General features: G+C 40.3%; 2 protein-coding genes and 1 long non-coding RNA gene across 3 annotated transcripts; 2 read left to right on the plus strand and 1 right to left on the minus strand.

Annotated features, from left to right (window-relative positions):
• Positions 1 to 2,624: 2,624 nt before the first annotated feature.
• On the minus strand, positions 2,625 to 10,371 carry LOC124856900. Its single transcript, XR_007035445.1, has 3 exons — positions 10,041 to 10,371; positions 8,223 to 8,274; positions 2,625 to 3,278 (listed from the first exon to the last, which is right to left on the minus strand). It is a non-coding gene; the product is annotated as an uncharacterized LOC124856900 (long non-coding RNA).
• On the plus strand, positions 9,696 to 44,689 carry LOC124856899 (RNA-binding protein Musashi homolog 1-like). Its single transcript, XM_047347851.1, has 14 exons — positions 9,696 to 9,860; positions 10,380 to 10,420; positions 11,107 to 11,188; positions 12,165 to 12,249; positions 23,237 to 23,278; positions 23,683 to 23,775; positions 34,519 to 34,567; positions 35,140 to 35,222; positions 35,988 to 36,105; positions 37,369 to 37,449; positions 37,954 to 38,010; positions 41,487 to 41,546; positions 41,706 to 41,860; positions 41,950 to 44,689. The coding sequence occupies exons 1-14, from the start codon at positions 9,796 to 9,798 to the stop codon at positions 41,989 to 41,991; spliced, it is 1,053 nt and encodes a 350-aa protein (XP_047203807.1). The 5' UTR covers positions 9,696 to 9,795; the 3' UTR covers positions 41,992 to 44,689.
• Positions 44,690 to 49,318: 4,629 nt separating this feature from the next.
• On the plus strand, positions 49,319 to 56,301 carry LOC124856361 (transmembrane protein 233). The gene is made up of 3 exons (XM_047346716.1): positions 49,319 to 49,853; positions 52,533 to 52,667; positions 52,879 to 56,301. Exons 1-3 carry the CDS (start codon positions 49,668 to 49,670, stop codon positions 52,888 to 52,890), a joined length of 333 nt encoding a protein of 110 aa, XP_047202672.1. The 5' UTR covers positions 49,319 to 49,667; the 3' UTR covers positions 52,891 to 56,301.
• Positions 56,302 to 57,464: the final 1,163 nt, after the last annotated feature.

The raw sequence follows: 57,464 nt of genomic DNA on the forward strand, positions 1-57,464 counted from the left end.
GTTTCCCTCCCATCTCCTCTGTCCTATAATGATTTTTCTGCTCACCACCTGCCAGGTGATAAAGAAAAAAAAAAACACACACACTCAGAGCAAATGAAGTGCTTCCAAATGCTTTCCTGGTTTCCACTTCAAAGGACTTTTCCACTGTTAAAACTTCATGATGCTCTCTTGCAAAATAATTGCGCATAATTTGTTTTTTACCAGTCTTACCTTATAAGCAGACTTTGTTTTATTCAATGAGGTTTTTGAGGAGCAGCTTGTTCCTCATTTTCATTTTGAATCACATTAAAATAAAAGCTTTAGACTCTGAAAGCTGTGAGAGAGGTTGTGGCCTTTTAGATGTTTACCTGTACTGGTTTAGAAACAATGAACCTGATGGAAGTTAGTCTTATACTGTAGGAAGTAACACACCAGATCCACTTTGGGTGTTCCCCAACGATTTATTGTAGCCCCATTTTATTTTTTATTTTTATAAATTAGTTGGAAGTAGGCACGGGCTGGTACCAGTATCAAGGTGTATCAGAGTTTCAAACACGTATAGTCTCCAACCAACAAAAATGTTACATCACACTTATTCAGGGGTTTGAAATACTTTTAATGAGATACTACAGAAAGTGTTGGCAGTAATGGTTGGAGTAACTGGAGTAACATACTCCTGTTTTTTGATGCATAATGCATCAACACAGCACTGCCCTTCCCCACCTGTTGCTGCACACTGCCAGCCAGTTGACCGAAAGAATGCAGCTCTACTTTTTTCTCACGTTCAAGAAAGACAAATTTGTTTATTTGTTCATAGTTCTTCCATAAAAAAGCAGGCAAAGTTTTGCATTAACAGTAAAGAAGAGCCAACCAACATATCACATAAAGCTACAATATTCTGTATGATAAGCCTGTTTACTTGAAAACCACTACTTAATTTGGTAGAAGTTTATTTTAAGACTTTAACTCATTCTAGTACTGGTAGAGCTGTTCTCAGAAAAAGTCACTTCATATACAGGTCCTTCTCAAAATATTAGCATATTGTGATAAAGTTCATTATTTTCCATAATGTAATAATTAAAATTTAACATTCATATATTTTAGATTCATTGCACACTAACTGAAATATTTCAGGTCTTTTATTGTCTTAATACGGATGATTTTGGCATACAGCTCATGAAAACCCAAAATTCCTATCTCACAAAATTAGCATATTTCATCCGACCAATAAAAGAAAAGTGTTTTTAATACAAAAAACGTCAACCTTCAAATAATCATGTACAGTTATGCACTCAATACTTGGTCGGGAATCCTTTTGCAGAAATGACTGCTTCAATGCGGCGTGGCATGGAGGCAATCAGCCTGTGGCACTGCTGAGGTCTTATGGAGGCCCAGGATGCTTCGATAGCGGCCTTTAGCTCATCCAGAGTGTTGGGTCTTGAGTCTCTCAACGTTTTCTTCACAATATCCCACAGATTCTCTATGGGGTTCAGGTCAGGAGAGTTGGCAGGCCAATTGAGCACAGTGATACCATGGTCGGTAAACCATTTACCAGTGGTTTTGGCACTGTGAGCAGGTGCCAGGTCGTGCTGAAAAATGAAATCTTCATCTCCATAAAGCTTTTCAGCAGATGGAAGCATGAAGTGCTCCAAAATCTCCTGATAGCTAGCTGCATTGACCCTGCCCTTGATAAAACACAGTGGACCAACACCAGCAGCTGACACGGCACCCCAGACCATCACTGACTGTGGGTACTTGACACTGGACTTCTGGCATTTTGGCATTTCCTTCTCCCCAGTCTTCCTCCAAACTCTGGCACCTTGATTTCCAAATGACATGCAGAATTTGCTTTCATCCGAAAAAAGTACTTTGGACCACTGAGCAACAGTCCAGTGCTGCTTCTCTGTAGCCCAGGTCAGGGGAATGCGGCACCTGTAGCCCATTTCCTGCACACGCCTGTGCACGGTGGCTCTGGATGTTTCTACTCCAGACTCAGTCCACTGTTTCCGCAGGTCCCCCAAGGTCTGGAATCGGCCCTTCTCTACAATCTTCCTCAGGGTCCGGTCACCTCTTATCGTTGTGCAGCGTTTTCTGCCACACTTTTTCCTTCCCACAGACTTCCCACTGAGGTGCCTTGATACAGCACTCTGGGAACAGCCTATTTGTTCAGAAATGTCTTTCTGTGTCTTACCCTCTTGCTTGAGGGTGTCAATAGTGGCCTTCTGGACAGCAGTCAGGTCGGCAGTCTTACCCATGATTGGGGTTTTGAGTGATGAACCAGGCTGGGAGTTTTAAAGGCCTCAGGAATCTTTTGCAGGTATTTAGAGTTAACTTGTTGATTCAGATGATTAGGTTCATAGCTCGTTTAGAGACCCTTTTAATGATATGCTAATTTTGTGAGATAGGAATGTTGGGTTTTCATTAACTGTATGCCAAAATCATCCGTATTAAGACAATAAAAGACCTGAAATATTTCAGTTAGTGTGCAATGAATCTAAAATATATGAATGTTAAATTTTCATCATGACATTATGGAAAATAATGAACTTTATCACAATATGCTAATATTTTGAGAAGGACCTGTATATAACAGAGAACTAGCAGAAAATAACTCAAAGAACAAGGTAAACTAGGGAGTAAAACACAAAAGAATAAACTAATAAACAAAAAACACCTAACCATAAGCAACACATGGAGACAAAACATAAGGAACATAACAAGGAAATGATGAGATTAATACACAAAGAAAGTCTAAACCCAAAAACACATCAGGATTGTGACATAAAAACAACATTCCCAAACCAGCAAATAATCAGACTGTAAAACAGCTTGCTAGCATTTAATTTACTTTATTATACCCCCCTTTCCCCCCCTCTCCTGCCATTTGCCAGGGTGCATAATTGTTCTAAATCATCCCGCCTGGTTAATAAAGATTTAATAAAAAAAATAAATTGTTTTATTTTTGTAATTTTCTTTATGTTGCCTTTTACTATTCTTTCAATTAAACTTGTCTTCATCACAAAAAAAAAAGATAAAACAGACTGTTTGACAAGGACTCTGTGGCCGAAGAGATGCTTTATCATAATCTCTTCAAGCTAAATAAAGGCTTTGACAGTGTTAATATTAGGATCTGAACACTGCTTTCTGAGTCTTTTCGTTGGAATCCCCTCCTCAGCTCTTTTTCAAACTGCCTCAAGGGTCTTGAGAGTAAGTCCCAGGCAAGTCTCAGGCCCTGAGAGGTCAGGGGTCGCTCCTAGACAAAAGGCTCCCAGCTCTGGGTCAGTTGTGGTCAGGGAAACCTAAGCAGTGAAGACTTGCATTAGACAAACAACTGAGGTGGCAGAATGACAACAAGACAGAGGGATGGAGATGGGTTAGGGGAAAGGAGGCCAACGAGTGCACTGAAAAGCTCTCTCACACAGACACACCCACAGACACACATACACACAGGCAGTTGTGTAAATTTTGCTTCCATGCAAGCTTTGCCAGAATTTTAAATTAGCCAAAATTGTTGCCTAAGCCTGTAAAAAAGTTAGTCAAAGTTTCTCTAGATGGAAAGAAAAATCAGTTTCTTGCTCATCTGCACCGTGTGCTGTTAAAATACTAATGACAACACTGTGCTAACTTTGGTAGCACATAAACCTAATAAGTTTTGCTCAAATGTGTCTTTAAACAGTGCCCTAACTTGTTCCTCTCCCCTCCCCCACCCTGCTGCTGTCTTTCTCCTCTCTTTTTCATCCAGCGCCATTGATCATGCATGCAGAAATTTAGCACGCCCAGCCGCGGCTCAAGCCGGGATAGGTTGGTGAGAGCGAGGCCCTGTCCTACATACTGCTCACTCTCCATGGGCCACCAGGCCACAGTCACACACTCCCCCTGATCTGCCTCCCCTCGCTGACACACACACAATCACCCTGCAGTCCTTCTCAGAACCGGCACATGCATGGATCATCATGTGGTGTTGTGAATGTTCACCCATTCCAACCAAAAACTTTCAGTCAGGTGCTGAAAGGAGGAGATTTGGGTGAGAAAGGGGGCTGCTCGTTTTAGCTCTCCCTCTTCAAATTTACTGCACACATACAGACTGGATTTGAATTTGAAGGGGAAAAGACAATGAATCCGTAATCTTTTGTTTTATCTGATCCCAAAACAACACCCATAACTATTACAGGCAGCATTATAAAGTCCCAGAAAGTGAGGTCCTTGTTGGAGCTACTCAGCTGAGCAGCAAAGACTGAGCCTCACTCAGAGTTAAAACTGCTAATCTGCCACTTAGCTCTTTGGTACAGCCTGTCACATGGGCCAAGGGACAGGGTTATTGGGGTAGATTGGGTTAAGGTGGAAACTGAACCGTAATAGAGTGAGTGGATGAAGAACTGGGTGAAGGATGTGTACAGCTGAGCACAGCTATTTTGGGGTGCGATGAAAAGGTGATCTCAGCTCCTATGATGGAGCAAGAAGTGGGCAAGAAGTGGGCACACCAAAACTGTACACCAGGGCAGTCACTGTATATCTGTAAAAATTGTGGCTCAGAAAGTGAGTAAATAAAATAAAGATTGGATTCTGTTCTGTTATAGACACCTTGATACTTTTTTTTTTAAACTGTGTCCTGTCCGGCAAAGTAGAGCTCAGAATTGCTTGTCTGAGTGCCCAGAAGAAGCCCAACAGATTTACTTTCACAAGTGGAGCATTACAGCTAACGCTTTATTACTCTGCTTGATATTTATGAAAGAAGGAGAAAAGAATGGAGGAGAGAAAGAAGAATGAAGAGATTACAAAATAACACCCTGCTTGCTTCTACACCTGCAGTAACATATATAATAACAGCATTGTTATCAAAAAGTGCTGTTGCTATGAATGCAATGTATTTAATTGTAACTGCGGCTCAATATAGAACATTTGTGTATCTGTTAACACCTGAATCTAAACATTTGTGGGTCTGAGTGCTTGTGTATATAAGGTTTCTCCATAAAAAAATGCAATAGCAAGTGTGAGGAGCCACAGACCAGCCCCCCTGGACCCGGGGCAGATACGGAGGAGAACCGAGCCCCAGACATCCAAAGGCCCCCCCAGAGCACAGGAACCCCAGGAGAACCACGGACAGGACTACTGCAACTCCCCAAGAGAAGAGCAGGGGAGAATCCCAAGGGAACCACCCAGCCGCAGTGCAGAAGCCCCAGGGAGCTGCAGCGACGAGCCCACAGGCCCTGCCGGCAACAGTATATGTCAGAGCAGATCCAGCCATGGACCCAGAGACCTGAGACCCTGGGACATATCACTCCCCAAGCAGAGGCACGACAGAGCACAGGGCCCAGGCCCTGGCAAGCAGCCACCGGGAGTGAGCCGGCACACACCAAAGCACCCAGCCCCGGATACCGAGAACCACAAGTACACCAGCGGGCAGAGACACCAGCCATCGGCAAGTAGTGTGGCGGGGAAGAAAGAGGCCCCACAGTTGATGGGGGGCCTAAACTGATCCAGGAGAGGGAGCAGTCCAAGACCCAACCTGACACAAAAACAGGCACACACAGTCACAATCACACATTCCCACCCTCATGCGTACACATAAAAACACCCAATGTAAAGACACACAAGAATGGACGTCGTACACTCACTTACACTCCCCATATACACTCTATACTCCCAGGTCCAGGTGCCAATACCCCATAGGGACCATCTCCCTGACCCAGGAGATGGTCCCCTTCCCCCCAGGGGTGGAGACAGGCAGACTGCCCCAGCACCAGCCTCGACCAGTTCCGGCCCCGCCCGAACCCGAGTGACCCCTGCCTAGACACCGACCCGCTGCCCCGATTCCAGTTGCAGGCGACCCCCATCCCCTTCCGGGTAGGGGCCATGTACATAAGAGGGGTCTACCTGGTCCAAACGAGCCCGCCAACCAGAGCCACCACAGGATGAAACAGTTCCAACCCACCAATGAATTCATATCTCAACCCCATGAGCCCTCCACCACCATGAACCCCAACATTTTGTAGTAGTCAAGCCTATATGTTCTGTCATTTCATGGCATATGAGATGTTGCCTCTACAAGATCTTGTTTCAACTAAGATATGAAATTCAACACTGTAAATTGAAATATTGTATTAAAAACTAATATTTTTCAGAAGCCTCCTTTCTAACTTTTTTCTCATTGACATATAATTGGGACAACCAACCCTGTTCTGCCCCTATTTTATTTATTTATTTGTAGCAGACTTAAATCATTATGCCTCTCTAGGTGCACTGCTTACACCGTTAAAACCATTAAGTGCTGCATTTGAAAGTAATAACGTTTAGTAATGCTTCCTGAATTTCATAACCTCATTGTTCAAATAGACTTTTTCACAGAAATCAGGAATGCAAATATTTTAGTGTTGAAACCCTTGTGACTCACCTGATTGATCACTCTTGATCTCATGTCTCATGCACCCAAGCTGAGACACATCTGACTACCTCTTTTCTGGTCAGTAACCTCAAAAGCCACTCAAACTGTAGTTTTCACTTACGTAATATAGTCAGTGCTACCCCTTTTAAATAATAAAATAAAATTTAGCAACTTTAATCCAGTTGATGAAAGCATGCTTGACATTCGAAGATTAATTTTAGTTTTTCTTTTCCTTGAAATACTAATTTACATTAAAATACATATGGGTTGGTTCTGTCAGATGGTGGTGGCAGCATCATGCTGTGGGATCGCTTTTCTTCAGCAGGAAGGGTGCACAGGATTGTAGTTGGAGCTACAAAGGAATGGTTTAGACCAAAGCCCATCCATGTGTTAGCATGGCCCAGAGAAACTACAGACATGAATCAAATAAAAAACCAAAGACATGATCCATCCAGTCTGAACGTGTTTCAGTTGAAACAAGTAACAAAACCCTTAGAAGGTACGTAGAATAGCAATTGCTATTAGAACCTATTTTTGTTTTTCTTTATTTATCCTGTGAATTACTTTTCTGTGTTAACGGCATGGGCCCATGTAGATAATTTAAGGGAATCTGGCTGCTGCACGGGCAAATTCTTCATCCACCAGGCCCCTGCAGAGAGAGTCAAGGAAATGAATGAGGAGACTGTGTGAAAAAGCTAGTTTTGCATTTTTTGTGCCTCATTTTAAATGTTTTGCATCTTTTAATGTGATTTTGTCTCAATATTTATTTAAAACATTATGTTAATTTGTGAGACGTTTTATAAATATTGGTTATTTATGGCATAGGAGCATTGGCTCTTGATGAGCTTTGCTCCTGTAGGGTAGTTTACTCATCTCTCCATGCACCTGAGGCTTCACTGCCCTCAGAGAGAGAAGCAGGCCTTAATCATCTCTTACGGTCTAAAATCTACTATTAAGTTTAGTTGATGGTTGGGGAGTATACAGTGCCTTTGAAAATTATGATACACCATGAACATTTTAATATTATTGGGATTTTATGTAATAGGCCCACAACGAAGCACACAATTGGAAAGTGTAAGAAAAATGTATCTATCTATCTTTTTAAATTTTTGATAAATTTGGAGTGCATTAGTATAAGAAACCACATACTTAGTAAATAGAGTCTATCTGTGTATATTGTCTTCTCTGTATAAGTCCAGCCGTTTTCTGAAGGTCTCAGAGGTTTGCTGGAGATTTTTAGTGACAGCTAAAAGACAGCAGACCTAGAAAGACACAGCTGTCCACCTAAACTGACGGGCCAAGCAAGGAGAGCATTAACAAGTGAAGCAGCCATGAGAATTAGCTGTGTTCTCCATTTATTTGAACTAAGCAGCAGGGTTGCATATAAAATTCTTATATTCCAAAGAAAACAGCCAGGCCTAGCTAAAATCTACAAAAACGTTTTGGGAGAATGGGTGGTGGTCTGATCAAACTAAACAGAACCTTTGATGCTATGTTTGACTCAGTAACAGCAGTCCAGATCATAAAACGTGGACTGCTATCAGTGAAGCTTGGTGGTGGCTGCATCATGGAATGACCTAGACAAAGTTCAAAACTAAATCTGACAGAAAGTCTGAGGGATCATCCAAAGAGGGCTGCAGACAAAAGATGGAGAACTTTTGCAAGTCAGACTAGACGTACTGTATGTTAGTAAGATGTGGGATGGTGACAGACTTCAAATAAAAGAAGACTGGATGTTGAATGGAATCAAAGGTGCTTTAGCAAAGTATCAGTTTAAGACTTTGCAGACTTTTGTATCCAGGTTATTGCAGCTTTATACATTTTTAAAATATTTTTTCCAGCTGTCCTCTATAGACTGTACCCTGCCTCTTCCTCGATAACCGCTGGAGATAGGCACCATCTCTCCCGCAACCCTGCAAGGATAAGCACAAATAGATACCTGTTTTCAGTGGAAATGTAAGGGAACAATCTTATATTAAAGGTGAAAAAGGTTTGAAAATTATTTATCATGCTTATACTCCCCATCACCGTCTCCACTGTGAAAGATGGTGGGGGTTGCATCATACAATGGGGATGTTTTTTTTTTGGCAGGGACAGGGAAGCGGGTCAGAGATGATGGAAAGATAAATGGAGCTAAAGGGCAATCCTGAAACAAAACCTGTTAGAGGCTGCAAAATACTTGAGCTGTGATTTAGACCAATTGGTCAATGTGATTTAAATCAAATCACTTTAATTTGTTAGATGTAATATGAGCTGGAGCTATTATGTAGACAAGAATGGGAAACATTTCAGTCTGTGCATGTACCAGGCTAGTAGAGACATATCTTAAAAGAGGTGCAGCTGTAAGTGAAAGGTGGTTCTATGAAGATAGGGGCTGAATAAAAATTTATGCCAGTTTTTTATCCGTAAAACATTTTGCAAACCATAAATCAATTGTCCTTCCACTTCACAAATGTACTTTGAGTTGGTTCTATACATAAAAACCTTTAACATATAGTAATAATATACATTTAAATTTATGGTGGTAATGTGACTGGAAGAGTTCAGGGGATACGAATTCTTCTGCAAGGCAATGTAAATGAGTGAAGATGCCTGGGTTTATAATTAAGAATACAGTCTTGTGAAAAAATGTGGATATCCCGATAAATATTTGTTGTTTTTTTTTTTAAAGAAATGTTCATATCCATATCTAATCTTTTTTTCTATTCCTGGAGGAACAAAGTAAACAGTATGAACCTGCTTGAAAATACTGAGTATTGATACACACCCGATGAGCTAGAAATAGATGATGGGGGGAGGGGGTACTAATTTATTCTTCAGTAGAAATTGAATTTATTTAAATGACTTGTTACAGTTTTTATTATAAATATATATATATATTATAAATATATATATATATTTATATATATATATATATATATATATATATATATATATATATATATATATATATATGTCCTCTATTTGCTGTTATGATGCCCCTAGCCTACAGGTTACCAAACTGGCAGAGGACACTGTGGGTCCCGCTCCACTCAATACTCTTTAATGGACCGTGCTGTTGTGATCAGCCAATGACAGGAACGGCGGGGAAACGCCACAGAGAGAGCGCCACTGGCAGCATGAACACAGCCAGCCAATGTGCAGGAGAGAAGGGCAGAGGAAGAGGAGGGGAGGTCCGAGGCTACGGGAACAACTGAGGTAGAGGGCGGAGTCTCTCCCTGAGCGCGAATGCATTCGTGTGTTTCCTCACTCAGCCCTCCTCTTTTCATCCTCCCCCACCCCCACCTCTGCTGCCCCTCTCCTCCTCACCCCTCCTCCTCCTCCTGCTCTCATCGAGCCTGCCCGCCCCTGAGTCTGGAGCAGCAGCAGCGGTGGAAGCCTCACTGCCTCTCCTCGCCTCACCAGTGCGGGAACCACAGCAGCAGGAGAGCAGAATGGACACGGAAGGGAGCCAGAGCAGCCTGTCCTCCGGCACGGACAACTCCCCCCACGACCCCTGGTAAACGAGCCGGTCCGGATCCCACCGCTTTGGTTTCTGGACCCGTTTTTGAGTTCACCTTGGACTTTAGTGGAGTTCCGCGCCGAGACAAAAGACGAGCACGCTGCGTGTGTGTGTCTATGTGCGTCTTTCTCTCTCTCTCTCTCTCTGAATGTGTGTGTGTGGGATGGATCCACTCACCGGAGGAGACACAGACGCACCGCTTCTCTCCGCCTGCCTCCCTCGCTTCCTCCTCATCCTTCTTGTTTGTTTATTTATCGCGGTGTTCCTCCAAATGGTCCACACTGCAACTTCTCCATCATCCCTGTGTTTTTATTATTATTATTTATTCCTCCTCCTCTAGGGGATTATAACGGCCCGGCTGGCCGATGGGTGACTTCGCAACATGGCCGATGCTTTTCTTCTTTACTTTACTGATGCTAGATTACATAGAAAAATCCTCCAGATTTCCTCATAAATGTGCTCGAAAGAGGCGCTTTGTGCTGTGTGACTTACAAGGCTTGTGTTTCTCTCATTCAGCAAAATGTTCATCGGGGGTCTGAGTTGGCAGACAACACAAGGTGAGCTGTCCCGCACTCTACTTTAACACTGTCTGGATGAAACAACCTCTCTCTATGAAACACACAGCGTCCATGCTTCTTGAAGTTAAAACAGAAACCCGTGTAAATAGTTGAGACACAGAAAGGCTGCTGTTCCCTGAGGATCAGCTCTTAGGATTTAAGACTTGCAGAGACGCAGGAGATTAACATTGGAAATCGCGCAAACATACAACCAGACTTGTATGTGTGCCCCCCCCCCCCCCTGTGCGGTCGTTTGCGCAGTTAATAAAAGAGGAGGGCACAACTATTAAAATAAATGCACACATAATAAAGTTATCGATTATTCGGAGTCGAGGCTGAAGTTGAGCGCCTACTTATTCCCATGATTCTGCTGCTGTCCCCCCTCCCTCATCGTTGCATTTATTCTAGGAGACACGCATGAACACAGTTTATTCTAGTTAGCCGTGTTATTATCCCACAGATGCTGCTGCTGCTTAAAAAGCCTGCAATCTCGTTTTGTGGCCTCCGCTGTAATCTGGGAGGTCTGGAGGGACACAAACACAACGTGGTCCACCCCGACCCCATTGTTTCTCTCCGGCCACCCCAGCAACACATGTGTGTGTATGGGGAGGTCTCTGTTGGAGAACTTGCCCCCCCCCCCTTCCTGAGTTTATTTAACAGTTCGCTGTCCTCGTTGTCTTCTGCAGAGGGCTTGAGGGAGTACTTCTGCAAATTTGGCGAGGTGAAGGAGTGCATGGTGATGCGGGATCCCGTCACCAAGCGGTCGAGGTAAGGAAAGGAGGCGTGTGCGCCCCGCCGTCCTATCACTGGATGCCTCATGCCTGCTTTATATTCCAGGGGCGCCCCCAGAATGTTTTTAAACAGGGTGGCCAGATGGTGACCACTGATAATCTTGTATAGGGGGGGTGACCTAACTAGTGCAAAAGCAATAACAGATTTTTTTATATTTATATATACCTAAACGAACCATATGTTTTCAAAGGTGCTAAGGTTTTCACTCATTCAGTTTGAAATCAGTTCAATGAAGTGCCAGGCTGTTTTCTTCAGCTATAAAGAGAATAGCCTGCTGCTGCACACTGCTGGTTAGCTGGCTTAAAGACGTTGACTACAAAGCTTTTTTTTTTTTTTTTATAAAAAAGGCACATTTGGCTGTTAAGAAATATTTATCAAAACGCAGAATTTGAAAAATAAAGAAGCACCATCCATTACTGTTATCAGGGTACAGTTGGTAAGCTACTGAAAACCCAAAGATGCACCAATCAATCGGCCAGAGATTGTAATCGGATAATCATTGCTTGTTTGGCTTTGATCAGTGATCATTTGATCAAATACTTCAAACAGATTTTTTAAAAATATATCTCTTAAATGCATCAAAACCAAAAACTAGCAGCAATGTTTTGTCTATAAACGCATCAAGGAAAACCAAAAATTATCTGGGAAAGGCCTGGTTGGTGGGTGAATCTCTGTTGAAATCATTACCACATTTCGCAGGTATTTATCCTAGAGGTAATTATCAAAACAATAATATATAAATGTTATAGATAAAAGGTTTATAGCTGTACCTATCATTACATTGTATTATAATAGTGGTGGTAGGAATAATTATTGCTGCTAGCTGAAGCTTGTCTTTAGCTAATATTTGGAATAATCTAGGCATATCGGACCTCCCTTGAAGGGACCACTGAGCTTCTCCCCCAAAGATGGCTGCATATGTATGGTTAATTTCATTCCTCTTTTTTTGCAGGGGGTTCGGCTTCGTCACATACGCAGATCAGGACGGCGTGGAAAAGGTTTTGGCTCAAAACAGACACGAATTGGATTCCAAAACGGTGAGTTTTTCTTAAATAGGTTTATGCTTGGCTAACTTTTTCTACCAGCTTGTTGTTTTTTTTATTATTCTTCCTGCTTCTCTGCATTTTGCCTCCCACTGTATGGCTTGTAAAGTTTAGGAGTGCATTTTGGAGCAGCCACCCTCCTCCTCCTTCTGCTTCTCCTGTCTGCTCATTTCCCCACTCCAAATCCCGGTTCAGGGCGCCAACATGAAAGCGTTCTTTCTTGGTCTTCATTGCCATGGTTACCTGGGGGACCTGAATGGGGTAGTTGGAGCCCCTGCTAACACCCATACAGGTTTTATGCTCAGCACAGAGCTCACAGAAGTTGTTTCAGCTGAGTTTTAGGGAAGGAAAAAGTTGAATTCCAACTCGAGCAGATTCAGCCAGTGAGGTCTTCATTTGAATATTGAAGTAACTATTGAGATTTGCAAGGAGTGTGTCTGCTCTGATTGAGGAGTTTCTATAATAAATTTCCCCTCCTACACTGCTGGAGCATGAACATTCAAATGTGGGTAAATGGGACAGACACTTTGCCAGAAAGGTCCTGCTTGTGTTTGGTTTTATTAATAAATATAGGGGAATAAGGCATGAGAGGACGGGTGAATCCCAGCGGCTTGTTTCTGGTGTGACTCCGAGCTGCTGACTGAGATTTGAATATCCATGAAGGTGTGAACGTTGAAGTCTTGGCCATGTACATTGGGTGTGGGAGCCGGGACTGTGTGTCTTTGTCAGCTTGAACTCACACACACACACACACATGCACGCACGCATGTACAATAGGATCATTTGAGAGTGAAAATTGGTGGCACAGAATGGCAGCATAACCCAGGGGTGGAGAAAAGGTAGAGTTGGGTGCAGTTGTTGGAGCAAGTCTGTTGCTGGGGGTGACGCCAGCCTCTGGAGACCGTGCTGTAACAGCACAACCCAATGGGATTCATGTCTCCATAACAACTTCTCAGCTATTTTGCATTAACTTAAGGCGCTGGACTCAGTCGGGCGGCACAGCTCTGACACACAGCGATAATGTCAAGTCATGCCAGACTTTGAAATAATGAGAAGTAGAAAAAGTCAAAGCCGCAACTTACAAATGTTTGAAGGTTTTTTCTACAGCCGTTATTAGATTTATTACAACATGCCTGTTGCTGTGTGTGCTTCAAAGTATGCTCTGAGCAACTGCAAAGAGTTACTCAGTGAGTCATATTACCTCTTAAAAGTAGGTGCTGCTGAAGCAACTGAAAGTCAGGACCCCGAGTGTGTGTGTGTGTGTGTGATTTTGGAAGCTCAACTTGGCAGGTTGCTGGTGGGGATTTGACGCTGCCCTCCTATAAACCAAAACACTTTGCATGAATGTAAAAATGTAAAAAACTTGAAAACTTGAGATTTAGCAGTCAGTCAGAGATCAGAATCTGACGATTTCTTTGATCGTCTCTTATTGGCAGGCTGAATACTGAACAGCTGGGGTTTTTTGCTGTTTATTAAAACTCCCATTAGTTTTATTCTATAAACATGTCAGCCAACATGATGTACTTTCAGGTCCAAAATACAGAATAGGGATATAAAGATATGTAGGTAAATTTTTTGTTTTGTTTTCATTTTCATTTCAACATAAGTGGGTGTAACAAATACTCAGAAATTTACTTATAAGCAGACCTGGGTCTACCTATTCTTCTATATGTATTAGTGGCTGAGTTGTTAAATTTCACAGAAGGGGGGAGGCAGAGCGTTGTTATAATAGGAAATATCATGGCAGTATTCAACAACACCAAAGTTATAATTTTTACTGATGCCATGCAACCATAAATGATGAGTGTATTATATGTATAAAATTCATGAAAAACAATAAAAATAAACAACACTATGCTGCCCTTCCACCACCTGTGGCTTTGGACTGCTGTACAGGTGGCTGAAAGAAGTTTTTGTCATCCTTCTTTTGCTTAGAAGAACAATACGTTTACCGGTTTCGAAAGATTTTTGCTGCACAGTCTAGGCTGGAAACCAAAATCATCACTGATGCTGTAAATAGGTTCTGTACAATGAGTGTGTTTACTTAAAACATACTTCTAAATTTAGCAGTTAATTTTATATTTGTAACACCAAACTCTAAGAATCAATTACTGCAGTATAATTCTTAAAGCAGTAGGCTTTATCTTTGCTTTTCTCTATAAATATATTTCAGTTATCTTTGTTTTAAATTTTTGTGTAGGTTTCTAAACATATTTTGAAATAATTTAAAATTCTTTGAAAATGTTTAAATCGAGATTTATTTAGGATTTGAAGGAGCTGACAAGTATACTCAATATAATTAAACAGAATTTGGTTATGATGTTAAAAGATATAATTCAAAGCTACTTGTTTATTTGTTCTGCCGACAGTGTCTTCGCTGGAATCATATTTCAGTCTTGATGTCTCTAAAATAAATCTCCAGATTTTCTGTGGTCACTTTTAAGCACGATGATTTAAGTGGTTTTTCATTCTCCAACTCCATAGTATCTACATTAAAAAGGTTTACACCAGACATGGCCGCCAGACCAAATAAGAGAGGTTTCCTGTTATTTGTGTAATTAATATTGTGAAGTGACTAATGTGAGTGGTTAGCAACATTTGTTCTGTAATATGGCCAATTTAAATTGGTGGCTGTAGACATGGGCCAGTTTCCAGAATCTGAGGAATGCTGCTTTAAAAAGCTTTCAAAACCGCTAAAATATTCTGGCATACCTTTCCTAATCCATCACTGCCTATCATCCATCTGTTGCTGTGCACTGTTGGGCAGCTGACTGAAAGAAGGCTATTACTCTTGCTTACAAGAAAAACATAATTTGAGTGTTTGTAAAAAAAAAACACACATCTACTTTGTAAAGATTAAAGGAGGGCCACCCTTTACTCCTACTAGAGTAACACTTGTAAAATTACAGTTGTAAAGCAACGGATTGCAGGCTAGCAGTCTAAGCAGGCAGCCTGACTATTGAACCAGCTAATATCAGCTTTTTAAACTCCATATGTAAGTATATAGAAAGTTTGGAGGTAAAAAGGAAAACAAATCCTGTGCAACATGTTTTTATTCTATAATTTTGTTTAAGTCTTTGTATAAAGAACACAATGAGGATAGACAAATGTTAAAACATTAATAATAACTGTAACAAATAATGTTGTTAGATTTTAGAATATTAGTATTGATTGTTGCATTTTGTTTAAATGAAACCAATTAGATTAAGCTAGTTTTTTTGTGTGTAAATATCAGAAAACTGCTATTTTTAGTTGATAATTACAGTGAGACACAGAAATACACAGTTATGCTAAAAATAAGACGCTGCCAAGGGCAACAATCTTAGGGTGCCTCTGGTCAAAAGCATATTTAGGTTTGCATTTTCTTATTCACAGTTGAGAATGTTTATTTTTTGTTTTTTCAGACTATATCTGCAAACTCCAGCTGCAGGGGTTTAGATGTTTTCTCGGTTGTGGCCTATTTCCAGAAGCACCATGTAAAAAATAATTGATCCAAATAGATGAACATCAGGTTCAATGTTGCTAAAATCCATGTATTATTTTCTACTGCAATACACCTGGACCTGTAGTTATAGATCAGATTCGAGAAAGACTTTTGGGATTGAAGAAGTTTTGATGCTCTGGTGTTTTACCCTCTAACGCTGAGCCTCCGGTTTGTTGGCAAATGCCACAAAGGGGCATCGACAGAACCAGCGAAAGGTGTATGGGAAGGCTGTTTAACAGAGCAGCAGGACACACAGGGTGAGAGGGAAATTACATTAATGGTGCAAGGTCCATGCCCCTGGTTAAAAAGGTTATTAAACATTTACAGTACTGTTGCATCCTGGATTGTTTTTAACCCTTCTTTAAAACACTGAAAGTCACAGGTGAAATTTCAGCAGAGCATTATAATCCACAAAACAAACATGAGGTTGCTGATTATTTTCAGGGGGAGAAGTCTGTTGAGGCTGCTGTTTCTGGTTGGAGGTTAGATTTCCTGTCGGGGGCAAAGTATTGCCTCGGGCCCGTGGTGTGCAGTTGTGTTTTTCTGGATGCGGAGGGGGCATAGCTGCTACGGTTTTTGTTTTTCTCTGTGAAATGCTTCACTGAAACCAGTTACGGGATTAGGAAGAGAGGAGCAGATGTTCTCAGAAAAATGACCGTCTCTGGTTCCAGTTACCCATAAATGGAGGATTTGTTATAAGTGATGGATTGTTGAGCCTTTTTGCAACCTCATGGACAATACGTCCACTGATGATGAGTCAGTAATGTGTGATCACCTAATGTTGTTATTCAATTAGAGGGCATTGTCTCAACGTATAATTTTGTAAATACAGATGCACCAATCACTCGGCCAATTTTCTCTTCATTAACTCTGAACAATGTTAAAAGGGTGAAAAGTCAGAATAAATTTTTTCCTAAAAAAGTCCCTCTGTTCTCCATGTATTAATGCATAATCAACGGCATGTAGTATGATGCAGATTTCTTAGTTTAATAAAAATCAGATAAACAGGAAATCTGTCCAAATCTGAATCGGCAAGTCAGACTTCAAAGAAATGCAGAAAACTGTATCAGAAATTGGCCAATAAAAGCTTGATCGGTCCACCCCCAGTGGGGGTTTTAATTGTATAATGCTGAAATAGAGGAAAATGCTGTTTTTAATGAAAGAAGATTAAAAAGAAACTGTTATATATGTCAGATATCTTAGATTTTGACATTTTTGTTTTTTTACAGATTTTATTTCGAGTAATAAAGGTGGACTTAAAACATCAGCACGCCACACTTTTCAGACTTTTATCTGTAAAACATTTTGAAAGCCATGTCTCATTTTCCCTCCATTCCATAACAATGCACTACCTTGTGTTGGTATATCCAATAAAATACAAACTCAATACATTAAATTTGTAGCTGAATATACATGAAGATGCAAGACTTTGTGCGGTTCCAACACCTGGTTACCAGAGCTTAGATGTTAGCAGTGGCCCTTCGAATTGAAGATTAGCTGTTAATGCTGACGTGGACAAAACTGGAGCTGGGGGGTTGGAAGAGAATAGGAAAGGAGGAGGGGGAAGGCTCAGCTCCTGTGCTGCAATTAGTATGGATCTGAAAAACAACTAATCGGATTGAAGGAAACAAACTGGATTGGCCTTCCAAGGTTCATAGGTAGCCTCAGATCTGAGCAGCTTGGACCTGCTCTTAAGGTGGGTTCGGGCTGCTCTCCACATGCCACATGCACACAGCAACCCCACCGCACCCAACCTGGTTAGGAAGGTTACGGGGTTAGGGATAGGGTTGGGTCGTCGGCTCTCATTAGGGTGCTTCGTTAACTAATTACCGCACCATTGTTCATCTGTGCAGGTTGACCCTGCTGGCCTCAGCCCAAACCAAGTGTCCTTCCCTCACTCATTGACATGCCAAGTCCCTTTTTTGTCCTCTTGTGTTTATAGCTTTTTGTTTAGCCTATATTGATTGTGCTGCCATTATGTGGTGGCCTGTGGTGCCTTTTAATCGGTGTGGATGTTTGCCATTTGGTTGCCAAGTTGGCCAGTGTGTTTGGAAGAGGCACATCATCATATAGCTTGTTGATTTTGTGTTCCTGTATGTTTGGATAAAAGTTCATGCATGTGTTTGTGTTATGTTTGTGCTGCATTATGTTCATGTGTATATGTATTCATGTGTATATATGTATTTGTGCCTGGGAGGGTCACTCAGGAGCCCGAGTTCTTCTGCGGGCCCATCTGTTTTGTACTCTTTGTCCTGTTAATTAATGAAATCAGAGGGGCCGCCTGCTGGGACGGCCCCGCTGCACTGCTATGCTGGACAGGCCCACTTTCTCATGGGCTGACTGTTTTCCAAATGAATACATTTTTTCTCTCTTCTATCCTAAGCTTTTTCTCATCCTCAACTTCCTCTTTCTGCTATCTGCCTACCTCCATCATTTTATTTGACGTTATTTCCTCTATATTATTTTTGTTTTCCAGTTTGTAACGCTGGTGGATGCTCAGCGCCAAGCGAGGTGACTATTTGTTGTAGATTAGTGTAGTTTTTAAAAGCTAAAACACTAAAAAAAATCATAATTTAGGCTCTGCTGTCACTTTGCTGCTTAGATTGAGCGGAGGTTGGATGTCATGAAGCAGGATGTTAGTCAGACCATTTCAGGAACACTCGGTTGTAACTCTTCTCTGTCAGACTCCGAACGGCAAGCGTTTTCCCTTCCTGTTACGTTTTTTTATTATTGGTACGTACAATTTCACAAGTCTGACTGATTCTCGTCGCACATCAAGCCTCTGAAGAGTTATTTCTGAGTGTTGAAAACAGTGACCTGGCTATGTCTGTTTTTGCTCCTTTTTGCTTTGTGGCCTTTCTGTCTTCCTTGAGGCTAATCCGCCACTCTGGTAGATGCTTTAGTTTTCATTTATTTTTGCCTCCCTCAGAGAACAGGCAGATCTAGAAATTACATCTTAGATATATTCTCTGTTTTTCTACTCAAGTGGAATTATTTTTTAACAGCATGGCATGATTGTAGCTGTAGTAGCATTATTACAGATGTTGCTTTAGGTCTAACCTAGTGTAGTTGGTAACCATCACTTTAGGGTGTTTGTTAAGCTTAGAGGAACTAGGTCAAATGGGAAATATGAAATATGTCACATAACATGTAAATACCATCTCTGATATCAATGTGTTGCATTAGACAGAGTTCTCAAGAATGTGAGATTTTACTAGATACAATACAATGTTTTTAGGGTGATAAAACATTGATAAAAAACTGCATAATTGAATAAAAAAAGGCCAAAGTGACACATCTGTCCCTCTTTGAATCACAGTGGTATCTACAGATAAAACCCAAACCAAAATAATTAAAGAATATCTCATTTAGTCATCCAGAGACAAATTCACAAACAATGCTCACCTAACTCCCTGCTATTTGCTAATACGGTTGTGGTATAGGGGTACACATAAGTTCCCTTTGAAAATAGCTTCTTACATCTTTTATTTATCCTTAATTTGATCTGTTATCATATGGGTACCTATAAAAAACTAACTTTGAGACTTCTTCCCTTAGTAACAACTTCCCCACTGAAGAGTGCTCATTTCCGTGTGACCTGTTAGATCTAAGGTGCATATACTGATCATAAAGAAGTCGGATTTGTTGTTTCCGACCTGCCGATCACTGATCACTGATAATCAACCATGCGTAATATTGGCTGATTTAGGACAGCAGTCCGATTTCACAGTGTATCTCTAACACAAAACTAATTTGTGCAAACAACTGAATGTAAAAATTTAGCATAAAATAAAAAAAAATGCTGCAGGTCCTTCGACAAAGGTAATGATTTAGAATATCTTAAAAAAAGATAATTGCCAAAGCATTCGTCTCTAACTCTTGTCAGATTTCTTTTTACAATTGACCAAAACAAAGTGTTGCTTGTGATGTGGATGCATGCTAGGAAAGTTTTAAGCTTTGATGTGATTGATTTCATGTGTAAAAACTGGTCGTGTGTTGTAATATACTCTACCTACAATGGTTTAAGTCATTAAAACAGAACTGGTTTCAAAGCTGATCCAGACATTTGACAAATGGCATGCAGTGACAATTACCAAAAATCACAAGATGATGAAAAACGAGTGTCATTTTTGCCTGTGTATGTGTATTGTTTTTTTCTACTGTTTTTGTGACTTTAGTTTTGTGTCAAATGTGATTCAGCTTCTGATCGCTGCCAGCCCGTGGCGTGTCTGTGTCTGTGCCTCGTAATGGCCTCAGGCAGCTTTACTTTTCTAGTCATGTCTGACCATTTAAAAGCAGGTGAGCTGATTTCAACACCAGAGGCTTATAAGTCACTTCCAGGTCAGAAGAAAACCCCATGAACATGCCCCCAACTTTGCAACAAAAATAAATAAATAAACGTATTTGTCTTTTTGCATTTGTTTCATTCTGGTAATCTTTGTTTTTCTTTCCTTTTTTCTTGGATAAAAAAGCAATTTTTGTGGTGCTGGTTTAGTGCTACTGATTAAGTACGAATAACATGTTTTTCCGCATCCTGTTTAAGGGCAAAAAGCGGTATCATTTATTCTCAGCTCGGAGTCACACAGATCTATAATGTTACATCTATCCCAGTTGCGGCAGATACTATGAGAACTGCTTTGTTGCCATTTTTTGTGACCTTGCTCCATTGTTGCGCTGCTGTTTGCTGTTTGTCGCCGTTGGCTTCGTGAGTCCCTGTCACCTTTCTCTTTGTGCTCAGACCAGCTGGAGGTGACATGACTCTTCTCATCTTTGCGTCCCACTTCAAGGTGCAAAGTCCTTCTGCAATCCCTTTCAAGGGCGCTGCAGCTGCATCTTAGTTACACAGCCCTGTGCTCTCAGAGTGGTGGAAATCTGAGGCACTTAAAGGCCCTCAAAGGATGTATTTGCCATCAGAAACGGGCAATTATCACTGTAAAGAGATGAAAGCTTCTTTTTTTTAAATATTGAATGAGGAACCTATTTAAAATGTGTATATTGTCCACATTATATCTAATTATTTTTGGCTATTTGACAGACTCTTTATAGTTGCCAATGGCAATTCAATACACCTAATAGCGACTGTGTGAGACACAAGAGGCTTTGCTTCACAGATCCAATTATTGCAACATAGATGGAAACCCTAAGACTTTAATACACTACAAGGTCCTGTGACCCAAAATCATCTCTCTTTGCTGGCCTGAGTGTGAATAACACAAGATTCCACGCAAATATAAAATGCCAGGCTGGGCTTTGCATATTTAACATTATTAAAATGCCATCTCGTTCAAACCTAATTTATTTCTAATTTTATCTCCAACCTTGACCACTGCTGAGACATTCCAGCGACGGGGGGGACGACTCTGGATACAGTCAAATCTGACTAATCCAAAATGGTGGTTGTCAGGATTTGTGAGACTTAGAAAAAAACATCTCCGTCTTCAATGTATTTGGAATATTAAACGCCTTTGTCTAGTTTGTGGCTGAGACGGGCCCAGTTGTAGCAGAAAATTCAGAGAAAGTATGAATTGTTGTCTCACTGGCTAATTTGTTCCTGTTGACTGTTTGTATGGCTGCTTAGTTTGGATTTGTGGGGGCTTGCATAAACAAGGGTCTACTATACATATTTACAGATTAGGACATACTCTATTTCTGGGCCTTAGTACTCCTTCCCAAATAGTCAGATTTAAAGACGTGTGTGTTGTGACTAATTCTGTTTGAAGTTGCCACTGGAAGAATCTGGTGCTCCTAAACAGAATATAGAGCAGAAACAGACTTAGTGACTTTGCTAAATAAATAAAAGATTCTGATGGTTGGTGGGGTCACAACACTGACAAAATGCCACATTATAGTTTGCATTTCTTGTGTTATGTTGTTAATTACTGTCCTGTGAAGATTTATTTGCCACCATAAAGATTTCTTCTGTTTTTGCCACACTACATGTATTAGATTATGACAACAACTTTTGATATAAAAGATAACTTGCGATAATAATAAAAAAAAAAATCTGATGATGATTTTATTTATGGAAAGCTAGGCCTGTGGACATGTGTGCAAAAGTAATCACCCCCTAAATTTGTTAACTGTTTGTGCCATTCCGGGCAACGACTGCTGTCAAATGTCAGTGATAAGAGGCAATTAGCATGTTTTCCTTTGCTGTGGAGGAATTTTGGCCCACTCTTCTTTGCAAAATTGTTTTAATTCTTTTTTTAATTCAGCCTGTTTAAGTTCATGTCGAAGCATCTCAATAAGATAACTTTGACTAGGCCACTCCAGAATATTCAGTTAGCTTATTTTGAGGCATTCAGAGGTGGACTGGGAGGGGTGTTTCAGATCACTGGCCTAGTGCATAACCCAGGTCAGCCTCATTTTAAGGTTAGTAATACAGGGCCCCGATATTCTCCTTTAGGATTTTCTGATTGCGAGCAGAAATTATGGTTGACCAGGTCCAGGAGCAGCAAAGCTACCCCAGACAAGCATGTGGCCACCACCATGTTTGATTGTCTGTATATTAGTCCAGAGGATATTGTCCCAAAGGTCTTGGAGATCATCAAGATGTTTTTGTGAGACAGGCTTTTGTATTCTTTTTTGTTGGCACTGGTTTTTGTCTTGAAAACTTACCTGAGGCAACTGAGGCTTCCAGTATTTTAGTTGTTGTTCTGGGTTGTTTTGTGATCTCCTGGATGAGCTGTTTGGATTAGTTTTGGTAGGCCAGTAAGTTTCACTGCTTTTCCATGTTTTCTCCATTTGTAGATCCTGGTTCTTACTGTGGTTCACTTGAGTCACAAAGTCCTAGAAATTGCTTTGTAACCCTTTTCCAAACTGATAGATGTGAGTGCCTTTGTTTGTCATCGGTTCTTGAATTTCTTTAGATTGGGACGTGATGGGTTGTCTTCTTTTAGCCTACTTCATGATGTTAGGCAGGTCCTATTTAGGTAATTGTTTTATCTATATATCTGGCAGTGATTAGAAAAGTGTGTGGCTTGTGAAATTGAACTTTCAGCTTTCACAAATTAATTGTAGCTAATCACAGTTAATTAATGTTTTAACCTGGGGGTTGGGTTCACACAGGGTCAGATAGGTTTGGTTTAATAAATAATATCATCATTTGAAAACTGCATTTTGTATTTACTCAGGTTATATTTCATTGATGTCTAAATTTGTTTGGTGATGTGAAACATTTTAGAAGAAAGCTGTAAGAGGGCAAATACCTTTTGCCTTTGTTTGTGTACTTTTTAATGCAGCTCCTAATATCTTTTTCTCATTCGGACATTTTGTTGTTGAGTTGCATGAGCTGTAACTCAGTGGGAGGTAGATCTCTAAAGGATGAGATTAAGCCTAAACATAAATGAAAGCCCTATAAAATATAAACAGCAAACTCAGGAGGGGAAGAGTTATCACTTCAGTGCTGTATGCTGTATTGTAAAATAATCCATCAATCTTAAATTTTTTGCCTGCTCTGCCAGCATTTATAACTGAATTTAAATCTCTCCCCTGCAGATCGACCCAAAGGTGGCGTTTCCCCGCCGGGCTCAGCCTAAGGTGAGTGCCCCCCCACGAAACGGGTTAACAGCAAGTTGATGATGTCATATATCACCCCTAATCCCTAAATCCTGGTTGGCTGGGGTAAGAGTCAGGAACGTGACCAGAAAAGAGCTGCAATTCATTTGTTAAGCCTGACACCGTGACCCTTTTCTCTACTCCGTGCTCCCTGACCTCTGTCCTGTCTCCTGAAATGATACAGACACATTTTAGTATGGGCTTCCGGATGAATCAGTGCTGAACAACATTTCTCAACTGAACCGATGCATATCTAAGCACACATTAAACTTATGGAAATAGCAGACGAAGCTTAAACAGAACCTCGTTTTACTACATTAACATCTGCCTATATAAAGGCTATGTTTGTCATGAAAGATATCTTCTCATTCTCATTGTGTTTCTAGCTTGTCACCAGGACAAAGAAAATCTTTGTTGGAGGGCTTTCAGTCAATACAACCATCGAAGATGTGAAGCAATACTTTGATCAGTTTGGAAAGGTGAGTTTTTATTAACCTGCTGCTGCTTTCTGATGCTCTGTGTTCAAGCCACTCTTGGTGCCTCAGCCTGGTGTTATCCTTCACAGAGACAAACATCTGAGTAGAATTTTAGATGACTTTATTTGTCTTATCACTGCACTCACTGTTTATTTTTTCTGCTTATACATGTTTTTTCATTGTTGGACCTGATTTATTAATACTCTATCCATCAGTTATTTTCAGCTCTTCAACTTGTTTACTAAAAAGTTACTCCAGTCACAGCATAAAATAAGCTGGACATACGCAGTCACTTTCTTAATTATGCACCGAGTATGCAAGGACGTTGATGGGGCTAGACTAACGCTGTCGGGGGAGGACTGTGGGTCGGACCAAAGCGCAGACAAGAGCTCGGTAGCCGCATCTTTGTACTTCCTTGTTTATTCAAAAAATATCCAAAACGTAACAAAAACACTGCAGGGATGAATCATAAGTACAGTCCAAAACTTACATGAACTCTGCAGGTCACTTAAGGCAAAAACGTAGCAAAAATGTAGCATAGTCTCCAAACGAAGCATAGACAAAGCATAGACATGGTAGGGAACGGGGTAGTAACAGAACGAACCAGCGAGGAACTAAGCAAACAGAACTACTAATATACACAGAGCACAGAGAGGGGAACAAAAGGCAGGTAATCAAAGAAACAGGGAACAGGTGTGACATGGACGCAGGGAGACAGAGGGAGCAGGTGAACCTAATAAGACTAAGACATGAGGAAAGGGACTGATTAACAAAACAGTGAAACAGACCTAAACGAAAACTACAGACCAAGATAAAACAGAATCAAGAATAAACATGAACTAAAGGAAACCGAGAACTGGAGGTAGCACAACAACCTAAGATCTAAGGACTAGCAAAAGAAACCATAAAGTCCAAAAATGTCACTCCATGACATTACCCCCCCTTCAAGGTCGGATTCCAGACGACCACTTGAAGACCAAAACAATAGTTCAAAACAACCCGACCAGGGCGGGCGGAGGGGGCCCCGGAAGGAGGGCAAGAGTCCAAAACACAAACCACCGAAACAGGGTGGGCGGAGGGGGGCCTTGGGAGGAGGGACAGAGTCCAAAACAAAAATAACTCCCAATAAACAAAACAACAAAACCAAAGTCCATAATCTCCAGGGGAGCCTAACAAAATCCAGGAGGCCGATGATCAGGGGGCCCGCGACGACGTAGCCAGCGAAGTGGTTGATGATCCGGAGGCCGCCTGCGACGAAGCAGCCAGCGAAGTGGCTGATGATCCGGAGGCCTGCGGCGAGGATGCAGGCGCCTCGGAGGTCTGCGGCGAGGATGCAGGCGCCTCGGAGGTCTGTGGCGAGGATGCAGGCGCCTCGGAGGTCTGCGGCGAGGATGCAGGCGCCTCGGAGGTCTGCGGCGAGGATGCAGGCGCCTCGGAGGTCTGCGGCGAGGATGCAGGCGCCTCGGAGGTCTGCGGCGAGGATGCAGGCGCCTCGGAGGTCTGCGGCGAGGATGCAGTCTGCCTGGAGTCCGACAGCGGAGATGCCAGGCAAACCCACGAAGCGAGGAGTCAGGCAGAAACCCAGAAGACTTGGCCCTGGCGTCCAACTTGGACCCAGGCTGCAACGAGTCAGGCAAAGAGTCAGGCAAAGAGTCAGGCAAAGAGTCAGGCAAAGAGTCAGTCCGTATCTCCAGTAACACCCCCCAGAGGAAACTGAGCAGGTGCTCAGGACCAGGTCTTGGAGACAGCCCATCCATGGGCTCCACCGAAGCATGGTGTGGGAATGGAGGCAGCCCGCCCACGGGCTCCTCCGTGTCATGACGAGGCTCTGTAGACCCGGCGACGGCCGGCTGAGGCTCTGTAGATCCGGCGACGGCCGGCTGAGGCTCTGTAGATCCGGCGACGGCCGGCTGAGGGTCTGTAGACCCGGCGGCGGCCGGCTGAGGGTCTGTAGACCCGGCGGCGGCCGCCTGAGGGTCTGTAGACCCGGCGGCGGCCGACTGAGGCTCTGTAGATCCGGCGACGGCCGGCTGAGGCTCTGTAGACCCGGCGGCGGCCGGCTGAGGCTCTGTAGATCCGGCGACGGCCGGCTGAGGCTCTGTAGATCCGGCGACGGCCGGCTGAGGCTCTGTAGACCCGGCGGCGGCCGGCTGAGGCTCTGTAGACCCGGCGGCGGCCGGCTGAGGCTCTGTAGATCCGGCGATGGCCGGCTGAGGCTTTGTAGGCTTAGCTGCATGCTGTGAGTCCAGAGGCATGGCTGCCTTAACGGCTACGAGAAGAGGATCGAAGGGACCTCCAGCGGAGAGTGGAGCTGGAGCGTCTAGCCATCCCTCTGCAAGAAACTCATCTAGTAAGATAGTGTGCACGTCAACCAGATCCTGAGGATTGATAGTCAAGTGAGGAACACACTCTAGGCAACGTGACTTCATAAGTTCCTTTTTGATCTCCTGCAACCCGGCCTGAACCCATGGCGGAGCAGGAGGTCGTACTGACGACCGGAGACCAGCAGAGGGCATGACAAGCTCAGGTGCTGCTGCTACTGAAGCTGTGGACGTGACGAGCTCAGGCGCTGCTGCTACTGAAGCTGTGGACGTGACGAGCTCAGGCGCTGCTGCTTCTGAAGCTGTGGACGTGACAAGCTCAGGCGCTGTTGTTGCTGCAGCTGTGGACGTGACGAGCTCAGGCGCGGCTGCTGCTGCTGCGGACTGCTTGCGGCGCCGGCGACATCTCCGACGAGGTGTGGCAGGCTCCGAACTGGGAGAGTGCGCTGCAGGCAACTCTGGCTCCGAAAACGAGGAGGAAAAGCAGACTGGAGCTAGTGACTTACTCCAGGGATGAGGAGAGGGTCTGTGGCGCAGCGGACCGGTACCCGGAAGAGGCCTAGCCAGTCTTGTGCCCCAAAACGGTGACCGCTGCTCTCTCTCCTCTGCAGCCTGACGTGCGCTCTTCTCCGCAGCACGTCGGAAGTACTCAAACAAAGTAATCCTCTCATTGTCTGCTTGGTCCATCTGTTGGCTGGTTCGTAATGTCGGGGGAGGACTGTGGGTCGGACCAAAGCGCAGACAAGAGCTCGGTAGCCGCATCTTAGTACTTCCTTGTTTATTCAAAAAATATCGAAAACGTAACAAAAACACTGCAGGGATGAATCATAAGTACAGTCCAAAACTTACATGAACTCTGCAGGTCACTTAAGGCAAAAACGTAGCAAAAACGTAGCATAGTCTCCAAACGAAGCATAGACAAAGCATAGACATGGTAGGGAACGGGGTAGTAACAGAACGAACCAGCGAGGAACTAAGCAAACAGAACTACTAATATACACAGAGCACAGAGAGGGGAACAAAAGGCAGGTAATCAAAGAAACAGGGAACAGGTGTGACATGGACGCAGGGAGACAGAGGGAGCAGGTGAACCTAATAAGACTAAGACATGAGGAAAGGGACTGATTAACAAAACAGTGAAACAGACCTAAACGAAAACTACAGACCAAGATAAAACAGAATCAAGAATAAACATGAACTAAAGGAAACCGAGAACTGGAGGTAGCACAACAACCTAAGATCTAAGGACTAGCAAAAGAAACCATAAAGTCCAAAAATGTCACTCCATGACAAACGCATATTTGCATAAACTTGCATGCAAGAGTTGCATATGCAGAGAATTATGAAGGAGGTTGCCACGATCAGGACCAAAATCAGAGCTGCAGTTACTCTAACACAACACTTGCTTTTTAAAGTTGTTTGCCCAGAAGTTATACAACTTGTAAAATTGTAATCAGCTGGGAAGATATTACATTTATGGGTTTACCATACTAATTAGATTTAAAAAAAAAAACATAAAGAAGCAATGTCCCTCAATGAAACTTAAATGTTAAAGAAAGTCTTAATTTATATAGTCAAATGAACAAAAAACAGAAAACAAATGTGTTATTCCCCATTGGGATGGTAATTAGTTAATTCAAATATAAATAAAACAGCTAGTAAACAGACCTGACATCTGGTAATCTTCCCTTTTACATTCATGAGTTTTTACTTCTTCTGTGCTACTACTAGCAGAGAATATCTATGTTTTTTATATGTAAGGGCAGGGGAATGGTGTTCAGTGAAGCACTTGTTCAAGTTACATTATGCTTTTTAACAACTTATTTTTTGCAGTTCCTCATTTTACAATTATGTTATATTTTATTCTCTCGTTTTTTGTTAGCTAGCCATTAGCTACCTTAGCTAACTAAACTAACTACTCAAACTCATTCCACTTGAAGCTATTTATATTATTTAAAATTCCCTAGCCATTACTTTTGTTGCTTATTCAGAACTTTTCATTCTGTTGTTTCTTGCCTGCATGCTAGTTATGTTTTTAGGCTCTTATAAGAAAGACGAGTTGTCACAGTACTGTAGATGTTTAAACAAGTTTTTCATTGTTGTTTAATCAAATTACCCGAGGTAGACTACAGGCTTTCTGTGTACCCACTCAGATGTGGAGGCTCACCCCACAGAACAACAAGTGCCCCTGGGCAGGAATCATAATGTCATATATTCATCCGCTAACCTTTATAGCTCCAAACTGTTTTCTTCAGTTAGGAAAGGTAAGATAGAAAACTGATAAAGGTGTTTGGCACTAAGCCTGACTCTGCATTCATTGGTGGTTTTGCTAATCTGCCACTGTCCTAACTCAATGTGTTCCTTTGCCTCCTTTGTTTGCTGTTTTGCTCATTTCCAATCAAATTGCCGGGTTTTTTTCAGCCTCAGCGTTTGTCTTTCTGTAGCCGCTTTGAATGAAATTTGGGAAAAGAAGCCCATGCTGTGGAGACAGATGAGTGGCCGGGGGAGAGGGAGGAAGGAGGAAGAGAGCAGGAGGGGAAGAGAAGAAAGAGATGGCAGGGGACTGAAAGGGAAGAAGTAGCCCCCCATGGAGACAGAGGGAGGGGATCTCAGGGAAGGTTGAAGGGCAGAGAACAGGGAGGGACGCTGAGATGGTGAGGAGCATAAGTGACTATTAAAGGGGCAAAACCACTCACTGATGGGACAAAATGACATGAAAACTAATCATAACGCATCCAATTTTGAGTGAGTTGTATTAACTTTTTAAAAGCAACAACTGTAAGATTCTCCCCCTTCTTAGCCGAAATCAGGACTTCAGTCACCATCCCGTTCCACATAAACAGCTCGTGCTCCTGCCCCTCTCTGCTTGTTGCCGTGGTGACCTGCCTTTGCCCATTGTCCTGCTGTAATCCAATGTATTTTTACCCCCCCAATAAAAAAGTGTGAGAAGTGTCCATTTGCATGAACAGAAAGATGTGTGTGCGCGCGCATGAAAATGTGACAGTGTCATCGTCATGGCTGCAGAGAGAGGCGAGCTTGCATACATTTGTGGAAACACAGACAGACATTGGGGCTCACAGCCGCTGATCCACTTGTCACAAACATTAAGTGTGCGCCTGTGCTGCTGTCGGTGAGCAGGACAGTCTGAAAATGAGCACCGCTTTAGGATGTTGGCCTAATGAGTTGGAAGAAATTAACAGCGTGAAGCTCCTTCTGTCTTGTGTCTGGCTGGGCTTTCTCTATCTCTCGTTCTCTGTTGGCCTCTGACTCATGCCTGTGCTATTACCATATTTCAGGTGCTAGTTAAAATTTTAACGCCTTAATTATTAGCCCTGAATGCAGATTCAACCTGTGACCATCACACCCGTTCAGGTAAGCCGTGCTGACATGGATGAGCTTTTCTAAAATGGCAGTTTGCTGCTGTGTGCTGAATCAGTTCTCCTTGGTGATTACACACACTCATATCTAAGACAACACTCCCTCCGCAGGACGAGGGAATATTTGGACTGTTTGGACACGTGAGACCAGAGCTGTATCATGGATAGTGGCAATCCCACAGTGCATTCCCACAGTGCAGGAGGTATTTCTTGTTTATTATCTGAGCCCAGCTACAAGGTGCAGGTTTAGATGTTTCAGCGCCCAGTGTCCTGTTTATTTTTTTATACCATGGCTCCGCCTTGCAAGAAAAACACAGAATGCGCTATGCATTTTACGCAACTCTTTGATTTGCGCTGGGGTTTATTTTTTGGCAGCATTACATCTCAAAACAAAGTAATGTCGACCTTTGAGGCATTTTCGACCACACAGAGGAGTCGGAGGTTTTCTAACTGAACAAATCTGAGCTCCTGTTGGTGAATGTTTCCAGGCCAATAAGACTGCAGAAAGCATGTTTGTTTGAGAAATACATCTGAATCCTGAGGTGGAGGTCCTCTTCTTTTTGGCCAAGGCTAAAAACAGAAATTATCCCATCCCAGAAGTGTTTTAAACTGGTATTTATTTCAGATCCTTTGTTCGTATAGCCAGTTCTGTTAAAGCCAGGGAATCCCTGTTTTTATACCTCCTTATCCTGCCTCCCCACTCTGCATACCTGAAACTAGGCTACCTGACAAGGAAAACTGATTTAAACCCCAACCCACCGTCCAGCTTTTTTATTTCTGTGACAAAAAAAAGTGGATATGTTAGTGCGTTGACCAAAGAAAGAAGTGGATAAGTCAAAAAAATGCAGCATGGTCGTGGCAGACGGGGGAATAAAGTTGGGTCTCCGCTCACCCATGTGAGCTGGCGATTAGAAGGCTTGACTGAACACTTTGTCTGCTGGCCTGTTTAGAAAGAGATGGCCGGAGAGCCCAGAGCGAAAACCGAAGAGGGAGATGTGAAGAGACAGCGGGGGAAAAAATGTGAATGCCACCTTTCATAATCTCTCAGAAAAGTTTAATGGACTTGTCAGCAAACACTTGTTCTTCGGACAATAGCCGTACGCTTCAATAGCAATGGAGTATTTTTAAGCCTGTGCTCAAAAGGCAGCTCAGGATCTCGATTGACCCTTGTTTCTGTAGATCTGAGAAGCCAGAACTTGAGAATATGACCTTAACTTTTCCACTATGCAGAATAACTGGTGACTGTGCTGCTGCTGTAACAATCTCAGACTCCCACTGCTATGCAATCAGATTGTTTTACAGCACCCTGGGATGCGGACATTGTGAGAGGAATTGAGCTCGCGCACATGACTGAGTGGTTTACATGCCTACAGACCTTTACCAACAGCACACTAGAAATTCTGTACATTAGAACAGCAGTATTTTATTTATTGTTCTTGAAAATATGATATCTTTTAGAGTACATATTGCTAATGCTAATTGCAAGATTAGCTGTGCTAGAGATGCACTGATCATAATTTTGCGGCTGTATTCCAGGATCTGGTTTTTGTAAAGGTTTACATTTTCATGTAAACCTGTTTAATTTTGCAACATTAGTCCTAAAACCATCTTAGTGCTACCCTCTTTGGGTTGTACATGTCTACATCATGGTATATACCCATGTTACTCAGACACACGCCCTCATTCTGTCCTCCACTGCCTCTACAGCGCTGGCTTTGAGCATTGCTGAGTCAGCGCCTTGAGCCAGCGGCTAGAGCAGATAAGGCTCAGGGCCGCTGGGCTCCATATAGCCTCCCTCAACCTCCGATGACGTGGAGGGTGCAAAATTCTCCACCATGATTTAATATGTCAATAAAATTCAGCTAGCTTTACCTCGTCCCTTTTACCTTAAACCCCGTCCGCTCATCCCAACACTTGGCCCTACCCCTCAGTGTCTCTTTGCACTGCCCACTTTGGGGGCATTTTTTTTTAAAGTTGTCTAGGGGCGGGGTTATGCTTTTACATCAGGTTTAGTTATACTTTAAGAAGTTATAGGAACAAGGACATATAAGTAAAGCCTTTGTTTTGGCAATGTTCATAGCTTGCACGCACGATTTAAAGGTTCTATGCCTGCAAATCCTTACCTAAAGCAAATTAGCATTTTTGTACATCAGAATATATTCATTTTTATACGTGATAAATAAACAGCAAAGCCCTTTCTCTTTTACAATAGATATTGGTAATGGTAATGCTAACTGCAAGGCTAGCTGTGCTTGTAATTACAGATGCAGACATTTACCTGAAGAAAATTAGCATTTTTGTACATCAGATTATTCTTATTTTCATGTAGGTCTTTTACAAATAAAAAAAACAGCCTAAAATGTACCAGGTTTAGTTATCGTTTTAGATTCGATAGTGCTAATGCTAACTTAAAGACTAGCTGTACTTGTAACTAGAGATAGATTGGTCATAATTTAATTGACAATTTCCAGTATCTAAGTTTTGACCGCATTTGCTTGAAAACTATTACTATTATAAAGACAAAATGATCACAGCGTCGTAAATTTTAACTGGCATATTACGGTGACAGTTAACCCTTGCTGGGCTAACTGCTTACCTTAATTTTAAGACTTTTAAAAGGATGCATTTCTAGATTCAAGAGGTATCATGACAGAGAGAGATTAATGCACAATATATCACAGATATATTGTAATTGCAGTGTTACTCTACCCAATACCAGGATGGCAAAAAACTGCTTGGACCTCAACAATAATTCCAAAATGCTAAAGCAAATGTTTTAGGAGGGCATTACGATGTTTTGGCTAAGTCATTAACAAATTGCAACTGTTGTTTCATGCAAGTTTTCAATAAAACCAGCATGTCAGGCTTAAAATAATTAATAATGTTTTTCAGTATCTGGATAAACCCTTTACTATATGTGATCTATATTTGCAATTAACACAAAGAAGAAAGCATTTATTTATTTCTTTCTTTCTTTCTTTCTTTTTTCCTTTCTTTCTTCGAACAATCAAAAAAAGGAAAAAGACAATTTAATAACAAAAATATTAAAATAAAAAAACATACCTATGTCTATATACATATGTACATATATTTACATATACAACTGATACAAAACAAACAACAACAACATAAAATATCCAGCAAATATTATGTAGACAAATCTCAAGGTGTTTGAAAAGGGAGCAGGAAGAAGCGATAGCATTAGCACAGTTTATTTAAGGATTAGCTTATTTAGCGCTACTCATATCACTGGGATTTTTACCAAAATTTCATGTTTTTCTGAAGTCCTAAAGTGTGAGTTAAAAGCTGAAAAAGATGAAACAGCCTTCCTGGTATCAATTGAAAGTCATACTCTCTGTCGTAGTCTGTATGAACTGCAGATAATCCTCAACATCTCAAAAAATAGTTTCCTTTTAAATAGTGTTATAAATCTCTGTGCTTTCTCTGACTTTATTTTAAACGATTTTAAACACCTTACCCATACTGAAAATGGTTAACATTAAGTCTCTTTCCCTAAGTGAGAGCTTCCACACTGAATAGTGTTTGTGCCAGTGTGACCTGGTAGTGCACTTTCAGATCTGATTTTGAATTTCTGACCAGCTAACTCTACTCAAATGATTAATAAAACACATAACAATGAACACATTTAAAACATAAAAAACTGATAAAAAAAAAATAAAGGGAGTAACCTGCTAGTGAGTTCCACACAGATAGTGATAGCAGGTGATTAGCATGTTTGCATGGAGCTGTCTACCTAGCGTCCCCATAGCTCTCTGCTGTGTCATTGAGTTTGGACAACCGGAAGGGCGGAAGACATGAGAAATTAGAGGAGGGGGGGGTGTAAAAACTGAATGAAGGACAGAGATAGAGGTTGGGAGGAGCGCTGGATATGTGTGTGTGTTTGTGTGTTTGTGTGTGCGTGCGATCAGGATATACGTTGACACAGAAGATAGTCAGGAAGGTTTTTAGAGCAACCTTGATCCTATGCGTGCTCATCCACCTGAAAGCAAGCGTGTCTTGTTTTTCATGTGAGATAAGTGTCTGAAATTGGACGGCTGGATCATTCAGAGGCCTCTGCAGCTCATGTTACACCGGTTTGAGTTTCACCTGATGTTGACAAATGGAAATAGCCGTGTGGTCATACACGGCACGTGTTTGCTCTGCGCCACAGATTCAAAGAGCTAAAAGTTTGATTCTCTCAGTTGTTTAGCTTCTCTGTGTTCCTTCTCTTTATGCCATTGGAGCTCGAGCAGAAGCTGCAAACTTTCCTGCCGGTGAAGGACAAGTGAGGGAGGGAAGAAGGGAGGGGCTGGAGGGAGGAGGAGGTGGAATATGAATAGGGCAGTGGAGTGAGTGCAAAAAGGAAAAAGAGGAGGGAGAATACAAGGGTGTCGTGCTGACAAAGACCCTGAATCACTTTGTTTTCCATTTTAAAATTCACAATCATCTCTAACAGAATTTCCAACCTCCATCCCAACTTTATCCTCAACTGATTTTTTGGAAACCATCCCTTTATTTTTCTCCTTCTTTCACATTCTGTCACTCTTGTTTTCTACCTCGTTACTCTCCATCCCATTCAATAAAGTGAGTTGTATGCTAGAAGGGAGGGATGGGGGATGCAAGTTCTTCTAATTGAAATTCTTTACAGAGTCTCCATGGGAATAGTAAACTTTGCAGGGAGGGAAAGAAAGAACAGTGAGGGTGAACAAACGAAAGGAAATAAAATGAGCTGGGAGAGGGCTGGACAGAGTTTATGAGAAGTGAAGTGAAAGAGGGAAGAATAGGGAAGCATTTCCTCCAACTCTATCTTATTTAACTTTGGTAGATTGTTTTCCATTTGATTTTTCGCGGTTTCTCTCCATCGTTCTCCCCCTTGCAGCCGCCTCCTTTGTCACCTGTCTGGCCCATCCTTTGTCCCCGTCCACCCTCTCCATCTGTTTTCCCTTCTTACTCTAATGCTAAAGTGGAACAATGGCACCCCATGCTGGGTAATGATGTGTGAGCGTTAATATGTCCAAGCTCATGTATTCTCTACTCTGTTCCCTCAGGTCGATGATGCTATGCTCATGTTCGACAAAACAACCAACAGACATAGAGGTAACAGTTAACGGCACACACAAACATACATTTTTTGTAAATATATGTTGACATTCAGAAATGGGTCCCTGGAAATGAAAGGAGAAGCAGCGTGATAGAGTCATTAGGTGAACTGCTGCAAAACAGGCTGCGTTTTTCCTCCAATCACATCACTTTGTCTTTCCTCCGCTCCTCGCCTCCCCTCCTGCTCCATTTATCTCTGTCCGCTCTGTGGGTGAGGGCAGGGCCCGCTGAGGGTCGCCATACAGAGTCAAGATGGCTACAGGCGATGATGTAACTTAAGGAGACAAGCGAGGAGATGAAGGCTAAGGAGAGGCAGAAGAAAAAGAAGAGCAGAGAAACTGATGATCATCTGGGTTCAGTTTTTAAAAAACCACACCCACTCTCTCCCCCTTCTCTATTATGCTTATTTCTGATTGACAACCATGACATGCAAGAGTCACCACCCCACTCTGTGCTTTGTGTTATGATGATGAATGCAGAGCAAAATGTTTATTTGATCGCTTGTTTTTTGTTAGAAGAGAAGCAGCCAATCATTTATTCCTATATTTGTATCCGTTTATCTCTATTAGGTTTTGGCTTTGTCACTTTTGAGAATGAAGACGTGGTTGAGAAAGTTTGTGAGATCCATTTCCACGAGATCAACAACAAAATGGTACGTAACTGAGAATTATTCCCACAAGAAAAATGTATGTAACATGAGGTAATTGCTTTAATTTAAATCTGATAGGCAACAGTTAGTTCTAGGGCTCCTAAAATATATTGATTATCTATAATACAGTTATTATAATGTTACCTTACATTTTTAATTGTTAGTTTGATTTTCATTCATAGACATAATATAATATAATATAGTCATGCTAAATTTCTCGCTGAGTAGTTTTCAAGTACTTACTGTGCAGAATATTACGCCTCTTGCTATTCTGCCTATATTTGCTGGTTAATTTTACATGCTTTCTGCGTAGTTAAAGCCTGTAATCTGCAGCTGAACAGATATGTCGCTCATAGGTTGCTAACAGCAGTTTTAAAACAGTGTTATCTTAATTAGAGTGATTTCCCCGATGCTCTTAGTTTTTTTATTTAGACCAAAAACATTTCCAAACAGCCAAATTTATCTTTGTTGTAGGCGAGGGGAAAATAATAGTATCCTTCAGCCTGCTGACCAGCAGTGTTCAGCAATAGTTGGGGGAGGTCACCTTCTGGCACATTCTTTGGCATTTTTAAAAAAAGACATTAATGTGTAGTATGATGGAAAATGTGAGCAGTTTTGAAACCGTGTCTACTTAAAGCCTTGGTATACCTTGATAACAGGTAACCGGTGCATGCTGTCACAAAAGAAATCATGCTTACAAACCTGTGTATGTCCAGATGTTTATAAGTAGTTTTTAGTAAACACTCATTAAGTTTTACTTCGGTTTAGGTGGAGTGTAAGAAAGCCCAGCCCAAAGAAGTAATGACACCAACAGGCTCCGCCAGGGGGCGCTCCAGGGTGATGCCCTATGGGATGGACACCTTCATGCTGGGGATTGGCATGTTAGGTAAGATCCAAAACTAAAAATGCAGAAATTAACCTGATCTATTGGAAGAGTTTTTGAAGAGGAGCTTTGAAAATGGATGCATTTTTGTAGATGTTTTCTACAAATCTTTAAACAATTTTAAATCTGCAAATATTCTGGAATAGCTCCCATAATCTGGGAGTACCTAAAATGCTGCCACACAACAATTTAAGTGGTGGAGCTTCTTCAGTGCTGTTGAGACAATATTTGAACTGTTTGTCAGCCAGCCTTAAGAGACTTCTGTTTTATTTAACATTATCAGTCTGGTCAATTAGTCAACTTTCAATGTAACAGAGTAACTCAAGAACTACTTCCTTTCTTCCTTCAGAATAAGAGTCTCAAAGATACATGCAGACAGAGTGTCAAGTCAAAAGCATTTCATATCTGGACTTTATAATGATCACTTCACAAGACAAAGCCTCATCTTACTACACATCTAATAGCCACAATTACTGCAGTAATGTCTTTAAAATACAAATTAAAGGAAAAGGTACAATTAAGCACGGTTTAGTCTTATATATATTCTATATGAAGGCATATTAAAGTGAGGCATAAAAATAATTTACTTTGAACTAAAACCTGTATTTATTTTTATGCTTCAGAGCCTTTATGAATAGACTTTCTCAGAAAAAAACATCAAATATTTTCTTGAATTATCCCCTTTCCTTTGGTGTTATTGATGTCTCATCTATGATGTATGTCAAACAGAAGTTATAGAGTGAATGACCTTTATTGGAGAAAAATAGGGTTTGAAGATATTTTCATTGAGAAAAGCAGGAGCTCCTTCCTGTGTGGTTGTATTACTCCCCCTACTGGCCATTTAAGATAATTCTGTGATCAGTAACAAAAACTTTGTAAAATGCAGTATGTAGGTGACTTCATTTGGTAATAACTCGTCTCTGACTTATCTTTGAAAACCATTGGTATTTAAGTGATACACAAAGACATTTGGCATTACTACACTTTTCACCTGACCTGGAGGTTCATTTTAAATGTAAAATATTTAAAAGTATAAATTAGTCATAAATGAGAAAAAGTCGATAAAAGTCTGAATGATGCATTCATTGTTGCGATCACTACGTAAGCACTTAATAATGGTATATGATACTTTCTTTAAGATTGTCAATCCTATCAAATTAATAACTTTTTTTGGTAAAACATACTTTGTAGGAAATTGTTTGCTTAAACCTTGACGTTTTCACATGAGAGGTTGACCAATCAGATAATTTTCCCTGCTTTTTCCAGGCTACCCTGGTTTCCAGACTACTACCTACACCAGCCGCAGTTACACTGGAATTGCCCCTGGATACACCTACCAGTTCCCAGGTACATTTGCTTTAAAAGTTTAACACGCCTGGCTCTTCGTGGCTGTGTGGACAATAAGGTTTCTAAAAGCATACAGCATATGTTGATGAACAACAGCAGCCATGTTTTCCTCTCTGGCTTTCTGTGCGCACATACATTCCCGACCAAATCTGGCTTAAACAAGATTTTTCTTTCTGTTTGTTGGTTCCAAGCTTCACTTTTTTCTTTCTAAACTTAAACATGAGTTGTTAATATTCTCCTTTAAATTTTTACATCTGTGTGCTTCGTTCCACTTTGATGATTCTGTTTATTTAATCTGCTTATGTAATTGCCTTTCATTTAGACCGTATGGCTCCTCCTTTTCCTTTTGCTCCTGACTTCCTGACTTCCTTAAAGGAATTTTTTTTACTTTCTGTGCTTGTGCCTTCATCTTGCTGTTTTGTGTGTCTGTGGCTTTGTAGTTTGGCTTGTGGATGGAGACTGTATTTACAAAGCGTTCTCTCTCCTGACCTTCTGTGTTTCTAGAATTCCACTTAGAGCGGACCCCCCTTCTGACATCATCCCACCCCCCTGAGCTGACAGGTCAGTGGCTCCTTTCTCTTCTAAAGGCCAAGGGAGCGGAAAAAAAAACATTTGGCACCAAAACGTCAAACCGAACTGTTTGCACTTAAAGTCTTCTGTGCTAAATAGAGATTAAGAACATCACAGAACCCTTTATAGTTGTAAAAGTTAGTGTTGGCTTTACAGGTCCGTAGTTTTAGATAGAGATGCACCAATCAGAGTTTTGTGGCCAGTCCATGGTTGCCAGTTTTTGTAAGGCTTTGACCTGCAGGTACCAATTATACCAGATCTCAAAGTTGTTGGTTTGATTCCAGCTCCCTCCTGTTGATGTGCCCCTGGGCAAGGCATTTAACGTCCAGTTGCCTACCGATCTGTGTATCGGTGTATGCATGTGTGCACGATTGTAAGAGTAACTGGGTAAATGTGGCTGCAGTGTAAGGTTTGAGTGTTCGGTATGATTGGAAAGGCGCTATTTAATCCAGTCCATTTGATTTTCAATAAAACCATTATTAACAGTGTTTTAAATATTCCTTTCAAGTCATCTTCATTAATTATGTATATTAGGAGCAGACGTCGACGTCACAATGTGTGTGTTTGAGAAAGAGCAGTTGCTGTAAAACAGGGCAAAATGTTTTGGAATATACATTTTAAACTGTCTGAAGAATTAGGCTGTTAGAATTAAAAGTGTGTTAGCATTAAAAACTGTTAGCATTAGTCTCTGTATTTCCTGGAGCCATGGTTCTCAAACTGTGGTACGGGTTACAGTGGTGGTACATGGGCTACCTTTAATGGTACTGTGAAGAAATATTGGTCATATCAGTAACTTGCCAACTAATAATGTTTATTTCTCAGTATTTTGTGCTTTCAAAGACTGTAGAAATTCATATAGTACTGTTTCATAAAGATTTTATTAGATACAAATATTCAAATGTAAATAAAATATCTTTACATGACAAAATTTTATATGCTAGGCAGCCTTATTGGGTTTTAAGGTTGCGACTGGCAAAAAACCTCTACTCCAGGCGACATTTCTGTTGTCTCATCCCATCTAAAAAGTTGGAAGCTTCAACTTTTGAGTAAAAATGTAACATATGTTTACAATTAAGCAGGGTCAATGGAAATTTATTTCGGTTTTTGTGATATAACACATCAAGCTGGGAAAACCCGGGATTCTACTGAGGTGTTTATTAAAGGTTAGAGAACCACTGCCCTATAGAATCTGAGATTTCCAAAAGGTTGGCATCATTTCCAAATCCTGCATGTTCAATGACAGGCAGAGGTTGAAAGGTCAAACGAATAAAACACATTCAGCTTTCCTGGGATCTGCTGAAGTCGGTTTCGGGTCAATTTGCTTCAACAGTTTGGCAAAACATCCCCACTGTGGGAATAAATTCATGTACTATGGCTGATAGCTTCTTTTGTATCTAAAAAGGTTAGGTACAAAACAACCTTAACGACATAAATGACCAACATCTCATGAAATCCATCTTTTGCTATAGCCTAGGACAGGGGTCAGCAACCATTTCAATTCAAAGAGCCATTTCTGCCCTCGCTTCTAGTACATACATTTCTCTAAAGCCAAAAAACTTTTTGCAAATGATCAAGCTTACTATATAATTACTATATAAAATATATGTTTCATGGTTAAATTAAAGAACCAGAGTTGTATTGCTAGGTTTTAGAACAATGAGATTTTTACTTTTACAACCAGCAGATCCACCAGACTTCTACAAAGCATCTGCCTCAAAGCTGTTAAAATGCTAGTGTTAAACTTATTATATGAAACTTATTTTAGTTCTTTTTTATGTGTTTTTTCTCTTTAATCTACGATCCAAGTGATACAGTTTTGTTTTTGTTGTTTTAATTTAACATCAAAATTACAATCAATGAATTTGATTGAAACACATTCATTTTGTTGATGGAAAATTCCATGTTTATGGAAAATGAAGAAAAGCATGTAGCTTGCAGCCTAATGAAAAAAAATGATTGACCAAAAAAAAAATAAGGGAGTTTCTTTTTCCAAAAATCTCATTCTGTTGTGGGGTTTCTATGCAGATATGAAATCAGAAATCATTGTAGTTATGGAGCGCTAGAATATAGAGAGGCAGGGATGCACGATACATTGGCATTAACATTGGTTTTAGCTAATGTCAATTTCTAACATATCGCTTCGATAAGTAAAACTGGGCCGATATAAATAAGCATTGTTTATTTCCATTTTTTGCTGTTTGCGCATGTGTTTCGGGATGGGGAGGGGGTTGGAGGTATTTGTTTGGTCATGTGACAGTGATGCAGCACAGGATTGTTGGGTGTTTTATTGAAGCAGAAGAGCAAAGTCAGCGGTGTGGTTTTTTTCACAGTGTCGAAAGGGTAAGAAAATATATACAGTATAATATGCTAAGTATCGGTTATCGGCCATAACAACAATATTAATATCGGATTTCCATCTTGGCCCACATTTGCATATGGTTGCATCCCTACTCTTGGGCTATCCTATTGAACATAGTCATGCTGTCTGACTCATGGACAGTGAGAGCAATGGCAGCGCTATTTATAACTCTTAAAAGCTCTGCTGCCAATTTGGTTTGGTTCAGGATGAGCTGAATCCTGCATGACTAAGAAGCTATCATTAGGATGAACGTCTGGCAACGCTAGAGCAGCTGCTGAACACACTGCCCTCATAAACCTTCAAATGTCTATACATTTTATTTGTTGGAGATATAACACTAAACATCACCCCAAACACATCATCCGTTCAAGGAGTGAACTTTTGCAAGTTGATTGCTAGATTAAATTAGGTCAGTGGGCCATACTCAATATTAATGTATCTTTTGGTGCCTGTTTTTAGTCAGTGTTTACATGCTTCTACCTTCCCAGCTGTGTCATAGATGGAACCACCTTAAAGACGAGGTCGTGAACTGAGTAATTATGTTGAAAAATAATTAATGTAGAAGAAGTTACTAAAATAGTACCTAAATATGATGAAATTATTGCAGGGACTAGCCTCTGTGGCACAAAAGGCGCAGGAGCAGAAAAATTCTCAGTCCGGTGTATGCAACAGACCTGTCTTGTCTTATACTTCAGAGGAATTCATTTCCTACATAAAGGCTTTGTGAGTGAGAGGTTTCTCGACCTCTACTGATAAAGTAGAACAGCAGGCACCTTTAGGTTTGGTTATTTTATACATATGACCCAGATCTACTAGCATCTTTTTGCAGCTGTGTTTTTAAACCTTTAGGTTCACAACTCCTCACTCGGACATGTGACTTCTGTCGTTTTTCTTATCTGGTGAAGCCAGAGCCAGATGCTCCTGGATGTTGCATCCTGGGTGCATTTTTACCCCCTGTGCAGCAGTTGGATTGAAATAACGTGACAGATGTTTGAGCAGATGTAGATTCAGCCACACAGAGCTGTAGATTATTGCTTTATGATGTGATATCAGAACAATCCACAATGAGATGTTTGTGCTATAATGTGGTTTGTTGTGTAATCCTTAGCCATTCCCCTCACTGCATATGGACCAATGGCAGCAGCGGCAGCAGCAGCAGTGGTCAGAGGTATGTCTGTAACTCTGTGTGTTTTGCATATTTGTATGCTTGCTTTAGATTGAATGTTTGCACAAAGGCTTGCTTGAGCAAATAAAGGTATATTTTTAGAACCATGTGTGTATGAAGCCCTCTGGTGTCCAAGCTTGTCTTGTCTCTCCTGCCTCCCAGGCTCCACCCCATCACGCACAGCTGGCTTCCTGGGCACCAGCAGCCCCGGACCAATGGCTGACTTGTACGCTGCAGCCAACCAAGACTCAGGAGTCAGCAGCTACATCAGTGCCGCTAGCCCCGCCCCCAGCACAGGGTTTGGTCATGGTCTAGGGGTAGGTCATGCCTATTACATTCAGAAACATGCAACACTGCACATACATACTGACAAAGAGTGCATTCATTCTTATAACTGTGTCCTCAGGGTCCTCTGATTGCCACTGCATTTACTAATGGCTACCACTGAGGAGGCACAGGTCACAGAGGATTGGAGGGCTCCTCCTCTGTCTGCTGTTGTGCTAATCAGAACGCTGTCTGCCCTTTGACGGCACAATCTGATTGGCTGGTCATGGATCTCCAGCCCGCTCTCCTGGCACCATGTGGCTCCACCCACCGACTGAAGATCTTTTTAAAACCAGAACTCTTGTTTTGCTGTACTAATCTCACTTCAACACTTCCTCAGTTCTTCTCTTTTTTTTTGTCCTCATGTAGTGCAACAACTAGTACCCGCCCACCCCACCACCTTTCTTCCTCAGTTATCCATTTCTTTCTTCTATTGAAGCTGAGAGGAGAAAACTGCAAAAATATGTATGAGAAGCCGATGGAGTAGGACAACGAGGAACTGTTTTGATTATTTTTTATGATTTTATTATAATGTGACGTGTTATTTTATTATGAAATCTTTCAAAGCTGTTACTGATGTGATAAAAAAAAAAAAAAACGTGATATGGGGGCATTTTTAACAAAGGAAGAGCAAACCCAACAAAAAGTCCTTTTTTACGCTGCAACTGTCACTGAAAACACAGATGATGAAAAAAACAAAAATGTATATTTTGGTAGTCTTGAAAAACAAAAACCTTTGTAATATTGTTATTAATATTGACATAATAATGATAATCTGTAAGGTATTTTATTCTGTAATTGGTTTTAAAGCAATGTTTTTATGTCTTCCTGTAAGATATTGTACATAGAGGCGGGGTGGGATGGAGGGGATTCTCATTGGTTGGTTTTGACTGGATGTCATATGCTACTGTCTGCGAGCATCTCACTACTTTAACAGTATGCATATGGTTAAATGTGCACACTGTGGGTCAGTCTGCTCTTGTGTCACTTCAGTGCATTGCTGAAATGTGCATTTTCAGGAGTTTGTGTGGTATTTTTGCTCCGTTAATCGACCAAATTATATCGTTTTCTGCTTTACTTCCTTAAGATGCAAGATTGACTCTAGCAAGATCATGCAACTTAAGTTAAACACAACAGACTTAAGGAAGAATAATCACCCGAAAACAGGAGAAGGTGCAGTGCAGAGCTGTTCTTTTCAGTACATTTTCAGGATCTTATCTTCTGGCCTGTTTTCTCAAATTCGTCCCTTTTTCTGGATATAGCTCCTGAAAAATACAAGAACGACTCTTGCATCTTTATGCGACCTGTTCCAGGCACGTAAAATGGACTTAATGATAAATAGTAACCTTAAAGAAGGAGAAAATGCATGGCAGCAGTTTGCTATCAAGTAAATTTTTAGGATCATGTCTGGCATATTTGTTCTTTTAATCATGAAAGTCACCCCCTTTTTATTGCTTTACTCCTTCAAAAATGCAAGCTAGACCTCTGCATCTTCATGTGACTCATCTTAGATAAACAAAATCGACTTATGAAGGAGTACAATAACTGTAGAGAATGCATTGCAGCTGTCTATTATTCAAGACTTTGCGCATATTTGCAAAGTTAGTTAACAAAGTCATCCCCTTTTTACTTTGTTTTTCCAAAAATGCAAGTTGCATCACTTGCATCTTCATGCTACCTGTTTCTGCTAAACATAACGGACTTATGGAAGAATAACAACCTTAAAGCAGGAGAAATTAGGGATTCACAGGAATGGGGTTTGGCTTCACTTCCTCTTTTTGAAAGTATATATATATTTTTTTGAGCGGTTCTCTTAATGTTTCTGTTTTGTTGCTCTCTTACTGAAATACATGTTTCTTTTATGCGGTGTTGTCCACCGTGAAGACAAATGAAGGACATTCTCAGAGAACGCAGTTGTAAAAAAAGGAAAAAAAAAAAATCACAATCTTGTTCTGTCCTCTTATCACTGTTTGAAAGTGCATGTGGTTACATCTGAGCGTGTGTGAGTCCGTGTTTGTGTGCATACATTCAGAGTGTAATATGGAACTACTTTTGGCAGCGAAGGAGCATTTTTATTGCCTTTTTTCTTTGGTACTGAAAAAAAGAGGTCACCCTGTTCCATTTTGGCCCGCCTGCATTTCTCCTAAATCTGTGCTTCTCTGGAACCAACATATTATTGTTTATTATAAGGTTGCTGCTCCATGTGGAGGTGAACAGGCGGAACCAGAGCAGGGAACCAGAAATGGAACAGGGTCACTCCCCCAGTCTGTTCTGATACAGGAGCTCAGTACAAGATGACTCTGGCTGGCAGGAAATCCAGAAGAAGCAGATTTTCAAACACAAGCTGCCTGCCTGTTCAGTCTTCTTTTTCTGACGTAGAAAACTTTCCTGTTGCGGCCTGTAGCTCCCCTGTCAGGCTGGGATGTGGTTTAAAAAAAATAAATAAATAGAAACTACTGCTGGACACCAACACTGTAACTTTTTAAACTTACAATAAAGCAATAAGTTATTTTTTACCTTACAAATGAAAATAGTACTATTATTGGTAATAGCAGACAAGAAGTGGAAAATTCTGCGGCATTAAGACTTATTTTCTGGAAAAAATAAACTATATTTTTCTGTTTTGAGATGTTTTCCCCCTTGTATATTGCTTTTAAAGATGCTTGTTGTTTTGATGATGTATGGAAAAAGGCCAATTTTTGGAGTGGATCTCTGTGTGGGATCGGGTAAAGATTCTGACTGTCCCTCGCCAAGTTTTCCTTTTTTATTTTTCTTTTCTGACAATTTCAATTTGAAGTTCCTAATAAATTATTCTAAAGCAATTTGTAACAGTATTTTTGATCATGCCACTGACTGTACATTGTATTGACAGGCTGTGGTCAATCAATGTAGGCATCATAGTTTTATAAGGTGTTCAATAACTTGAAAGTCCTTCAGATTTGGTGATTAAATTATTTCCAAGCACATGAAATGCCCTGTGCATTTTACAGGTTCCAATTGGCAAAAAGTGTAAAAAGCGTTAAAATAAATTAATCTCATTGCAGTGGCATAATCTCACTAAAAATAATAGAATAATTTATGCTATAAAAGGTTTCTAGAATTTTAATCAGTAAACCATGATTTGTGGTCATTCCAGGAAGTAACATTTTTCTGCACCCACTCTACAAAATAAGAAAGATGAGAGAACATACCATTCAGCTAAGGCAGATGTGTGTGGAGTTTTGTAGGAAAAAAATCTCACCTAAAATTTTAAATGACTCAAGCTGTGGCGAGTTTATCTTGTCGCCATGTACAATGAAGACGGTCAGGGAGACAACAGAACATATGAATCAATATGTGGAAAAACACCTTATATCCAATGTTAAGTATGGTGGAGGATGGGTGATACTGTGGGCCTCTTTCCCCTTGAAATATGACAAAGATTATGACTTTTTTAAGCAATGACATTTTGATAAGAATGTGGTAGCTTCTGAAACAAAAGCTAAAAAACAAATGTGTTAAGGAAAAAAAACATTCATAAACACGAGATTCTCCCCATGTTAAATAAATGTACACAAAATCAGTGTTGAATTTCTCAGTCTGAGATTTATTCTACTGTAATCAAAATTATTTTATTAAGAATTTATATACATCTTGTTTCTAAAAATTGTGGAAGGATCAACATATTAGCAACATACAATTCCAAACGAGAAGCGATCAAGTCCACACACAGCTTCAGTTAGACCAGCTAGAAACCACTGATCAGGCCCAAAATCTGGGTGAAGTGATGGACTCAGACCTGAACCTCCAAAGGCACATAAAGACGATCACTAAATCGGCCTATAATCACCTGAAGAAAATTTCCAGGATTAAAGGACTAATGTCCCAGCAGGATGTTGGAAAACTCATCCATGCACTTATCTTTAGTCAAATTGATTACTGCAGCAGTGTCTTCGCAGGTTTCCTAAAAAGTCAATCAGAAAGCTGCAGCTGATCCAGAACGTTGCTGTCTGCATCCTCACTAGAAAGTAGAACACATCATCCCAGTTCTAATGTCTTTATAATTGCTCCCAGTATCTCAGAGAATAGAGATTAAAATACTTCTGTTAGTTTATAAATCACTGACCAAAATACATTATATAATTGTTGTCATTGTATCAACCTTCCAGACCACTCAGGTCTCCTAGTTCAAGTCCACTCTGCTGCCCTAGAATCAGAACCAAACATGGAGAAACAGCATTCAGTTCTTATGCTCCACTTGAACAAACTTCCAGAAAAATGAAAAAATGCTGAATCCCTGAGTTAAATTAAAACATATTGGTAAATGTTTCTGCTGGGGATAAAGGTTAATTAGGATATTTTCACCTTGGAACAGAGAGCATAAAGGACCTCGCTGTCCACTGTGAGAAGCAGATCACTGTAAAAGACCCCTCCCCAACAGGCCGTGGCTGAGCTAGACTCTCCTAGAAGAAGTTTTGGAGGAAGCTACAGAGCACCAGGAAGTCTCTAACTCATGGTCCAGATGTAATTCAATTCAGTTTATTTATATAGCGCCAATTCACAACACATGTCGTCTCAAGGCACTTCACAAATGTCAGGTACATACATTCCAATTAATCCTAACCATTGAACAGTGCAGTCAGATTCAGTTATTTATTCAAATTGGATAAAAAGTTTTTCTGTCTAAGGAAACCCAGCAGATTGCATCCAGTCAGTGACTTGCAGCATTCCCTACTCCCAGACGAGCTTGTAGAGACAGTGGACAGTCACTGGCGTTGACTTTGCAGCAATCCCTCATACTGAGCATGCATGTCCATACATGTCCTGGTCAAAAATAACACCAAGGTTTTTTACTTTATTATCGGAGGTCAATTTAATGCCATCCAGGTTAAGTGATTGACTAAGCAGTTTCTTTTTTAAAGACTCCAGTCCAAAGACAACAACTTCTGTCATCTGAATTTAGAAGCAGAAAATTTAAAGTCATCCAAGTTTTTATGTCTTTAAGACATGCTTGTATATCTAACTGGTTGGGCTCATCAGGATTCATGGATAAGTAAAGCTGACTGTCATCAGCGTAACAGTGAAAATTTATTCTATGCTGCCTGATAATTTGTCCTATTGGAAGCATATATATAGTAAAGAGAATTAGCCCAAGTACTGAACCCTGTAGTACTCCACAATTAACCCTGGAGTTTAAAGATGATTTATCATTTACATGAACAAACGGGAATCTGTCAGACAAATAAGATTTAAACCAGCCTAGCGCTGTTCCCCTGATCCCTACAGCATATTCCAGCCTTTCTAAGAGAATATTATGATCGACTGTATCAAATGCAGCACTGAGATCTAACAGAACCAGAACAGACACACGTCCATTATCTGAGGCCATAAGAATATGACTTTCAGCAGAGCTGTTTCAGTGCTATGATGAGCTCTGAAGCCAGACTGAAACTCTTCAAACAGGTCATTGCTGTATAAATGCTCACACACTTGATTGGCAACTATTTTCTCAAGAATTTTAGATAAGATTGGAAGATTGGATATAGGTCTGTAATTTATTAAGTCATCTCGATGAAGCGAAGGTTTCTTAAGCAAATATTTAATTACAGCTACCTTAAAAGCTTGTGGTACATATCCATTTACTAAAGATATATTAATCATATCTAAAATGGGGCCGGTAATCAGAAGGAACACTTCCTTAAATAATTTGGCTGGGATAGGGTCTAACATACAAGTTGAAGGTTTAGATGAAGCTAATATTTCTGATAACTCAAGAAGCTCCACAGGATCCACACAGATCAAGTTCTACAGTTACTTCCAATGTTGTCTCACTTGCTGAGGATAAAGTAATCATCTTCAGGAGTATGTCAAAGATTTTCTTTTTAATATAATCAATTTTATTTAAGAAGAATCCCATAAAGTCATTACTGCTTAGAGCTAAGGGAATGGATGGCTCAACAGAGCTATGACTCTGTGTAAGTTTAGCAACTGTACTAAAGAGAAACCTAGGATTATTCTTGTTCTCTTCTATTAATGATGAGAAATAAGCTGTTCTAGCTTGGCGAAGTGTCTTTTTATACAACAGTAGGCTATTTTTCCATATTAAGTTGGAATCCTCTAGGTATGTAGAGTGCCATTTTCTCTCTAATTTTCTAACACTGTGCTTTAAAGTATGCAGCTCTGAATTAAACCATGGAGCCTGCCTCCTATGAATAATTACCTTCTTTTTCAAGGGGGCTGCATTGTCTAATGCACCATGCAATGATGAAGTAACACTATGAACAAGAGAATCAATTTGTGAAGGGGAAGAAAAAAATTATTGCCCTCCACTGTGCTTTTCTGTGATAATGAGGAAATCAAAAGTGGAACAGATTCTTTAAAGGTTGTTACAGTATTGTCTGATAGTGATCTACTATAATGAAATTTTCTTTCAGGTGTGGAGTATTCGGTTAAATTAAACTCAAAGGTTATAAAAAAATGATCAGACAGGACAGGGTTATGAGAAAATATTGTTATGTCTTTATACTCAATGCCATATGTCAGCACAAGGTCCAGAGAATGAAGACAAAGGTGGGTAGGTTTGTTAATGTTTTGAGCAAAGCCAATTGAGTCTAAGATAGCATTAAAGGCTATATTTAAGCTATCACTTTCAGTGTCAGCATGAATATTAAAATGCCCCACTATAATAACCTTATCTGTATTTAACACTAAATCAGATAAAAGATCTGAAAACTGATCTAAAAATTGAGAGTAAGGGCCTGGTGGATGGTACAAAACAACAAACAGAAGTGGTTTTAGTGCTTTGCAATTTGTATGAGGAAAACTAAGGATTAAGTATTCAAAAGAGTTGGTCTGGGACTAGTCAATAAATCGGACTGAAAGATGGTTGCTACTTCTCCTCCTCACCCAGTATGTTGAGGCATGTGAAAATTTTAATAATTAGTAGGAGTTGACTCGTTTATAGTAACATAATCCTCTTGCTGCAGCCAGGTTTATAGACAAGAAATATTCCAGAACCGTAATGGGCCAGAAGAGTTCTAAGGAGTTGCCAAGAGGAAACGTTTGATTTTATGCTAAGATAAAATGCACTCTGGAGCAAAACGCCCAGAGTGCATCAATGCAGGGGGTTAAAAGCCCTAAAATATTAAAGTTAATAAATTTTAGTATGTAGTCCAGCTTTTCTTTACTTTTCTTACTTTGCTTTATCATACTTTTTATATTATGTAGTCTTGTTGCTGAAATGAGCGACTTTAAAAGAATCGCCTTGCCTTGGTGTGGAATAAACAGCAGAATTGCTGCTATTATGCAAGTGGTGGCGGTGGAACTGAATGTGCATTATATAGAAAAAAGCTTTCTACTTGCAGTACATGCTGCATTTCTATTTACTTTAACAAGAAGAAAACTTACCATGCATTTACCACACTTAGTACAGTTTGCGACGTACAGTATGACAGAGCGCTAGCTGTTAGTTATATGAGGTGCCAGAGCAGCAGTGGTAAACAGTCTGATCCCCACACTTGCAGTCAGGAGCTGGATAGAGGCCAGCAGGGTCACAGATCCCTTTCCACCTCTCTCCTTTTACCATCTCTGCCCACAAACAGAAGAACCTAAAGAAGCGACACAGAATAACATCCAAAGAACAACATCAAACTTACTCTGCAGATATTGGTTTCTGGATAAACTTTTGACTTCACAAACTTTTGACACCTCAAGCTGGATTTCCCTTCATTATACTTTTTCCTTCACAGTATTTTGAGATTTTAATCAGCTTTATTTGGGTTGTTGTTTAGTGGTTTTGTACCATACTGGTTTTGGCTGTCAATGGCAGTCGGTGTGCTTGATTCACACACGAAAAGCTCCATAAGTGGGAGCACATTTTTGGACTGTGGTTCCTTAGAGGAGCAGGAGCCTCCAGCTCCTCTCCGGAGCTACCTTTGTTTGACCATGTTGGCGTGCTTCTGTCCGGCATATCCCGTCAACATAGTGGCCCTGGTCTTCTCTGTCATGGTATGTATGCTCTACACACGCACACTGGGCTGGATTTTAACAATGTTTTTTAAAAGAATGTTTCTAGAATTTGAAAACAACTTGTCAGAGAAGAGAAAACTGCCAAAGGAAAGTGTGTTTTTAAAATGCTGTGCTGACACTGCCCTCTAACCTGCGAGTGAATTTCTTGGACCCTGGGATGTAACACAGTCACACATACACCTGCTCTGCCCATCAAAGAAACACATCTTCTATTTTTATCCTCTATTTTGGAAAAAGAGAAGAAACTCTAACCGATTCTAATGACAGCAGAATTTCAGTCTGCCAAAGTACACAGTTCTGCAAAAATGGATACTACTTTTTTTCATTTTACCTCGCTTCAACCACAGTCTGTAGAATTGTGAAAATGATACGTGGTTTTGTGTTTTGGATCCATTATATATTGTCCCGTTTAATCAGACACACTTAAACAAAATCCAGTTCGATAATTTGCCTTCAGAAGTCACATAATTAGTAAATAAATTCCACCTACAGTATGTGTCATTTGATCTCAGTATAAATCCAGCTTTTCTGTGAAAGCCTCAGAGGTTTGCTAGAGAACATTAGTGAAGAAACAGCATCATGAGGAACGAGGAACACAGCACACAGGTCAGGGAGAAAGTGATGAAGAGTTTTAGGCATTGCTAGGTTCCAAAACAATATCAGGAGCTTTGGTCATCTCACTGAGTACTGCTGAAACTATCCTCTGACTTTAACAAAACAATAAAATACCAAGACATGGCCTTACTTCTAAACTGACAAAACAGGCAAGAAGAACATTAATCAGATGTTCCAGAGGCTCATGGTAACTCTGGAGGAGTTGCAGAGATCCACAGCTCAGGCGGGAGAATCTGTTGATAGGTCAACTATTAGTCATGCACTCCTAGAAGGTATTAGAAGGTTCTTTATTTTATTTCCTCTAGTTTATATATTCATATATTGCTATGATTTGGGGTTGTTTGGTTTTTTCTTTATATGTTATTTCCCAGTTGAAGTTTTGAATCATGTTTCTGTTCATTTTTCTGGTCATGTTTTAGTCTTGTTCATGTTTTGTCAAGTTTGTTTTTTGGATCTGGTCATGCTTTAGTTTGATGTTGTTCTAGTTTTTGTTTGTTTGTATTCAAGAGTCTGTTTTGCTCCAGCCACGTTTTGTTCTGTCAGTCAATTATCTTTATTCGGTTCACCTGCACCTAGTTAATCTGTCTTACTTCACCTGGTTCACTCTCCATATATACACACCTATTCTGTGTATTCCTCGCGGAATCATTTTCAAATCATGTTCATGCCTTGTGTTATGATTTGGGGTTGTTTGGTTTTTGGTTTCTGGTTTTTTCCTTATGTTTTTCACTGCTCCAGTCTTTAATCATGTCTCTGTTTATTATTTTCCTAGTCATGCTTTAGATTTTGTCTTCTAGTTCATGTGCGGTCAAGTTACGTTTTTGGATCTGGTTATGCTTTCGTTTCATGTTTTTCTAGTTATGTTTCTATTAGTTTGTTTCCTTGGATTTGCATTCTGTTCAAGCCATGTTTTGCTCCAGTCACGTTTTGTTCTGTCAATTAAGTTTATTCGGTTCACCTGCACCATGTTAATCAGTTTTGTGTTCCACCTGTATCATGCTCCATTTAAACACACCTTGTTCAGTTAGTCGGCGCGGAAACATTTTTCATTTTCATGCTCATGTCCTGCTGTTCACACGAAGCCTGTCTTGCCAAGCCTGCCCATGTCTGTTTTTGCCGTCACTTCGTGTGAGTGAGTTTTTTGTTAAATATTTTTCCATTTAACATCATGCTGCCAGCTAGTCTGCATTCTGGGTTCGTCCATTGCTCAAGCCGTAACACCTTGCTTTCAGATCATGCTCATGTCTTGTTTGGATCATGCCATGCCTGTCTTGCCTGCCCGTTTGTTGTTTTGTTCCTTCCTCTTTTTGTGAGTGGGTCCTTGTTAATTAAATCTTTTTTCACCTACCGTCATGCTGCCTGGTCGTCTGCATTCTGGGGTCCTACGTTGCTCAAGTCCAAACATATATGTCTGTACTGTGTGAGCACTTGAAACCAAAGTCAAATTCCTTGTTTGTGCACACAGGCTAATAAAGCTGATTCTGATATCCATGTGTTAGAATGGTCCAGTCAAAGTCCAGACCTACATCTAACCGAGAATCTGTGCCAAGACATGAAAACTTATGTTTACAGATGCTCTTCATCAAATCTGACTGACCTGGGGCTATTTTGCAAAGAAAAATGGGCAAATGTTTCTGTGTCTAGATGTGCGAAGCTGGTTCAGACCCTGAAAGACTTGCAGCTGTTAATTAATGAAAGACGGGTATACAAACTATTGTCTCTGGAGAGTTGAACAGATATTTCAGAATTTCATTTGTAAGACATGTTGAAAAGCAGATATCATTTCCCTTCCACATAACAGTTATGTTCTGGTTTGAGTTGGTTGATCACATAAAATCCAAATAAAACCCTTTAAAGTTTGTGGTTGTAATGTGACAAAATAGGAAAGGTTTGAGTATGAACTCTACAAGTCAAAATATAAGTGCTCTATTGCCTACCAACATTTTAAAGAGGTACTGAACAATTAAAGATAGCAATTTAAAGGCTAGAAAACTGCAACGAACATATGTTTACAGTAATATATTTCTGTCTTTTATTACTCAGTCTAGAAACAGTTATTATCGTGGTGACTATGATGGTTCCAGGAGGCTGGGCAGGAACGCCTTATACGTCTCCACTGCTTCAATCATCATCGGTCTTATCGTCATTGCCATCACTTGCATTGTTCATTTTGCCACCGTAAGTCAGACAGCTTGGCCTGTTCGATGCAACACAACATTTCATTCTCATCTCTACTGACATTGAAGAAAGAAATGCTGTAACATGTCGGAGTCATTAGCGGCATGTTTGTGCATGACACTCACTGAATCTATAATATGCCTCTACATGTCTTTCAGAGTTTCTTTGATGTTTGAGGCTGTGTTTTATTGTACGCCTCTGTGTCTTACAGATGGATCATTAGCACGGAGAGGGAGGAAAAATAAATACGGGACAAAGGAAACAAAAATCTCTGGACAATCTTACATGGACTGGCTCTTGTTGTTTGTTCCCCTCTGTTGACAGGATGTGACTCATTTTTATTGCTTTCTACAGCTCAATTTTGAAAACTTTCTTCTTTTTATAAGAACAATCAATATAATTTTGGTTTATGTCTACACTAGATATCACAGATGCTTTGTGTTAAAATGTAAATTTCTAGAAGCAACATAAATCCATGGTTAGTTTCCACAAGGCTAAAACACTGGTGTACTTTATCCTGTTTATTTTTAAGCACAAAGTAGATCGGTGATAGTGTTCTTAGCTAGAGCTAATTTCTTGTGGCCATTCACTGACTTAAAAACATCAACGTATATCTGCCTTATCCTAATGGAATATTCTCTTGTTTTTCCCATTCTGAAGATTAGCTTAGACCCCAGAAAAACAGAAAATCATGTATTACTTATTAATAGTTACCAGACATCTGTGAAGTGTAATTTTCCAAAGTAATTAAGCTACATTTATTTAATAAGAATTGGTGGAGGTGCCAAGAATTATGATGTCCACTAAATTGGTGTACTCATATTAAATGTTAGAGTTTTCAAAAATTTGCAGGAACAGATTATGCTTCTGCAATTATAGTTGAATTTATTTGAAGGCTTTTTACCCAGGGTGCCAATAATTGTGGAGGTCTTTGTATGTCTGTTCATCGTGATCATGTTGAGTATGTCAATATTATAAGGTCAGTAATGAATAACGTTCAAGAATAATTTCTCTATAACAATATCTTTTAACCTTCAGTAAAAACAAGAACTAGTTTACTTTCAACCGATTTAAAAACACAGTGCCATAAGAAAGGTATTTGCCCCCTTCCAAATGTATTTTTTTGCATTTTTTTTGCATTTTGATCAAACTAATGTTTTAGATTATCAAACATTTTTATATCAGATGATTGACCTTTGAACTAAAAAGCTGATTAAAGTCCGAATAAGTAGTTCAAAAGATCTTTTGAAGTAACCAAAATAACTCCTTTCCTTATTTCGTTCTAGAATTGTAAAGAAAAACTACAATGTCACTTTGATGTTACTTTAAGCATTGAGATCAGCTCATCTTCTGCTCCCCTTCCTGCTCAGAGAGCCAGATATTTTTACCTGCAGAGTTCAAACCCTAACATACCGCCGTAGTTCCTGTCTTTGTTTCATGTCATGTCAGTCATGTTAGGGAGGTCTCGATCACATTACTGATCTGGATCATTTAAGATAACACAATATGTTTCACCACTATAACATGGTCCTCTTTAGGATGCTGCAGTCTGTAAGATACATTTTTAGCAGCAACAGATATTTTGTCCCAATCAAAGTTTCTGCAGGAAATATACTGCTCCAATACAGTTTAAACTAGCTAAAGAAAGCTACTGTAATGTTCTGACATCACCTAAAACAAACATGGTTTATCACTTCTCACTAAAGATACACCAGAGGTGTCAAACTTCTGCAGTCTTCAAAAAATTCATGATTCGCTCCTGCTAATACTTTCGTGCAAAGCAGTTTGTTGAAGTGCTTGGCTAACATCAGCATATTTACTCTGCATTTTAATGCGACTTGTTGATAATTCAGCTCGTAACATGTCAGTGCGGTTCCAGTTAATTATGTACAAACCCAACTTGGAAGAAAACTTTGAAAAAGTTGTTCTCCTGGCAAATGTGGCCCAAAAGAGACACTGTTGCAAAGTTACTTAATTAAAAAAATGTATTTTATGTTTTTTAGTTTAGTCTGACTTTGTTTATAATCTTATGATCCACTAGGGGGGCTGAACAGTGATGGTGGCACAGTTGGTAGCAATGTTGCCTTGTAGCAAGGGGGTCTGGGTTTAAATCCTGTCGTGAGATATTTCTGCATGGAGTTTGAATGTTCTCCCTGTGTATGAGTGGGTTTTCTCCCGGTACTCCGACTTCCTCCTACAGCCTAAAAACATGACCAATTAGGTTAATTGGTCTCTCCAAATTGCCCTTTGGTATGAAAGTGTGGGCGTGCATGGTTAATAATATACAATGGATGGATGTGACCACTATGGCATCTATAAGACATAAACATTTTACCCATAAAATTTTTAAAACCTACATTAACAATAGAAATTCACCCAAAAAAGGTGTTTGCCCCCCTCAAAATCTTCTTATGTCTTTTATCACCTTTATATGTTTCAGATTGTTAACATGGTTTTCTTATCAGAAAAAGATAACCTGTTTTATTTTAGCCTATATGAAGGGTTTTTTGAGTTTGTTTAAGGTCATGCCACAGCATCTCAATTGGACAAAAGACTATTGGCAGCCTTCTCCGTACACTTGTAGAACCTCACAGTTCCTGCTGTCTCCCAAAAGCCCATAACATCATAAAGGACTCTTTTCACCCGGGTCACACTCTGTTTGAACTGCTACTGTCTGGCAGATGCTAAAGATTATTTAAAACAAGGAAAAGCAGATTGAAAAACAGCAATAGCTAAACTTCATAAAGCCAGAATGTAAAGGGAGATGCAATACTGAGAACTGTGCAATCAGTATGAATATGTATACATGTGTTATTATAACTAACTGCTTATATTGTTCTATTTTACATAAATTATTTAATGCTGAATGCACAGACCAGATAGCTTGTTTTCAATGTTGTTGTACCCTGTGACAATGACAATAAAGGATATTCTCGTCCTGACGTTGACTGGGCCACTCCAGAAAGAGACAAAGAAAACCTTTGTTTTTGGCGTGTCCCGCTGCATAAACTAAGTGCACTACAGCTTAAGGTCACAAACCGATAGCCAAACATTGTCCTTTAGGACATTCTGCTAGAGAGCAGAATTCATAGTTCCATCAAATATGGCAAATCTTCCAGGTCCTAAAGCATCTTTTGTGACCTCTTGGATGAGTTCTTGATGGAGATCTTGGAGTAATTTTGGTCGACTGGCCACTTTTAGGAAGTGACTTTGTTTCTTATTTGTTCTTGATTTCTTTTTTTGCTCTACTTCATGCTCCTTGACAGGTTCAATCTATAATGTTTATTTCATTTGATAAGTCTGACAGTAATAAAACCTGGGTGTGTCTAATGAAATTAAATATTTGGTCAATCACAGTTAATTTATTATTTAAAATGGGGCATGATTACATGTTCACTTAGGGCCAGTTTGGTTTGGATGGCTTTCCTTCCTTGGTAAAAATTGTGATCTGAAAACTGCTTTTTCTATTTACTGAGGTGATGTTTGTCAGATATGATCTGAAATGTATGTGTGACAAATAAGCAACAAAAAAATAAATTGGTACATAGACAAAGACCTTTACAGCTCTGTAAAGATATTGAGAGAAATGGTCAGTCTGAAATATTTCTCCTTCCCTCATGTACCGTGTATTGCATACCGCCTCCCTTGGACTCCTTTGTGATGTTGGACATATAGTATATTACCAGCTAAATATAGCAGATTCATCTCCATCTTTGACTGTGATGGAGACTGCCCACTCTATCACAGTCAAACAAATCTGACACTGCTGCAATGTGACTGAAAGGTGTAAAGAGAAACTGAAAAGGTAGGAGGAAATAAAAGTGGTGATTCAGATTAGGTTAGCTGAGCTTCATGATCCTCTGAGTCTGTTTCATCTCATGACTCATTTAAGTTTTTCATTGTTGTTATTTAAAGCATCACTTTCCAGCTGTTTTTAGATGCTTCACGGCCCTCCTTGAGCTAAAATTGTGCCCCGAGCGCCCTTCATGACACAAATAACACCTATATGCAACACACACAAAAAACCCTTGTGTGAAAACATATCCCCTCTGTGCAGGTGGAAGTCAAAGCAGCCCTCCTTGATAAATTCGGTTTGATGCAGCCATTGTAATGCACTTGGACAAGTCAGTTTTATCAGTAATCTTTGCTGTATTATCTCCCATCAGTTGAAAGGGAAATGCAACACAATTGTAGTGCAGCCTCTTTGATGTTGCACCAAAGCAAAACTCAAGAGGACGAGATGAAAAATGAGTGCAGGGATTAGGCGACTTGAAAGAATTTAGCCAGATTATCAAGGGATCAATGTAGACTGTAAACTGATTGGCATACTCTGTAAAGGAGAAAATGTCACACAAATACAATTAGTCGAAGCAGCTTAATGTCAGTTTTATTTTGTATATGCTTACATTAAAACACATTTGATGTCTTTATCTGCTAGACAATATTAAATCACCTGTAGCTGTGCATCTGTGTTATTAGCAACACTGTTGACTGTATGCTCTGAGAGTTGTCCGTGACTCCGTGATATGAAGTGCTGAAATAGTCCTCTCAACTAAGCTGCCTCCATTAGTACCACATTCTCCATATACTCATATCTCATGACACATTCCTTCTATTCAGGAGTTTCATGCAGCTGCATAAATGAAATGTGATAATGGTGGGAATGAGGCAGAGCAGGTAGAGAACATGAAATGTATTCAAGTAGATGAGATCAAAAGCCCTCAAGGATTCTGCTTTTATAACTGTTTTTGCATTATTGTATTTAAAAAACTACTTCTTATTCCATTTATGACAAAA

This window comes from Girardinichthys multiradiatus, chromosome 20 (assembly GCF_021462225.1).
Source record: "Girardinichthys multiradiatus isolate DD_20200921_A chromosome 20, DD_fGirMul_XY1, whole genome shotgun sequence".
NCBI lineage: Eukaryota > Metazoa > Chordata > Actinopteri > Cyprinodontiformes > Goodeidae > Girardinichthys > Girardinichthys multiradiatus.

Coding starts and splice junctions, on each gene's coding strand:
- LOC124856899 (XM_047347851.1), top strand. CDS start 9,796: ATGGACACGGAAGGGAGCCAGAGCAGCCTGTCCTCCGGCACGGACAAC. Junction 10,421..11,106: donor GAGTTGGCAGACAACACAAG/GTGAGCTGTCCC, acceptor TGTCTTCTGCAG/AGGGCTTGAGGGAGTACTTC. Junction 37,450..37,953: donor ATACACCTACCAGTTCCCAG/GTACATTTGCTT, acceptor CTGTGTTTCTAG/AATTCCACTTAGAGCGGACC.
- LOC124856361 (XM_047346716.1), top strand. CDS start 49,668: ATGGCAGTCGGTGTGCTTGATTCACACACGAAAAGCTCCATAAGTGGG. Junction 49,854..52,532: donor CCCTGGTCTTCTCTGTCATG/GTATGTATGCTC, acceptor TTTATTACTCAG/TCTAGAAACAGTTATTATCG.